This window comes from Ruditapes philippinarum, unplaced genomic scaffold (assembly GCF_026571515.1).
Source record: "Ruditapes philippinarum isolate M1 unplaced genomic scaffold, ASM2657151v2 ctg4105_1_1_1_1, whole genome shotgun sequence".
Lineage (NCBI taxonomy): Eukaryota > Metazoa > Mollusca > Bivalvia > Venerida > Veneridae > Ruditapes > Ruditapes philippinarum.
This window is the reverse complement of record NW_026862381.1, coordinates 225,390-297,478: the sequence shown is the minus strand read 5'-3', so window position 1 is coordinate 297,478 and position 72,089 is coordinate 225,390. Positions and strand designations below refer to the sequence as shown.

General features: G+C 31.8%; 3 protein-coding genes across 3 annotated transcripts in view; all 3 read right to left on the bottom strand.

Moving 5' to 3' along the window:
• Nucleotides 1-5,432, bottom strand: part of LOC132718935 (receptor-type tyrosine-protein phosphatase kappa-like) — a 35,396-nt gene extending 29,964 nt beyond the window's left edge. Inside the window, exons 1-2 of the mRNA XM_060702641.1 lie at nt 5,336-5,432; nt 4,992-5,071 (exon numbers count right to left, since the gene is read on the bottom strand). Of these exons, the coding sequence (XP_060558624.1) occupies nt 4,992-5,031 (40 nt within the window). The 5' untranslated portion in view covers nt 5,032-5,071; nt 5,336-5,432. The remainder of the gene's footprint in view (nt 1-4,991; nt 5,072-5,335) is intronic.
• An 8,730-nt stretch (nt 5,433-14,162) lies between these two features.
• On the bottom strand, nt 14,163-28,197 carry LOC132718931 (protein PIF-like). The gene is made up of 15 exons (XM_060702636.1): nt 27,973-28,197; nt 27,473-27,573; nt 25,784-25,920; nt 24,864-24,961; nt 23,958-24,099; nt 22,994-23,103; nt 22,354-22,416; nt 21,320-21,517; nt 20,508-20,708; nt 19,386-19,547; nt 18,525-18,728; nt 17,711-17,883; nt 17,096-17,198; nt 16,188-16,267; nt 14,163-14,448 (listed from the first exon to the last, which is right to left on the bottom strand). Exons 1-15 carry the CDS (start codon nt 28,043-28,045, stop codon nt 14,398-14,400), a joined length of 1,896 nt encoding a protein of 631 aa, XP_060558619.1. The 5' UTR covers nt 28,046-28,197; the 3' UTR covers nt 14,163-14,397.
• Nucleotides 28,198-32,993: 4,796 nt separating this feature from the next.
• Nucleotides 32,994-64,215, bottom strand: LOC132718932 (fasciclin-1-like). Its single transcript, XM_060702637.1, has 15 exons — nt 64,046-64,215; nt 59,568-59,739; nt 58,594-58,694; nt 56,615-56,793; nt 55,148-55,313; nt 52,662-52,699; nt 52,170-52,341; nt 47,982-48,105; nt 46,698-46,836; nt 45,944-46,103; nt 45,043-45,172; nt 44,310-44,457; nt 43,702-43,894; nt 42,798-42,924; nt 32,994-41,789 (listed from the first exon to the last, which is right to left on the bottom strand). Exons 1-15 carry the CDS (start codon nt 64,166-64,168, stop codon nt 41,578-41,580), a joined length of 2,184 nt encoding a protein of 727 aa, XP_060558620.1. The 5' UTR covers nt 64,169-64,215; the 3' UTR covers nt 32,994-41,577.
• Between the last annotated feature and the right edge of the window lie 7,874 nt (nt 64,216-72,089).

Sequence of the window (72,089 nt, the reverse complement as noted above, 5' to 3'; positions counted from 1 at the left end):
CCCACATCGTTTTATATAGTAAAAAAACAAGCCTCGCCCCACTTTATTGTTAAGTTCTCCTTCTACAAAGACAAGTAAACTGTGCTGAAGAAGTATCGCGAAATCACCAAGGGCAGCGCGAAATCAGCGTAACCATGACGACAACATTAGTGACCCAGGGTCAGACCGGCACAATGATGTTTCTTTCTTCCGGTTCAAATGTTAGGATAAGTGAGGACTTCCCGAAACGAGTTAGAAATATACGTGCCCTTTTAATACCTTTTCTAAAAGAGGCTATTAGCAAGGGTGAAAATGCGTTTTTACGATATGACAAACTCGTCATAAATCATCGTGTTTATTCATACGACAGTGAGAAAGAACGTCCATTTCCGGTTACAAGATAGGAGATCGGCAAGGTCCCAAGTACCAACAATGACAACTGTCTTCAGTCTTTACAAAACACTAATGTTATTCACCATGAAACAAAATTTGGGCATCACTTCCGCAATGAAAATGACTATTCTATAAATATTGATTTAAAGATGTGTTCCTGGAATATTGAAGGATTAAAAAAATATTATAATGATTTTAGCTTTCAGTCATACTGTTCACGCTTTGATATATTAAGTTTCTGTGAAACTTGAGGTGTTTCAAATGATGAATTCGAAAACTTTTTACCTTGATATACAAACTTTAACTTTTGTAGAAGAAAGAAGAATACAGCTGCACGTGGTTCCGGAGGCGTGACGGTTTTTGTTAAAGACTGGTTGATCAAACGTGGGTCTATAAAACGTGTATTTGAAAATATTACTGAATGTGTAGTGCTATTAATAAGTGCTGAATCTATGATTTATGTGAATGATATTATTCTTATATTTACATATGTATCTCCAGAATACTCGTCTATTTATTCGATTGAAGATAATAATGGTATTTGAAATTTTGAATACAAGTATTAGTCAGATTAAATGTTAAATATCCCGATGCAGAATTATTTTTGGCGGAGACTTAAATTCACGTATAAAAAACTTCAATGACTTTGTGTTAGATGATAATCTATTGTTTATATTTGGTGATGATTGTACCATACCCAGAAGATGATTTTTAATATGCCTAGATTATCTAAAGATACAGAGTTTAATCGTTTTGGATTATCACTTATTGAATTATGCTGTTGTACATATGGTATACATGTTTTTTAATGGAGATTTTTTTGATGATATTCCTGGTAACTATACTTGTTTTAGCAAATATGGAGCCAGTGTTGTAGATTTATATGGCAGCTACTACTAGTTTGTTTAAATATGTAACATTTTTTAAAGTTGATAATTAATGACGAGTCTGTACATTTTCCTATTATTTGCCATTTTTCATTCCCTTCTATAGGTAGTCAAAATCAGTATAATTTTGAAAATGGGGAGAATATGTCACCATGGCTGAAGTATAAGTGGAAATCAGAATTCAAAGAAAATTTTATAAATAAACTTACGCCCAAGTTTCAACAATTTGATGAAATACGTGTTAATTCACAGAATAGAACTTTGTCCTCGTTTCTTCTAGACTTTTTAGATATCTTAAAAGTTTCTGCAGATGATATGAAATGTAAACATCACAAAAACGTATCATCTCAACCATTATGGTGGGATAACCAATGTCAAATTCTAAAAAGAGATAAAACCGTTTTTCTTAGACAGTTCCGGGTTTCAAATGAAAGAGATGATTTAATAAAATATAAAACGTCCAAAACAAATTTAAAGCACTATGTAAAAATAAAACAGTATTTCCACTGCAAAGCTAAACGAAAGCTGTTGATTGATTCCAGGAAAAATGCAAACAATTCTGGAATATTCTTAAAAAAGGTAATAGTAAAGAAAATGTAGATTCTTTAATAACATGTAATGAATGGTATGATTATTTTAAATTACCCTTGAATCCTGTAACTGGGGGAAATAGTTCTATCGATGAGCAGCCCGTGGTCAATGTAAATCGTAATTACTTAAATTGTGACGAAATTAACGTTCCTATATCTGATCTAGAAATAGTGCAAAGTATAGACCATTTACGTGCTAACCGGTCGCCTGGACCTGATGGTGTCTGCTTAGAAATGTACAAACATTTTATTCATATAATTTTACCATTTTTGAATGCTCTTTTTAATGAAATTTTTGAAAACGGAAACTTCCCAGAAGAATGGAGTCAAAGTATTATCACTCCAATACATAAGAAAGGTTCTAAATCAGATCCAAATAATTATCGAGGTATTTCTTTAATAGATTCCCTATGTAAAATATTTGTTAATATATTAACTATTCGTCTTACTAAATGGTGTGATAACTATAATGTAATTGATGAGTCTCAGGCTGGATTTAGGAAAGGCTATTCAACAATTGATAATATTTTTACTCTAATGTCTTTGATCCAGAAGTACTTATCGAAGAAACGGGGTAGATTTTATTGTATATACATAGATTTTGCCAAAGCTTTTGACAGTATTCAGCATCAAAAATTATGGGACGCTTTTTCTAGAAATAAGATCAATGGAAAATTTTTAATGATAATAAAATCTATGTATGCAAAACTTAAATCATGTGTTAAAGTTGATGACAAACTTACAAGCTTCTTCTCATGTGATATTGGAACAAGGCAGGGCTGTGTTGGAAGTCCGATAATTTTTTCACTTTTCATAAATGATCTAGTTACTTTTCTGCATGAAAAATGTAATAGAGGTATTTTTGTATCCAATGACATTGAAGAGTTGATTGCTCTTATGTTTGCTGATGATGTGTCTAGCTTTTCTGACACCGTTATAAATCTACAGCAGCAAATAAATTACATTGAAGATTATTGTAAATCTGTTAAGATGAAGATAAACTTAAGTAAAACGAAAATCATTGTTTTTAGAAATGGCGGTGTTTTGAAACAAACTGAAAAATGGTTGTTTAATAATGAACCTATTGAAGTTGTTCCATTTTACAAATATTTAGGTGTATTTTTCACACCAAAGTTAGTATGGTCTAAAACACAAGAAATGCTTGCACTACAAGGACTAAAAGCTTCTGCTTGTATATTCAATTTTCAAAGACAATTTGGTCACATTGATCCTATTGATATGTTCAAAATTTTTGATTCAATGGTAAAACCTATATTGTGTTATGCGTCAGAAATCTGGGGTTATAATTATGTTGATAAGATTGAATCTGTACAAGTTAAATTCTGTAAACAATATTGTAACTTGTCACAAAATACAACAAGCTATTTTGCTCTTGGTGAATGTGGAAGATTACCTCTCTGTACTATCTATATGACAAATTGTGTTAAATACTGGTTAAAACTGACACGTATGGAGATCATAGGTACCCAAAACATTGTTATTTGATGTTAAAACGACTACACGAATCTGGACGGAAAACATGGGCTGGCAACATTAAAGATATGCTTTTTCAATTTGGTTTTGGATACGTATGGATCTCTCATGATGTCGGTGATGACTTAAATTTCATTAATATGTTTAAGCAACGCTTATTTGATTGTTATTCACAAAACTGGCATAATGCTGTTGATTCTTCTCCTAAAGCATTACATTACAAGTACTTTAAGACTTTACTTAATGTTGAAAGATATTTAAGTTTAGATTTAGCATATAAGTATAGAAGAGCTTTTTCTAATTTTCGCTGTTCATGTCATAATCTTATGATAGAGAAAGGTAGACATATTGGAATAGATAGAGATTTAAGATATTGCTTTCATTGCCTAAAGACAAATATTTATGTTATTGAGGATGAATATCATTTTTTCTTTGAATGTTCACTATATAACAATATTAGAGCTGTCTATTTTAAAGATACATGGTTACATCATCATTCCCACCATTTATTTTATTCTCTCATGTCATCAACAATAATAAATGAAGTAATATCTATTGCTAAATATATATATTATGCAATGAATGTAAGAAAGGAAGAGCTAAATACTGTATAATTATTTAAAAATTCAATTCATTACATCTAGTAACAAATGTATTTGCAATTTATCACTCTGCTGTTTGATGTATTGTTGTACTTTGTATTTTGGGCCTGAGGCCTATATTACTAGAAATAAACTGAAACTGAAACTGAAACTGAATTGTTCACAAACATTGTCTCTTGAACAATTGCGGCAGTTTGCCATGCATGTCTGTTCACAATTCCTTCCAGTCGGACATTCTTTTGACGCAAAAGCTGGGAAAATGATGACAAAGTAAAGTTCATGTTTACTATATTAAACGTAGCTGTTATACAATAAATTAGCAATGTGTTACAAAAGAGATGGTTATGGTATATTATCCAACCAGTAATAATCACAGTTTAATATAATATAAAATTTCTTTTTATTTAAGAAATATGATATGCAAAACAGTGTAATTTTACCGCTCAATAAAATCACTGTTTAGAGTTCGAATTCGAGATTTATATCACGAGGGCGGCGTAACGCGAGTGATATATAATGATGCGCATCCGATTTGGATATATTAATTCGACTCTAACACGACATCCCCGTACCTAATATTAATTTAAATTGCACCTGATTTGTTTCCGTTCTTATGTTCAGCGTAATGTATTTTAGTGGTTAAGTCTCATGTATAATCATTACGTCACATGTGTAAATATGGAACGTCAACAGTGGTTACATTGCATAATAGCACACACTCGGTTCTTCTATGCTCAATAGGAAAAACAACGGGTCCTGTTAGAATTATTTATTTTCGGGTGGGTTGTTAGTCACACCAATCATGTCATATTGTGATTTTCTAGCAGGAAAAAACCCTCCGTACATTTTTTTTCACACGAAAGAGGTCCCATGAGTAAAACCATCGACGTTCCGTAAGTAATTTTCCTGAAATTAGAGAGTCAAAAGTCTTCAGCGTGCTTAGACACTGTGCAGTGAGCCAACTACCTAAATCATACTACGTAGGTACATACATGTAACATTTTTATGTAATTGCATTGTTTGAATACTAGAAATAAAATACTTACAACTGCCGAGGAGAACTGACATAACAACAATTATCCTCATGTTTTGTTTTATGTATACCTTCGAAGAGCAACGATATTTGCTGTAATAGAAATTGTCTATAACATAATGACTTTCACGTGCAACATTAATTTTAGCTAAAAGAATGGCAATCAATTTATTCATGATAGAGATTTTGATATGCAGTCCATTAATATTATCCCTTGAGTGTTTTTTCTATTGTTTTCTGGTATCTTTTTGTTTACTTATTACAGGTATGTTGGCATGTTGTTTTGTTTCTTTTGTTCCTTTTTTACTTTTATTTTATTTCATTTGATCTAAATAATTGTAAAGAAGAAATTCTTACCTGGTTTAAAATGTCCAGCAGAGAACTAAGTGTAATTCTTAATAAGGTCTTGTTTTATTTTCCTCCTTTATCCACGAATGTGGCCTTTATGTAGCTACTACATGTAGTTAAAATATGGCCAATGTATATTTTATGACTAAGTACTTAAATTATTGCAAAATAACAGTTTATTTATAAAACTTTGCAAGAGGTTTTTAAGTTTAAACATGCAATGTGACAAATGTACCGAGATGATTAGCCATTCACTCTTAATTAAATCTTGAACTTCCTTGTTTCTCAAACCTTTTTTTCTAAATAATGCTTGTGTCATATATACATGAAATAAGGTTAAATGATTTAAGTACATGTAACTTCTTTTTTTTTCTTTTTTTTCAATTTTTTACACAATACAAAACATTTATGCATATACATACAATATATGAGATAAACGTATAAGGAGGAATAAGAGATTACTTTTTAGAATCTACAAAGTTTATAAATATAATAAAGGTAATAATTACAGAGTTGACAAATTTTTAATACCAGACTTATTTTAGTATAACATAAGCAAAAGATTCATTTTCGGAAACTTTACTTTACAATATTACAGAACTTATTTGACATAAAGGAGAAATTCCAATTTTCAATGAACTTATATTGAAAAAAAAATGTCATTGATTCAAGGGAAACAAATCCTACTATCTTAAAATTGATATCCATTTAAGAGTTGCACCTCTTGTCATGAATACTTTATGCATTTATATCATGAGAAAGATTAAAAAAGACCAAATGTCATTCAAGGTGTTTAAAAAAATAAGATACAAAAAGGGCAGTGGGTGCAATACAGAGTGGATCAAGCCTAAATAAATGATCTTAAAACATTAGTCTCAATTAGGCAGCAAAGAAATATATTTTCCCCATAAATTGTCAAACTTTGAAACTTTATTTTGTTTTTTTTGCACTATATAATTGTGTTCTCAAAAGAATAGCGACATAATTTTTAAAAAGTTGAACGCTTGGAACTGTGTTCTTTAATTTGCATCTATAAAGAGTATACTTTCCCAGCAGAATTAAATTCAATGTTGCATTATCTAAGTGTTCAATGCCTAGAATAATATCTGTTAAGGACCACTGTGTGTTAACATCTGTACATTTTGAATTTATCCATGATTTTATATCTTCCCAAAAAGAAGAACTTAACTGGCAATCCCAAAATAAATGTTTTATAGTTTCAATATGATTGTTGCAAAAAGAACATGTATTAACATCTTTTATTCTCATTTTATGTAAAAGATAATTTGTTGCCAGTATCCTGTGATTAACTTTATACTGAAACCATTGTAAATTTGAATCCTTTGTAATATTAAAAGGGAGCCTATAAATGCCATTCCAATTAAAATCATTATTCAAATTGAGTTCATCTTCCCATTTTCTCTTAGCAGTAGATGATATATTTGCTCTAAGAATATAATCATAGATTTGTCTACATCCCTTCTTTTGACTATTGATTATCTTGATCATTAAAGGCTGAATAGGCATTTCCTCTTTCTGATGTAGGTGTCTTAAAGACAGCTGATTTAAAAATCTCCTAATAGACTCTATAATGTTTTGATACTCTAAAAAATTGGTATTTATATCAAACTTAGTTAAAAATTCATCAAATGAAAGCAAATTTCCTCTATTGTCTAAGAAGTCATTAACCAATATAATACCACAATTTACATATCTTGAGAAACAAACAGAAGAACCACCTATTTTAAACATAGCATTATGCCAAACTGGAAGTGAGCAAAATTCACTCCAGTTCCTGGGGTACTGCTTATGTAACTGTATGAGCCCAGTAAAAACATCTTTCCAAAAATTATTTTGCACTGTCTGAAGTTTATTTATCAAAAATTGGTCTCCATATTTACTAATATTTGATATAAATGGGTACATATTATTAACAAAATTAAAGTATTTGGTATTATACATTAAAATTCTTCTTATCCATGTAACTTCTTTGTCAATGACAGAACAATGTTCCAGATTTTCTTTCTTATTTTTTCTAGAACAGCATTGGGGTATACTTTAAGTTTTGCCTGATACTTATGTACACGTACATTTTACGATACATTGAGGTTTAAAATTTATATTACAAACAGAACCATGAACATTGTCTTTGATAGAATACATATGAGCCGCGTCGCGACAAAACCAACATAATGGGTTTGCGACCAGCATGGATCCAGACCAGCCTGCATCCGCGCAGTCTGATCAGGATCCATGCTGTTCGCTTACAAACTCTATAACAAGTAGATAAATCAACAGCGAACAGCATGGATCCTGATCAGACTGCGCGGATGCACAGGCTGGTCTGGATCCATGCTGGTCGCAAACCCATTATGTTGGTTTTGTCGTGACGCGGCTCATATGTGCTCGTATATTATATAGAACAACGACACTATTGCGTGCGATTTCACCATATAATGGTACGAATACTATTGGCGTTAATCATTACATTTGAAAAATAGGCTATACTGAACACTTTTTGTGACTTATTGCCAGGAACTACCTTCTAAATGATTTTACAAATGTTTTCTGCATTTAGAATAATTAAAGAAGCTTGGTCTGAATGTAAATGTGTTAATGTTAGGTTTTAAACTGATTGTGTGAAATTATATCACATGAAGAACACAAATTACTTTCAATGACAAATAAAGGTCTCTCAACCTAGATGGGTAGTTCTGAATGGTAATTGACTAAAAATACTATCTAAGAAGTGTCCAGCCGGTTAAATTGTAACATATTTTTCATATTGTGACAAATATCTTCTTTCAGGTCATAAATGTTTAGATAATTATAAATGTAATGGCTAAAATATTAAATAAGTGTGGCTGTGTTCCATGTACGTATATCTTCTGAATCGCTCAAATCAAGAAAACGACAGATCTTTCGAGAGTCTGAATCTTTAGTATGCAAAATGTCAGAACGACCATTGTTTCTTTCTTTCTCTTTGTTTTTTCTTCATAATCATTGTATTTTAATTTTAATTTTTTTTGGAACAGTATTCTTGATTTTCAAAGAGGTCAGCTTCACATCTGTCATGATAAGAACTTTTTCCCTGTAAAATATGGATTTTTTTTAATTCTTTTCTACGTTCAGATATGACTGATGACACAAAAATACTATATACGTACTAGGGATATCATTTGGAGTCCGGATATCCGAACGTTTGGATCACGATTCGATGTCCGGAGCCAATTTTCGGATAGGGTCTATACATTATATATGTCAGTCGTTGTTAGAGGAAGGCGTGACATTGTAACATCATTTTTTATATAAATTGACTGAAGTGTGACAAGAGTTTAAGGAAAAGCTGATATCACAGAACACTGTTGTATAATACATTCGTGATGAAGCTAATCTCGGTGAAAACCAGTCCTACAAAAACAACTTGAAATACCTCTAAATGAGTCTATTTTTGGTAAACATGTTAATGTACATTAATTATCCATATTTAGTAAAACATGTTTTAATAAGGAAGTCAATACACATCGTTTTGCCATCTCTATATCTCTAAAATATAAATCTAACCTCAGCAACAAATGGTTCATTTGTGTTTCAAGATACATATTTGTTACAATGACAATAATTACCATCTTACCTCGGTTATTGATGGTTAAGTTTAAAGAGTATAAATCTATAACTTATGAAATATTTTCATAAAAATTATCATTTGTTACAGTAAAATAATATTGTTTCCATTATTATATGGTTGATTTCCGAAATATTTGTAACATAGAATATCTCTTCATTTAATACACATAGATAATGTACGTAAACATAATAAAATGTTCTGGACAAAATAATATTTTGCTATTTTGATTAAGGTTTTATCCGTTTAGCATTAATTTTGTGCATGCTACATTCGCTTTCAAGACAATGTAATACCATATTTATTTCATACAAGCATTTTGGAAGTATACTTTTGTAAATTTCAAACAATCATTTTTGCATCAGATATTATTTTGTAAACTTTGAAGTATTTTGATTATTTTTTTGTTAAATACCTTGTTGTAATGAGCTGTGTAATTAATTTGTTCTACTTTGAATAATTATCTAGTGACCATGTGTGTTTTCGAGCTTTTTAAGAATTGAGAATTGAACATGTAATTTAAATAATACAGTGAACACCGGACTCGAAATACGTCGGGACACATGTTCGACTGGTTGTTGTACATATATTATTAATTTTATCCTAAGTTTAATGGCTGAATGATAATAACCTTAAACATGCACATTTTACTCACTTACTCGTAAGTGTAGTGAGATCAATTAAATAAATTAAAGTCTAGAGAAACGCAAACAAAAAAGCAGTGACACAAAAGATAATTATTTATAACCAAAGTCCAACTGCTTTCCATGATAAACACCACTTATTAATGACTAATTGACTTCAGCATTTTATTGATTCATTAGGCTTTAAACACATGATTACTGACTTATCCGTGAAAGTTATATGAAATTATTTCACAGTGAAAATTATCAAAATGTAATTTCACACCTTATATTGAAGAGACTTCGTTTAAAAGATTTTCCCTATTTGGTACGTCATTTTTATTTTCGATTACAATTTTGAAAGAAACAGGCCTGTTTAGAGCAAAGCAAATTAACGGATTAAAATCTTAAAACGATAAAACTTACTTCAATTCATCACCACATATTGTTTCAAATTTATATGTCATTCACAACAGTCTGATAATTAGACTATCACATGCAAAACTGCACTTGATGGCATTTGGTGCATATCTAAGCATCCTACGAGCAATAATTGTAATGCAATGAAAGTGTAAAAGCAAAGACAGTCATCAGCCAAAACGATAAGTAAATAAATAAGCGTTCGTAAGATAGCCTTTCAAATAATAATTCAATGTTTTCCACTCGTGAGAATACTGAGCTCACTTGATGAAATAAGATTTCATCTTAAACAAAAACAAACAAATATCCTCTATAAATGTTATACAAAGAAAAAATAGTGTATTTGTACCTACGCTGAGCTATTGAAAATATCATTGTTTTACAAACGGCATCTGTAGGCATAAAACGAACACAATAATTGTTTCATTTGTAATATGTCCGTATTTAACCCTTTCCGTCATGAGCATATTGTGGAAAATGGCCGTTTTCATTGAAAAGCCTCCCGCTCAAGTTCAAACTGACATGAAACTATAAAAATACTAATGAAACTTGGCACAAATGTTAACTGGATCATAGCCTCTGTAACAGAATACTCAATTTTTAATTTCCTGTAACATTGGCTACGGGGGACATCTCAAAATTTACAAAAATCACTATTTTGCATTGTTTTTTTCCAGCAAAACTGATTTCAAAGTGATACAACTTCTCAATGGATTGAGATAGAGTAAAAGGCTTTTCAGGGTTGGTTACACGTTACCTTACAATCGACGTCAGGCCATTTTAAGCCTCTATCAAGTCCTAAGTTTTTTTCGCGATGGGGGGACTGCCACCCCCTTAACTCCCCCACCCCACAAAAAAACAGAAGGGGGCACATCACTACATCATAGGTTTGTTGATTCATTATCATGTTTAGCAATAATGTTTTATCCAAACACCGTTGTTTTGATGTTATTACAATATGGATGATGCTATGCAATCAATTTATGTTAATGCTTAACGATACTGTATGATTTGTTTTGTGTTTCTTGTTTTATTTTGTTTCTATACTTAATAACAGGCTATGCTTGAGTTCATTTTTCTCACACATTTACCAGTTAATCAAATAACAATATTTTTATTAAGATAAATTTATTCAAAATATGGAAGTGGCCCATCCAAACGTAAATTGTCGGTGAAAGGTAACAAAAATAATTTGACTTGTCGCCATAAAAATATAAACGGGAATTATATAAATACATTTTCAATATTTTACCAGGTTTAGCTGATTAACCTATAAATGCTTAATTTTGGCTTGGTAAAAGCGCGGGACTTGATGCGCATGTTTTAGAGGGAGTTTGCCGATATGATAATCCAACACACATGCCGGCATAGTCTGCGAATGACTTGCTAAGAAACTTAATATAAAATGTATAAGTTTTATCAATTACACACATACTTTCTCATGAATTTACGATTCATCGTTATTCTTTGGTTGTGCTGAAAGTAATGTATATAGCTTATCAATCGGATAGTTCTTACTTCGTTCATGTACATTTTGGATATATTTTGAATTCTTTCAAAGACAGTTTTTTTTTTAATTTGCACTAGGGTAATAAGAAGACGGGCAAATGATTATTATCACATTTTGTTTTGCATAATTTCAAATTTACACAATGCTAATTAAAATGCATGCAGATGATTATTTCAAATAAGTTTTTGCATATTTACAAATTTGATTAGAGATAATTTTGAAATATTCCTTGGTAGGTACAAATTCATAAAAGGACAGTTTTACATTTGTTTAAGGACAGTTCTAATTTTGTTTCATTCAGAATACACCCCCTAATAATGTTTAATGACTCTAGGTCAAATACTTTTTGAGTTACGTGCGACACAAAAGAGAACGGACGGACGGATGGACAGGGGTAAATCTAAATGCCGCCCCTCACCCCTAACAAAAAGCGTTTTAAGTTTTACTGTCTGGTTTTAGTCTTGACAAAGGATAAAATTTTGTTACGGAGTCCGAGTGGGATTATTTAGTAAATAAAGACCTTATCCCATTTTCAGGACTAAACTAGGCAGTAAAACTTTTAACGTCCTTTTAAAGTATTTAAAGTACTAATGGCAATCCTTGGTGCGCTTCATTCTTTATATTCTAACGATTTCATAAAGTAAAACATATTATACCTTCGAGTCGACGGGATGTTTACAAAAATACCGTGTGATTGGGAGCATTTTGCAGGTGTGTGATAATGTAGTATCCTACAATTGTAGTCTCCAAATACAAAATAGAGGAAACATGCTCAAATTTCCAATACAATCTTGTAATTTGAAAGGAGAATTAAATTGATTGAACCTTTGTAAACAGCTTTTTATTCCACTAAAAGAATATATTATTTTAGCACAAGTCATTATGAAAAGGTAACATTCTGCTTATTGACAAACAATTATTAATGTGTTTGAAATCAAGTAAATATCATTACAACAAACCAAACAAATCATGTTTAATTAATACAAAAAACTTTCTAAATTTAGATTTCTTTCTGTTGTTAAGCTCATTCAGAAAATCTATGACAAACACCACTGAAATTTAGAGAACAAATATTCATTTTCTAACTAAGCAAGCTTTAAAAAAACGTTTGCAGTCCGACACTTTGTATACTTTTTTTGAATGTATTGAAAGGGGATCTAAATGATATGTGTGATTGTTCGAGCAACATTTTTTTTCAGCATACAATTTTAAACTTAAGCACAATTTACATTCGTCTTCATCTGTACATTTTATTGTATCTATTAATTACCTGAATTTAAGTTTTGTTCACTTTTTGCGTAATGGGCAAGGAAAGTATTGTGTAAACTTTCTGTAACAAATTATAGTGACATCATTTCCATGCTAGGGTAAATGTGAAAGTTAAAGTAAGATTTCGTTATGCCATGTTTCCTTTCAATTGATAAATAATAAAAACCATCAGAATTTAACAGGAGTTATAAAAAAAAGTTTATAAAAAAGGGTTGGACAGTCATTTTTTATATATATTTTAGAAAGATTAATATTTTATCATAAACATTTTCGAAGATCAACTGCAGGTCAATCAACATTTTAACAGTCAGTCTTTTGAAATATAAAGTCAATTTAGCTTAACTTAACAATAAAAGAATTAGCATAATGTCACTTTAAGTCATTGACTATTGACTTTATGATATTTTTTTCCAATTTTCACAAACATATACCCTTAAAGAACAAGTGAAAAATGACAGGAAATACCATCTTTTTTACTAGAAATTTACGAAACTTTATTTTTTTGTCAGAATATAAACAAGACGAACAATAGATATTCATTTATTATATACTTATAAATGAAAATTTTGTGACATTTTAATAAAATAAAATTGTTATATTCATTTTCCATATTTTCATGTACTAAGAAATTCACTGCTGTGAAGCATATTTTCCGTATTTTCAGTGGTGTCATGCCCGACTACTTTCTTCTAAATTCATCCAATACACAAAATTTTAAGGGAAGTATTTGAAATTGTTATATCACAAAATATATCAAAATGTATAAATATTATGATAAACTCAAAATTTGAGTTTTTTTCTATAAATGCAGGATCATATTTCACTAATGGCTACCGCCACTCATGACATATTTATTTGCATACCACTAGATGAAAATAAATTATGTATTTATAGAAAAAAACTTGAATATTCTAATTTATTCAAACACAATCATTGCACAAATAAATGTATGCAGAGAGAGAAAATGCATGTTATTAAAAGAGAAACATATCTGGTATAAAGTAATAAATACAAAATGAAATTCTAAAAAAAAATGAAAAATCCCTATTCATTCAAAACGATTCATTGTACAAAATTGAAATGCATGGGAAAATATTATACATTATTAAAAAAGAAGCATGTCTGTTAAAATAGTAACTAATACAAAATGAAATTCTAAAAAAAAACTGAGAGAATTATCTATTTATTCAAAACACAATCAGTGTACAAATGCATGGGGTGATAATGTATAGTATTAAAAAAAAGAAACAAATCTGGTAAAATAGTCATTAATACAAAATGAAATTCTAAATGAAACATGTAACAATCAATAAAAATACCAAAAGGAAATTATTACTCCTAGTACTTTTAACACACACAAATCCGTTTTTTTTTAATTATATATGTTTAAAAATTAAGAAAATACGTGATAAGGAATAGTCACGTGATAAGGAACAGTCAGTAATATTTTATTGTCAGTGCCTTTGAGCAGCGTAGTAATTTAGGCTGTAAAACTCAAATTTTAAATGTTTGTCGAATATTCAGCTACATTGGTTAACACTCAAACGATGTAAAACTGTACAGTTTCTTGTTATTTGTGATTTAATGAAAGTTAAGAATGTAAGTTTCCTCTGAACTGACTCCATCAGGATCTGTAACCTTCTACATAGGCCGGAAAACATTTATACAACTGGAACTGAAATGTACAAATTTAAATGAATCTTAAAACAAGAACTAAGAGAAATCGCCACAGCCTCTAGGACAATTTAAATTTGATTGTTTTTGAGTGTGGTTTTCACGTGGATTTTAACATCGATTTCAAACTAGATTTCTTACACACTGTGGGCAGTTATTTCTGGACAACGAAGACAATAGATATTTTTAGAATGCAGACATATTTTTTAAAAAAAGCTGCCTTTATTTTGTAGAACTCTTAATATCTATGTACATGCATGTATTTTATTAAGTTAAAATTTAATTAAATTTGTTACATTTGTAAAGATTTCTTTTCATTATAATGGATACAATGTTTTTGTAAGAGAAATTTCATTTGAGAGTAAACTGGCCTTAGTGTCTTAAAAACAAATTCTATAAATTTATTCATTTAAAGATATACTATGCTTAAGTTTGAAAATATTGACAACTACTACACAGCCTCTTTGTAAATATGAAATAAACATGACTCCGCTTTGAACATTCAAAGTAGATATGATTTGTTTTAAACTCTATACACTATTAGTGGTCACAATATGAATATATAGTATCATTTAAAAAATGGCAGTTTTTTAAGACAAGACCAACTTCACTTGACCTTAAATAGGAAATACAGCTTTCAATACAAAATTTGAACATTTTTTAACTTAAATTAAAAACATTCAGTAAGGATTTCATGGATTTCAATAAATTTTCTTGAAAATAATATTTTACTCAAAGATTAACATAGTATGAAAGTCTTGTGTTATTATCACTCAGACACAAGGACAATATGAAACACTTGCACATTTATATAACAATGAATAGAATAGCAAATGAGAAATCAACTTGGTACGAAAATGGTAAATAATTAAAATATGTATAAATAGCTTAGCAGACACAAATGCAGCATGAAATCAATTGAACGCATCAGAAAACAACCCGTAATGCCACTTACTTATTTTGATTGACATTTTGAATTCTAAAAGAAATATAATTCTATAACAGCTCTTGAAATAAATAAAAAAAAGGTTCCAATATTCCTACTTGAATAATGTTTAATCACCCTTAGGATATGTTGCCTGCTTTTTAACTTTGTCTTTTGACGTCTTATCTGTGATATGCAGACTTCATAACCTCTGATGCCCTTTCAAAATTTCATTTTGTTTAGTTCCGCCCATTGTTTTCTCGCTTAGGGCCCACAAGCTTTTTATTACTGGGGACCATACGCCAGCTTTTCATGGGAATGGGCACTACTGGTGTCACATTAAAAGGGTTGCATGATAACCGCCGTATGAACACATCTGCGGATGTTTCTAAATTCAAAAATTTACCATTTCATGTTTAAATGTTGAATTCTGCTTAAGCCAGTGCTAGGGGGCGTGGACGGTAGTTTGCACTTTACAGTTCCGTCCATGAACAGACCCAATCAAACCGAGCCTGCAACATTTTCAATTTTGACGTGTTGGGCTTTCTTTAGGGCATCTTATTTTCTCTATTTAAAAGTTGTTTATTGTTACCTATTCATATTTATTTAAAACATGTCAAAGGTAGTTCACTTTTTAAAACCTCAATATCAACTTCAACGTTTTTTAACGCCATTTGTTTTTCCTGGCATTCAACTAATACAACACTTTCGACGACAGTGAACAAGAGTTTTAAATCGAGATAGAGAAAAAGTCAGCCAGGTTAAGCTAACAAAATAAAAACATTTTTAAAAATTGTTTTGACTAAAGTAGATACCTCATCAACATCTCCTGTATATGATTCTAACTGACTGCCGGCTCCAAGAATCACTCCACTCTTTCTGATCAGAATATCGCCTAAAACAAGGAAGCATTGTGATTAATTAATGTATGTTTGTTTGATCAGGTTTTATGTCACGTTGTTCTATAAACGTCAATTTTGAGACCCCATGTTTCATTACTGGTTTAATTGAGATTGAGTAGTGAATATAACAATATCATCAGCAAACAAACAAAATGAAATACATTGATAAATGTTCAAGATCCTTATATGTCATAGTATCAAAGTTTACATTCTCAGAACTATCATTGATAAATAATGTAAACAGCAGGGGAGATAATGGGTCGCCTTGTTTTAATCCAATTGTAAAATCGAAAAAAAAAATAGATTCATCCATAGTATTTGATATTTTTACACATGTTTTTATATTGTTATAGATATGTTTAATCATGTTTGTCATGTTACAGCTGACATCTGCTTTAATAAGTATAATCCATAGGGCATTTACAATATCACTACAAACAATACAAATGTGTTAACAATACAACCCAAACAATAACTGAACACTGATACTTATAAGAAACTCAATATTTGTGTAAACAAGATAAGTTACTAGTGCATTTGTCGGTCTGTAATTGATAACTTTTGGTAGTAAATAATTTGTTGCAATGTCAGGAATGCAACATGTACGTGCCTGTTTATAGAAATGATTCTTAATAAAGTAAAATGTACATTGCTTTAAAGATTTTCCCTCTTTGTTTCTTTTTTTATCTACCGGTAAACAAAGTAAAGACACGACGGAACAAGGCACATGGTTGGCCACTGACATAGATTTTACATTCATATTTAGCTGATGACTTCAAATAAATTTTTAAAAAAATCATTCACAATTCACAATAGCTTACCAATAAGTGGTGCTGACTGGACCATTGCTGGGCCTGTTCCATCATCAATTATACCATACAATTTGCTGCCATCATACATGAATGTCGCTTCATTCCATACATTCTACAATAACAATAACAACAAAATGTTTAAGTTTAAATCATAATTATGAAATAGAGCCGAAATAGAAAAGCATTTATCAATGACAAATGTTCTACATTTGGGCGAAAGTTTAAGCATTGATCTCTGTCAAGCCTCTTAAATAAACAACAAAACAAAAAGGTACTCAAAATTCTGCGTTAAAGCTTTCTGATTCAGAAATCATCGCCTATTTCAAACCTTTGACTAGATATGAAAGACGTATGAAACATAAATGCAAATATATGTATAGGGAAGTGTGCAGTAACCACGAAATGCCCATAAAAGCCAAATGATGTCCTTAGATATATACTTAATAGAACATACAATACAATTAAACAAACATAAATTCAATTAAAGCATTCTTTATGTCCCTAACATAATATACCATCAACTGCACTAGGTTTGAGGAAACCTTTTTATTGCTTATGTTTCAGTTTTATGCAGAGGCCATTTTGCAAAAGTTTCCATTATTTGTATAGGTAAACAAAACTTACAGCATTTCTCAGTGGGATGGCGACTTGCTGTGTTTCTAAAGCTAAAGTTGTGCCTGTGACGGCTGAGAAGACAATGGTAGTTGCAGAAGACGATCGCACGACCCTGATAGAAATACTCGGATTTTCTCCTTCGCTGTAAACACAGTTTGTTAGGAGGGCTTCGTTACTCCTGCCTGTTAAAGAAAATATTTTTAAAAAATCAGCACAATTAATGTTATTTATATTCCGGAGAAATGTGTCTACAATTAAGGATCAACACCTTGAAACTTCATGAAATTTATAAGAATGATATATTAATATGAGCAGAAAAGTCCAAACGGGCTGATTAACTATAAACTGGTCGCTAAATTCAAGATTGTCTTCATCATACGGATATTTTTAGTATGCATCATAAAGCAGCACGCTTACAGATTCATGTTATTTGTCATGAAAATTTAAAGAAAATGTATTTAAAAGTAGAATATTGTAAAGTGAACAAAAATGTTATTTATATATTACAAATGGCACTTACAATCCACGTAAATTATCAAAAGAGATCAAAATATGGAACAACCGCCCATACTGTGTCACGCAGTAGAAATATGGTGATAAATACTGCAAAATCAGCCATAAATAGCATATAGCATGTTAATTACCGGTTGAAGCTTAAATGTTTTTACTTATCAAATTTTTTGGGTACATTTTCCTCAATTTCAGTTTTTTTTTAATTTTGATTCATCTTAAGGCATGCAGCTTTAATATTTTTAATATCATAAATAAATTGCTCAATACAGTATTTTGTTGTTATTTGAATTAAAAACATTATTAAAGTTACCTGATGCTGATGGCCTAAATCGGATACGGAGGACCAGTTTCTGTGCGAAAGAATCCATAGAAAACCTATAAATATTCATCAAACCGTTTCCGGTGAACTGCGCATGCCCGTTGAGCAACTCGACAAATTGAGTTCCGACGTAGGCTCCTCCTGCCGTGTCACTGAAGTCATTCTCAAATGTAAAATTTGCTGTTGGATTGCAGTCTGTAAAATGTAAATATAAATGAGCCACGTCATATCATGTTGATGACGTCAAATTCATGAGCGTTGACAAACAATACAATATTAAAGTGACATTATGCCCATAGTCTATATGTGTAAATGACTAGTGAACAGGTATTAATCATGAAAATGATTTGGCATTTTGTCATAACTGTGTTCAGTTTTATATTAAGCAAAGAAAGAATAATCAATAATCCACGTGACCAAAGGAAATTTTAATAAATATCGTTAACGCTCAATCCTGAAAAGAGCGAGGCAGTGTTTTTAATTCAGGTAGTTTTTATATTGTTTCATATAAATGTTAACATTTCTTATCATCAATCATAGCTTGAGAATTGATAATTTTGTAAAATATATTTTTAATCTATCTTATTAATAATTAACAATGACATAGTACAATTATAATTGATTTTTGAATTAATTAATCAACATATTTAATAATACAGCTATAATTTCAATAGTATTCGTGTGTATTGCAAATTTTTCACGGATATATTTATTTTCGTATTTGTTGAGACTGAAAACAAGAGGCATATGTACTGTGTATAATTGACGAATATCAAATTTCTTATAATCAGAGTGATGTACATGTAACAAAAAACAGCAACAACAACAGGTAGATAAATAAAGAGGGGATACCATCGAGTTTCCCAGTCTTTGGCCTAGTATCATGAACGTCACAGTTGCAACTTTCATTGTTGAACACTGTTCCAGGCGGACATGACATTGAAATGTTGCCATGACCTTCTACGTACTGGATGTACTTCCGGTTGTCGGTTGTATCCGGGTACTTGTCACAAACTGTAATAATAGATATAAGATGTATGTTTGTATCAGGAAATACGGGGTCTGTGATAAAATGCATTTGCATGGTCCCATTTGTTTTTTTATAATACTGATTAAGATATACTATGCTCATCATTGAGTAAAATATTTTAAAGGGACTCCACTGAGGTTTAAATGCCTTAAAACATAACATTTGAATTTCTAGCATAAATGAGCTGTGACACTTTTAACAGAAATATAGGCAAAGATAGTCAAGAAATATACTTTAGAACAATTGAAAATCGTATTTTTAAGCTTTTCTTAGCACGATTTGACTGAAAAACGTTTAAACGCTTTTCATATTTGGTCGTTTTCTTACAATTTGAATAATTATATTTGCACTAATTATTGTACTATTGACGCAAATGCTTAATTAAATGTTTATACTTTAAATAATTGCTTGAGTGATAAATTATAGAGAAAACATGGGCATGAAATTTTTTAAAACAACGTTATGTACCGGCCGGCACATAATTACTTTGCTACTATATCGCATTCTGTAGTGATTTGAAAGATAACAGTTGTACAATTTATCTTTTTGCTAGTACCGGTCCAATACACAAAATGATTAAGCGTTGCATATTTTATAATACAAACACGTAAACATATAAAGTAAATCAGACAATAGACTAAATCATAGCCGACTTAAAGCATGCATATCTCCAGATCCATGCAAATTTTGAAGAGGTATAAATATTGTAAAAATACTGCAATTTCAGATGTCATTTATCGCACTTAACGTGTTAATTATTACTTGAAATTTGAATTTTTTTACTTTTCCGAAAATCTAAGTGCATATTTCTAGAAATATTTCGGATCGTCTAGAGGCATGTAGCTTTAAGTACTTTAATTTCTGATAACACGTAATCTTTAGTGATATTTGGACAGCATTTCTCACAATACTACATACAAGTAATTAGTTATTAATTTCCTCACCTTCAGGATGTATCAGATGATTCTCGTCATCTCCGTCGCACGTGTCCATGCACGTGGGGTTGAGAACACACCCCTTTCCAGCAACGTAGGCGTGGTTTATTGGACAACAAGCGCGTACGCTTTGCTTATTTACACACATGACATAGCCGCTACAAAGCTCCTCGATATCGTAAGATACAACCCCGGATATTAAACAAGGATCTGTAAAATCAAAGTAAATTCCAATTGGTGAAATTTAGAATGCTCTATGTAAATCAGCCGCCAATGTTGCTTGTTTCAGTCTTTCCGTAAGTAAAAATGCCACGCCGACTCAGTTGCAGATAAACTTGGTGACTTCTCAGCTTATCTGATGGTCGAACAACTCAGCATAATTACTACGACAAACGGGCACCTAAGTAAATTGACTCCTTGCCCCTAGCAATATTTAACAAGTTTAGTTAATGTGAGTAATTCAGTATCCACGAATTTATAACTAGTCAAACGGCCATACATTCTATGTAATTTAACATTCCTTGTCGGTTTCTTTCAGTCATTCCAGATACTTCACTATTTTGGTGATTGTAGTTCCTAAATGAAGCAAAAAAAGTGTTTTCTTACTTAATACTTCGATTGTTTTGATTGAACATTCGTAAAAATTCGTCACATTCCGGCTAATTTCGGCACATTCCGTATAAAGTAGCGTTTTACTGATGAGATGGCTCACGACTTGCTGCCCTTGCTCATATCGATCATTAAGAAAGAAAATAGTCAAACTATGTCAAACTTATACGAACGAATAAACGTCAACATATAAATCTATATATTACACTCACCATGTTCACATTTCACGTGCTCTGGTCGTCTGCAAGTGGACAGATACTGATCCCAAAATAGCCCGTCTCTACATTTCTTGGAAATGTAGGTCCGTTTACCATTCTCGTCTGCTATAATTTGTATGAACTTTTCACAGCTGTGAGGATGATTTGTATATCCATGTTTACCATCTATCATACAGTCTGGGCAGTCAAAATCTGGAAAAAAATATCACCCAAGATGCTTAATTAAAAGTAATAATGACGCAAGGTGTTTTCCTTAATCTTTATATCAGGTTGGATAGCTTAAAAAGGGTCATGTGATGTCAATAAAACCTGAGTCTTTTTCTATGAGGTTTTCTTGACATCAAAGGACCGGATTTTTCTCCTTTTTGAGATTCGTACTATTCGATGTAGGTCTTGACCAATAACTTTCAGATCATTTACTCAATTTAAATTTATATTTCCTTCTTTTTTCCAGAATTTAGAGTTTAGTTATGAAAAATAGCCCAAAATATGAAATACTTTAAGAAAGGCTTTGTAAAGAATCGTACGAAAATCTAATTTTCTTTGTTATTCAATGTATCACGTCTGTATTGTGTCAAATCAATGTGCCCTAGTTGGTCTTTGTTAGAATTTACGTAGTTATAACATTGCCAAGTCCACGGTTTAGACATGCTTTTAAAAACTTGCCTGCGATTTGTTTAGTAACAAATCCTTTTTTGAAAATTCGTACTTTTCGGGTAAAAATGTGTTTTTTTATTTATACAAAAATAAACTGTTTTAAGATGAAAATGGAATAATGAAAAATTTATAAAGCTTATTGAAAGAGATAGACTCCCGTACATTAAGTCATCACTTTTATTCAGTAAAATGTTTTTTCTACGTACGGAATTTTCAATAAATAAACATGAAAAAATAACCTATTGATTAATACATTAATACTTTAACCCTTGTTGACATTTTGTCTGCATATTCTACACGTAAAATGTTCCGATGAAATATAATATAAGTTCAACGGAACAGCACAAAGACATAAATGAACTTCATATTACCTTCTAATCTGTCACTTTCGGGCGTGGTTGTTGCCGCTGTTGTGGGAGTTGTTGTTGTAATCGCTGACAGATTAAAAAAAACATTGTATACTAATTATTGCAAGAATTTAGGATCAATATATTTAAATGATACATATTTCTTGCTTTTAAAATCTTGAAAAACGAAATTTTATCGTAAGTCTTTGCTCAATGGGAATGTCTAAATTTGAATATTTCTGACAGTCTATTCCGAATAAACCGTCCTCAAAAGCGTTCATTTTACCATTCAATCTAGACACATCAAATTAAACTAAAGTTGAAGTCCATATTTGGATGACTTTCATAATAGAAATCAAGAAACCCATAGATGCAAAGTACTATCCAACTAGCCAATGAAAAGCCCGTGGTTTTACTCAAGTTCCTGTTCGTGCCTGAAAAAAAATGCACGGATAGTTGATCTGAGCCTAACGTGTTCTTCTGCCAGTTTAGCTGGTTTGCCGCCATATAACCTTTCAGGTGTTAGTTCGTGCCTGAAATAATGTACGGAGGAGTACCTGGCTACTAGTTTAGCTGGAAGGTCTCCATGTGATCTTTACAGTGTTGGTGCGACGTGAAATCACACGGACAAAAATACCAAGAAAAGTCACAAAATTATACATACGGGTACAAATATAGTCTTTGATAGCGTCCTGAATTGTTGTCACCACATCAAGGATGTTGTCCGTCTCATAAATAGAAGTTGGTGCGCTGGCGATGTTAATCAGTTCCTGTCTTTAAAATAAATTTTATTTCATGATAATTATTGTTTAGTTAAAAAAAATAACAACAATAAAAAATATTTGTATCATGCTTGTATTTTATTTTAAGCACACACTTCATTTGTATTACAAGTAATTAAAATTACATAAAATTCACTTTTCATCAATATATTGCGATTTAAACTCTACATTGGACTATAAATTTATTTCGATTAAGAAATATCAAATTTACTTTTATTATAAATATGTTTTGAATAAAATGATAAACTTTACTCGGATTATAAACATATTTCGATTAAGAAACATAACATAAATATATTTTGATAAAAATAAGAAAAATAAAATCCATTTGTATTATAAATATGGTTCGATTAAATACATAAATTTTTTTGATTAAAACAATAGATTTTACTTGTATTATATACATAATTCGATTTAAAAAAATTCACTTGAATGTATCATAAATACATTTTTATTTTATATAAATTCAAACTTCTTATATAAATACATTTTAATTATAGGCCCAATAAACCCGAGAAATGAAGTAATCTTTTTGTTTTCGGTACAAAGGGTAAATATGAGTTTTAAAATTAATATCGATGTAAAAGTGCATTTAGAAAAAGGCTGTAAGATGCATTTCATTTTAAACAATAATACTTAATTTTAAATAATATGTGATAAAGGTAATATGTAAACAAGGAAGCATTTTCACTCCGATGCAAAATACTAGATCATTATAACACTGTCAAAATGCAAAAAAGCAAAAGATGACACCAATGTCTCTGTTTGTACCATACAATAAAGATAATGATAATTTCTATAAAGATAATTTCGATAAAGATAATTTCGATAAAGATAATTTCATACTTGAAAATGTTATCTCCGACTCCAATGGCAATTATGTTAATCCCCTCTTCACGTGCAGAACGTGCTTGCTGCGCTGTTGCATTCAGGTTGACAGATTTACCATCGGTTATGACGATTCCAACTTTAGTGACGTCTGCGCGACCTATATTTAGAAATTATCAGGATTATCATAGGGTCTAAATATAAACACTTGGGATGATAGAGATGCAAATGAATCAACTGTAATTGGTGATAGGCCTTTCTAGTGATTGTTAACGGAAAACCATGCCCGGTTTTGGCTCAGGGAATACAGTCAAGCTGACCAAACCTACGGTGATTAGCTTTTCTAGTAGTTCTTAACGGTAAACCAAGCCCGGCTCTAGAATTAGGGAATACAGTCAAGCTCTTCTTGAGATGGAGATGGCGATGATAATGGAAGAGCAATGTTAAAAGGATGATGATGATGACGATGACGATGATGATGATGATAATGAAAATAACTTCCTTTGCGGTCATGACCATGACGATTTCGTGATCATCAATTTACAATGTTTAAAGGGTCTCAACTGAAGTCCAAAAGCCTAAAAACATAAATTTAGTTTTCTTATATAGATCAACTGGAACGACTTAAACAAAAAAGATAGGCAAAAGGTGGTTTACGAAATAACCTCAAAAATAAAATGAAAATCCTATTTTAAGTGCAAGTCTTAGTCCGATTTGGGTGAAAAGCATTTCAACGCTTTTCAAAGAATAGTATTTCCAGGAAAAATTGTGTGAGCGAAAATCTAAAAGTTTACACTCAAGTTATTAGTCTACACCTATAGAAAGTGGTATATTAATATATTAAAATTACTTCCACTTCCGTTATGTCCAAAAACCTCAGTGGAGTCCCTGTAAAAAAAGATGTATCAGACAGTAATTAAATACCTCGTTCTTGGAATTCCTCACGCATCTCTTTGATAGCTTTATATGTTGCCGTTCCTGACCGAACTCTTCGGAGTATCTGCATACGTTTTTCTAAGAGCCTGAAGAAGAAAAAAAAAACAGCTTGCGAAATACAAACGCATGAAAACTGTTTGAATTATACTTATAAAAACAATAATTATATTATGTTGATTTCCTATGGACGTTTGGGAACTTTAACTCCCGAACGTTTGAAATCACTTTACACTGACAAATAATAATTATTTAGTACACAAACTTTTTTATCTCAAACGTTCCGAGGGGGTTAAACCCCTGTTTTTCAAGGAGTTTATGTTTATTTTTAAAACATGTATAAACCACATATTTATCTTCTTACATGTGTTATCTCACAGACACTTGGAGTGTGGAGCTCAAAAAGCCTTTAAAATCCAAATAAAATGCATATTTGTCAATCCCAGCACATGTACTGACCAAATATATCAAAAAAACTTAATGTGAGCCGTTTATTTGGATTTTAAAGGCGTTTTGAGCTCCACACCCCAAGTGTCTGTGTCTTATCTAACACTATGTTATATATATACAAATATATGTTGTACGTGACAAATACTTTTAGTATACGTGACAAATACTTTTAGTATGGAACAAACTCCGCGCACCGATAACGCTATCCTGTAAGTGGATATCACTGCGTGGGAGATTGATAACTGCGTTAAATACCACGTGCGCTATATAGTCATACTAACGTATTCTCCAAATTCTATTTTCAATTTTATGATACAAAATATCAATGAAAATAAATGATAGTGCTCGTAGAAACATACATTTTAGAAAACAAGTATGACCCTCATTTTGGGAAAATGTTCCTAAGATATATTTATGAAATTATGTTTAGTCATTTTAAAGTACAAGCACCAAACCCTTACTTGTATTTCATTTTTGCGAAGTTTTCATTTTTTCCAAAATTTGGACCGTGGAGAGGTATGCGGTCATAGACATCCGTTCCAAACACGTTTGCACCCATATGGATACGGTCTAACTGGACGTCGAATTCTCTCAATACCTGCAAAACAGTATTACAGTCAATATGTGAATAATACATACCAAAATAATTTGGGTAATGCATATACGTGTGTATTTTGAAATACATGTAGTGAAATATGGTGTTGTTTACGTATCATTTCCACTTGCCCCTCAACGTTGTGGGTTCGAATTTCCACAAGGACTTTGGATTCTTTGTTGTGAGGAAGCTATCCAGCTAGCTTACGGAACAGGTGCCCGTCGGTGCCTTAAATAATACACGGAATGGCACCTGATGTCTTCCTCCACCAGTAAAGTTGGAATGTTGCCATATGACCATTACTGTGTCAGTGTGGCGTAAAAATCAATCAAACAAACAAACGTATCATTTCAGTAAAACGTATCATTTCAGTAAATATACAAGTAAACTATACAATATGAAACAAAGTGATCCATCGGAAGCATTAATCACAACAAAATAACATGGAAATTGCAGACTCGGTTTGATTGAGTCTGTACATAGGGGATAATGTAAAAGTGCATCATCCCTCTAGCCCCCTACCACCGGCTTGAGCGGTACTCAATTCATGGTAATTTGTTTGGAGTGTGACAAAAAGGAATGGACAACCACACTAAATTCCGCATTCCGGTATGACAATGAATGAAACATGTAAAAATTGGCGAGAAAAACAACAACAACAAACAAAAAAAAAAACAATATTTGTTCATTTTGTGATCAAGCATTTTAGGGCTCTGCTCCAACACTGTATTGAGTTAAATCCCTAATTTTTAGCGGGATTTGTTGGTGAAATGACTCGTGTGCCACTCGAGAATGTCGGGTTTTTGTTGTTGTTGTTGTTTTTTGGAGTTGTTTTTGGGGTTGTTGTAAGTTGTTTTATTATTATTATTATTTTTCTTATTTATTCATTTTTGTTTCTTTGCACTTAATTATGGATTCCATTTTACATTTTTTTCTTATTCAGGCATTTTTTGCGGTTTTTGTTAGATTGTTGCCAATGTATAAAAACATCTCAATATATTAAAATATAAGTATTGTCGCTATAATATCAACAGTCAAGACGTGAATATTTTTTCTGTGCAAATTAAAATTTGTTTGCTATTTAATTAAAGAAAGAAATTATGCCTTATTACAAACGAAAAGGAAAGGCAGTTTGGCTGTTTGGTTGTGTAAAAGTATCAATACATCTGGGGATGTTTCAAAATACAAAAAAAATGCACCACTTCATGTTTCAAGGTTGGATTCAGCTTTAGCCGGTGCTCCGGGGCGGACGGAGGTTTGCACACTACTACCGGGTGTGAACAGGCTCATTCAAGCCGAGCCTGCAACATTTTTACTTTTGTTGCTTTGATCATTTAACTTAGGGATTCAGGGATTCTGTTGTTGTTGTTGTTGTTTTGTTTTTTATATTAACGTTTTGCAGAGATGTTTTTTGTTTTTTTTAAACGTTTTGCAGAGATGTTGAAATACAAATGTACAAAATGATATAGAATAAATATATTGTTGTGTTTTGAGTTCTTCTATGAAAACTATAGAAATCTTGTCAATTTAATGTTTATAAATGTTTTAGTTGTACCTCTATCATGAACTGTTTGCTCTTGGCGAAATCAGTGTCGGACAAGCTATCAGAACCATCTATGACGAAAAATAAGTCTGCTTTTACATTGCAATCAAGGTCTGAAATAAATAATAAAATAGTCGGTATGTTTTGTTTGCTTAATACCCAAATTGAAGTTTGAAAACAAAGGACTTTAACATGACGACATTGCGATGGAATCTTAAAAGATATGGCAAAATAATTTAGTCATAAGTCTGAACAAAAATCATTTATCAATAAATACAAATATTTTTTTTTAAAAATATACAGTACATGTAAATTACAAATTATAACAATCATGTATTATGACAAATTATTTTCATCAGAAGAGTTTTTTATTCTTGCAAAACGGGTTTTCTTTAGAAATAACATTAATTAAGAGAAAAAAATCTTGACAAAAATTAATTTAAAAAAGTAATATATTGATCCATAAACTTATTTAAAATTTAAATGAAAAAATATCCAGCTATGTAGTTTACCTAATGCGGCACCGGAAACCGCGAAACATAGAACTATTCCAAATATTCTTCCAAACATTTTCCGAAATTCCATAAGCAAGTCCGTGATTTCAAATTTGCACCCTTCACACACATGAATCGTAGGGTATATAACACCTTTTTGCTAATGAAACACTGTGACCACCGGTTAATGCAGCGGTATCAGAAAATCTACGACAAATTGCCTAAAGAGAATAGGCCGTATAATATTTCCTTGCCGCAGTCCTTCTGTTAAATCAAACGGAATGGCCATAGTTCAAATTCACAAATAATAATCTAATGAATGTGGTATTGTCTCATCGTGTATAGTCGATACGTTAAAGATCATTCGCATGTGCATTGTTTAATAAGGTATTTAAGTGCAAATCAGGAGTGCAAACACCCTGCGACTATATATTTATTAGAAATCTACTTTTATATAATATAAAGGAAAAACTTAACTGTCACGCTTAAGCGCGGCAAAAAGAAAGCAAAGTATAGGGTCTGTGTTATTAAAACTAGATAAAACATCTAGATATCATCATATAGTGGATGTATTCGAAATAAAATGGTTAATTGGTTAATTTGAACAATCTTTTACCACAATAAATTGTCATTCGATTGCATTACATAATAATATATCCGAGGCCGATGAAAGTCTAAAACAAAATTCTCTTATAGAAGTATTACAACACATAAGAATGGAGCAAGACATTTAAAATTCACTAATAAACTGCTGTTTTAATAAAGGAAGTCAGGCGATTAGAAATAACAACATCATAATATTCGAATCAGTTTCATAAAGTTACTTACATAATTTGCAATTGAATTATTATTTAACAAGCATGTCAAATTTTAAAATGAAATATGATTATTGATATTATTTATTAACATAGCGTATCGTGGAAGTGGAATATAATATATGTAATAATGATCTTAAACACGTTTATTTATTTACAGCACGTTCGTTTGTTTTGGTATCTTTCGTTATATCAAATATATAAAGTTCGCTTTTTGGGCCGGGTATCTTAGGTATATTATCAGTAACGTTACATCTAATACAGATTTATTAAGTTCGCTTATTTCGAAACCTCCGTGATATAAGACATTCAGTTCTCTTGTTTTTTTATCCTTCGTGGTATTGAATATAATAAATTCGTTATTTAATCTTCCCTTATATAAAATATATTAAGTTCGCTTGTTTTTGTATCTTTTAAGTTGGCTAACTTTGTATCTGCCATGATTTAAGATAAAGATGTATCAAGTCCGATTATTTCTTATCTTCCTGATATAAGATAATATTAAGTACGCTTGTTTTGTAACTTCCACCGTGCGTGATACTGGATATTTCGCTTATTTAGTGTCGTCCGTGATTTAAAATATATTAAGTTTGCTTATTTTGTATCTTGCGTGATATAAGATAAAATTAGGTTACGAATTATTACAACGAATTAGTATATTTTGTACCTTCAGTAATGAACATATCAAGTTTAGTTATCTTATGTTGTATCTTTAGTGCCTTATTTATTGAATAGGACGTTTCCGTTTGGCATTGTCTTCAATGCCAAATGTATAAATAGAACTTTGCCGTTGATTTTGTATCTGCAGTGAAAAATATATATCAATTTAATGTAGGAACTTGTAGGCCTATTGCTATGTAGCTTATTGCTATGTATGTCTTGGTTTTGAATCTTTAGTGATAAGCATAAACCCATTTTTCTGCATTTGTTGAAGTTAAGCCCCGTCTGTATCCATAGATTTACTGGTAAACATATTTGCTTAACTCGGACATGAATGGTTAAAGATATTGGACAAATGATTTATTTATAGATATGCACTGCTCAAATAACTTGAATGTTTTCACTGTATTTTTTTTTCATTTGTAAGATCATTCTTCGATTTAATCTATGTAACCGGATAGCCTTAGGTCCGACTTTACTTACAGTAATGCACGGATATTTGGCATGTTAAAAGATTTTATCACCGATACATTTTGGTCTGGTCACTTTGCTATCGGCATTACAGTTAGACCGATCAAATTTACATTAGTGTTTCGGCTAAGATTTCATATTCGGAAGTGTACAAATCTTTTCATTTGCCATAAAACTTTTAGGTATGCAATGTACAATGTGTTTCAGTCGAAAAAATGTCCAATCTTTGGAAATGGACAATTCTTTTCACTTTCCATAAAACAAGATTTGAGCCTTGTCACGACAAAACCAACATAATGGGTTTGCAACCAGCATGGATCCAGACCAGCCTGCGCGTCCGCGCAGTCTGATCAGGATCCATGCTGTTCGCTCACAAACCCTATAACAAGTAGAGACACTGATAGCGAACAGTATGGATCCTGATCAGACTGCGCGGATGCGCAGGCTGGTCTGGATCCATGCTGGTCGCAAACCCATTATGTTGGTTTTGTCATGACGCGGCTCATTTAACTTTTGTAATATAAGATTGTCACAAGTATGTAATTTAAAATGTGGTAAAGTGTCCAATATGTAAAATCCGTATAATACACAGCGACTAACAGGGTTTTTATAAAGATTTACTTGAAACGTAATATATGTCAAATACTCGTATGACTAAATTTTAGATCTATTTAAGTTATTTCTTGCCTGTAGATCTGATTGTCACAGTATATGTTTCGCCTTCATTGTGAGAAAGCTTGTTTAGCCATAAACTCAAACTGTCCTTTACAGATAGGCATTAGACGAAGTATCAAAATATCTACTATGTCGGTGAAAGTAAAAGCAAATTATTATTTTGTGTAAGAAAACAATTTATAAAATCATTTAAAACAAATAAACTGGAAAAATAGACTAAAATTTTAAAGGGCAAGAATCTTTTGTCAGTTTACCTGCCGGCTTCATGGACAACGCCAGGTTTGTTCTCGAAATCCTGAAAATTACATACTCGGTATTGGTTTTCAGCGGTTAAAATTATAATCCGCATCGCTTTCAAAATTGTGAAAGCTCGTCGATGATTGGCTGTTTTAAAGGTCACGAGATGACCTCATATTGGTGCTCGTCAGATCCTAATGCGTAGCGTTATAATTTATTTATGAGATGAGTGGTTACATATCTTCACAATAATTGTTAACGGACACTTTCCATTCCCATAGCTTTAACATTGGTTGTGGCCGAATTATGGCACTTTGTAAACTTAGTAAACTTCTGGTTAATGTTTTGTTTGTTATTAAATATTCCTGCTACCACGGACTGAAATAAATGCTTAATGACATTATATTATACAGTACTTTTTTGTCACAGCAACACTGTAAATGAGATATGGCGACGTTCGAGTTTCACTGGTGGAGGAATACCTTATGTGCTCTTTTGTGCATCATTTCAGGCAAGAACAGATAACCGAGTAGAAGCTTAGACCTCCAGTAAGCTACCTGGACTTTATAGCTTCATCGCATGAAAGAGTCCCAAATCCCAAATTGGCGGGTGGTGAGATTCAAGTTGTTTCAAGTCAATGATCTTAATCACTTGGTAACCGTTCTGTCCAATATTGATATGCATAATCAATATTGGATTTATCATTAAAAACTAAAACAACAAGGCTATTATAACGGATTAAAATACAGAGTCTGCATTACAAAGGCTAGTATGATGCCATCATACATATAAAGTTATTTTTAAATATATCATGTACAAAAAGAAGAAAACTCTTATCACTAATAAAAAATATTTTATTGTGTAAGGCATACATGTATAACTATACACAGTATATCAATGAGCATACATATATAAAATGTGTTTACACAATGAAAATATGAACATGTACATGTATGAATATATGTATTCTCTTTATGCCAAAACTCTCCTACAGACCTGTCCATTATAGAATGTAAGCATTTAACATAATGCTTTCATGAAAATTAACAAAAAAATATATAATATATTTTGCCACATAACTCAAAAGTAGCGTTTTTGGAATCTTTAAAGTGCACCAAACCTGGTAAACTACGTCACCAGTTATAATCCTAACACTTAAAGGGACTCCACTGAGATTTTTGACAAGACAGGACTGGAAATACTTTTTAGAGATTGATGTTCCATTTCATGTAGGTTTTAGACCAAACAAATATTTTCAAAATTTCAGATCATTGGCTCACTCCCTTTTTTCAAGAATAATTAATATTCTAATTTGTGAAAATGGCCCAAAATTGAAAAGCATTAAAGGCTTGGCCTAAGAATAACATAAAAATAAGATATTCAATTTATTTCCGAATATTTTTCTTCATAATATTTTGCATATCTTTCTGTATGAAACGCCCCAGTTGATCTATATAAGAAATGCGAGATTTATTTTCTTAGATTTTTGGACCTCAGTGGAGTTCCTGTAATATTAAATAAATTATTATTGGCCATATTTTTCTGGCAAGAAGTGTAAAAGTCAGCCCTTTTTATCCTTAAACAACAGTATTTACAGTTACAGTAATTAAATATTGATGTTTTGAAACATAAACAAAGCAACTTCAAGAGTTCAATATTTATATGTCCTTACCTAAATAAGAAAACTATGGAAACAAATGATTTTACAAAAATAAATAAACTTGTATAATCATTTGGGAAGGTTTTAAAATCTTAAAGGTCAATAGCCACCCTTTTAATGTGCAAAATTTGGTATCAGGCTGTGAATAAAATCTAAAACTAGTTTAATATTCCAAAGCAATTTTCCATAAAATAATTATTATTTGAACCATACTTTCTTGTCTAATTCCTTGACCTAAACAGTACTGGTGTAACATGTTAGGAACCATGTCCTCTTCTTGATTTGCGAGGTAGGCCCCTTTAAAGCCATCTCAGCCATCTACCTTACATAGTGATATATACAATGTATAATGTCATGGATAAATGGTAAAAAGTATGTATGTATAAAAATGATTTAGAAAAAAAATCATCACTAGATATTAAGTAAAAATCACTCATGAAATTAAAGGCAAGTACTAAATTTAACAAAAAAAATATGTATTTTTTTGCTAAGATTCTAATATATATACAAATTAATTAAGCCATAATTACAAATTTTAAAGGTAAAATCAGTTTTAATGAACTATGGAAAATAATTTCACATTCAGAGCTATTTTCCCAAGGGTAATAAGCATTTTATATGCTCTTAAAACATCATTACAACATCATAAAAGTACCTTTATTTCTTATCTCAAGAAGGATATAATTATATTCATTTCAAAGGTTTAATGTGCTGTTAAAAGGCAACCTAAAAAAACACACTCACAAAATGATAAACAGATGCTGATAGATATGAGCAAATCATGTAAGCCATTTGAAATCATAAATTTGAGGGGAGAAAAAAAATCAATGTACAATTATTCTATACAATATTTACAACATTTCATGCAGAAATATAACTTTCAGCATTCTGACTTATCTAAACAGTTACTATAGCATAAGTCTCCAATTGCTTGTTCAGTGTCCAAGATCATTTTATTTTATTTTTTGGCTCAATTTTATGGCGAGCCAACACAGTTCATATGGCAACTTTCAAGCTTTAACAGTGGAGGAAGACCTCAGTTGCCCTTCCATGCACTATTTCAGACATGAGAGGGCACCCAAGGTAGAACCACTATTCTGTAAGCTACCTGTACAGCTTTTTAACATAAAAGAATCCAAAGTTCCTGGCGGGATAGAAACCTACAGACGTCAGTAGCATGGTTTGAAGTCAAGGACCATACCCACGCTACCAAGGACAAACTTCCAAGATCAAAATATTCTAATAACTGTTTTGCAGCTTAAACTATAGTAACTATTATAATAAGGCTTTATACATGTATTACATGTACTATGTACATTTTTGGTTTCGGTTTTTAGTTACCAAGACATGGTGGTGACCGTGTATGAAAACATAAAAAAGTAATATAATAATTATATATTAACAAGTGAGCACACTTTACCAATTCAAAAACACAATGATATCAATTATGATTTCAATTTTGTTTCATCATTTATCATTCTTTTTCAACTGAGTAAAAATGCTATAGATTAATACATGGTTTTGTTAAGAAAAGATCATTATTTCTATATGTATGAATTGTGTTGAAAGGTATAAAGAAAGCTATGTATAAAGATCTAAATTTTTTATCAAATTTGTAAATGGTATAATTATGTTGGTCTCATTAAAATTTGGTTGATTCCTGAATGTCAGAATGAGCTGTAACATTTGTCTTCTGTTATTTAATATACGAGTTTTGTATGTAAACAGAATAAAATATTCCAGAATAAAATATCATGCTGCTACCTTTTAGAAAGATTTTGTGCACACCACATTTGCTGTTAAAGAATATAATATTATACAAACATAATTATATTACTTTCATATCGTTTTTTTGTAACTTTTTTATAACAATTTTAAAGTAGTTCTTCTTTTTAACCATAGGCAGAAAATAAAACTTTTTACACTTGAACAATTCAATTATGTTAACAATTATTAATTTCATAACCATTGTGTTTCATAATCGGTTACATGTACAAAAATAATATCGTAATTAAAAATACATTATCATACATATATTTTTATGAAAGATTACTATATTTCTACTCAATATGGCACCAATTACCTATTAGTAAATATAATATAATTTATTTGTTTGTTATGTTGGATTTTAAGTCACAAAAACACTTTAAAGGTGATATGGTGACTTTCCTGCTTTACTGGTGCAGGAAGACCTCAGGTGTGACCTTTCGTGCATTATTTCAGGTTTCGTGCATTATTTCAGGTACGAATGGGCACCAGAGATGAACAACCCTGCCATCTGAAAGCAAGCTGGATAGCTCCCTCACCCTCGTCACATGACAGAATCCAAAGTCCCAAACGGGATTCAAACCCACAGTGGTAATTGACAAGTGAATGAAACTCAATGACCAAAACCATGGAGCCCCCTCCCCTTGAAATTTGATCGTTTAAAATTATATATAGTATACATCAAGCTATTTTATAACAAATAAATTTTTAACCTAAATAACACAGCACTTATTTCATTAAAAAATACATTTTTTTTTAAATCTAAATATGTGTAATTAGCATGTCCAGCTTTGAATTGTGAACAGTATATTTCAGTACTTTTGTGAAAAAGAACTTAAAAACCTATTTACACTTATACATGATTATTATACAAATTTTTCTTGGAAAAGTTTGTGTGAAGTTATAAATAAACCTTTTTCAACAGATACAGAGTAAAAATTGTTGTTTCTTAATATAAGAATTCAACACACAGAAATTATGAAAATATATGAAGGTTTTTTTCAACACTCTATTTGAATAGAATCTTAGGGGGAAAAAACCATCCTTAATTGGTTTAATATACAGAATTTTAGTTTGATTGTGTAGGAAGCTATAAGCTTATAGACACAGTTTCGAACCTAAACCAGTAATAAGCAATGAGTGTGAAGTTTCTTCCTCAAGGAACCAACGACTTGCCTCTGTCTGGGTTTGAACCCGTGCGGCTAGCTATCATTAGATTTCTAGTCTGACGCGTTTACCACTCGGCCATGTCGCCACTAACATCCTAAATTATCATTATGCAAGGAAAATTTTGCCCGATGATATAAATTTAAGAATAATTGTAAATATATAAAAAAATCAGCACTCTTTAAATTGAAACTAGTTAAAAAAAACCAAAAAACATCTTAAGTTATTTTTATTGTCTGATAATGATACAAATTTAGGACAAATTGTTTTACATAATAAATAATAAAAATAAAAATTCGGTAAAAAAACAAAAAACATTGTAAACAATTGAGTACTATTTAAGATTTCAAAATCTTTAAAAAAAGGGCGGTTTGAATTCTGCAGTAAGTCAGACAAAAAGTATTCTATATCATCACGTGTAAGAATTACATTTTAAGTGTACAACTTCAATTAGAACACGTGCAAAATTTACATTTTAACTCTGTAAAACTCATGAATTAAATGTGTACAGTCATGTAATACATTCAATATGAATAAAGCAAATCCAGCTCACATTAAAGGAGGACTAGCGTATATATTGTAATGAAATGCTATTTATTTACAAAATGCTTGGAATTCCGGGTTTCCTGAACGATTGAGAGATGTACATTGAAGTTAACACAAACAACAAAACCAACCTAGCTTCATAATGGTCACAGAAATAATATGGTCACAAACAATGATTTAAAATATTGCTGTAACACAAAGATGGTAGGTGACCCCAACATTGAAATATTCTAATGACAGTAAATAAAACAAGAGCTGTCACAGGAGACAGCCAAGCTCGACTAATAAAATACTGGACGCAGTTAGGAGGACAAAACTATGAAAGAAAAATCAATTATGTATAATTATGTATTAAGTTATAGTAAAAAAATGATATTTGTTAACATAAATTCTAAGATCAAGGGGAATAATTCTAGAAATAGTCATGCTAGAATTATGGACCTTGTCACACAACATTTGTGTAATGATAAGAAATATATATTTGAAGTTTGAAGTAGATACCTTAAAAAGTAAAGAAGTTATTATATTTCTTAAAGAAAATCCTAAGTTCAAAGAGAGATAAATGTGTAAATATTGCTTCAAGAGTTATGAACATTGTCACATAAAATGTAATTGATGATAAGGAATAAGAATTTGAAGTTTGAGGTAGATACCTTTAAAAATAAAAAAGTTATAATAAAAAATAACATTTTTCTAGTAAAAAAATCTAAGTTTATGGGGAGATAATTCTTGCAATATTGGTGCTACAGTTATGAACCTTGTCACATAAGATGTGGATGATGATAATGTAAATTTATTTGAAGTATGAAGTTGATCCCTTTAGAAATAAATAAGTAACAGAAAAAAATAATATTTTTTATGGAAAATTCTAAGTTCAAAGGGAGATAAATCTGAAAATATTGGTGCTAGAGTTATGAACCTTGTCACATAAGATGGGGATGATGATAACGTAAATATATTTGAAGTATGAGGTTGATCCCTTAAGAAATAAAGAAGAAACAGTAAGAAATAGTACTTTTTGAGGAAAATTCTAAGTTCAAGGGGAGATAAATCTGAAAATATTGGTGCTAGAGTTATGAACCTTGTCACATAAGATGGGGATGATGATAAGGTACATATATTTGAAGTATGAGGTTGATCCCTTAAGAAATAAAGAAGAAACAGTAAAAAATAGTATTTTTTAAGGAAAATTCTAAGTTCAAGGGGAGATAAATCTGAAAATATTGGTGCTAGAGTTATGAACCTTGTCACATAAGATGTGGTTGATGATAAGGAACATATATTTGAAGTTTGAAGTTGATACCTTAAGAAATGACAAAGTTATAGTGAAAAATATTTTACTGCACCAAAACTTTAATCTAAAATCTGGACGCGGACGCAGACGCCGACGCCGGGGCGAGTAGGACAGCTCTCCATATACTTCGTATAGTCGAGCTAAAAATAAAAGACTTTGAAAAAGTATATATAGATAATGTCACAGTACAATCTTGTGTCACAATACAAGCCGATGTCACATAATGTGTCACAGTATAGTATCTTAATGTGACATTAAAAGTCACAATGGAAAACTAGACTAAGTATAATCACAACACGAATGGAATGTATGGGGACATTAAAAATAGTTCCTATATAATTCCTGAAAATATCTTAAGATAACTGATATTGATAAAGAACAATTGATATGCATAGCACAATGGTTAATAATAGCTTATAATATATTCATGCTAAAATGAATAATCTACTATACACTTTGAACCTATCAACTGCATCAAAAACAACTACAATTAATGTATATGGTTTAAAAAATGGGCTTAAAAAATATCAATGAAAATCAATTTCAAGTGTTAAAATATCCAGGATAACTCCATTCTTTTAATAAAATTTCTAAAATCACATAATCTTATAAAAAAAAAGAGGGCCATGATGGCCCTGGATCGCTCACCTGACACAACCGCATCCAAGCAATGTCTTAAACAAGCATCATGACCAAGTTTGATGCGACTGAGTCAAACATGTGACCTCTAGTGTGTTATAAAGATTTTTCCATATTTGGGCAATGTGACCTAATTTTTGACTGGACACGACCCATATTCAAACTTGACCTAGAAATCATCAAAACAACCTTCCTGACCAATTTCCAGGAAATTTGGATCAAAACTGCAGCCACTAGAGTGTTAAAAAGATTTTTCTATTTTTAGCTCCTGTGACCTAGTTTTTGACCAGACATGACCAATCTTAGCACTTGACCCAGAAAACATCAAAACAACATTCTTGACAAATTTCCTGAATATTTGAATAAAAACTGCAGCCACTAGAGTGTAAACAAGCTTTTTCTATTATTAACTCCTGTGACCTAGTTTTTGACCTGAGATGGCCCATCTTCGAACTTGACCTAGAAATCATCAAAACAACCTTCCTGACAAATTTCCAGAATATTTGAATCAATACTGCAGCCACTAGAGTGTTAACAAGCTTTTTCTATGTTTAGCTCCTGTGACCTAGTTTTTGAGCGGAGATAACCCATCTTCGAACTTGACCTAGACATCATCAAAACAACCTTCCTGACAAATTTCAAGAATATTTGGATGAAAACTGCAGCCCCTAATGTGTTAACAAGCTTTTCTATTTTTAGCTCCTGTGACCTAGTTTTTGACCGGAGATGACCCATCTTCGAACTTGACTTAGATATCATCAAAACAACCCTTCTTGACAAATTTCCAGAACATTTAGATGAAAACTGCAGCCATTAGAGTGTTAACAAGCTTTTTCTATTTTTAGCTCCTGTGACCTAGTTTTTGACCTGAGATGACCCATCTTCGAACTTGACCTAGAAATCATCAAAACAACCTTTCTGACAAATTTCCAGAATGTTTGGATGAAAACTGCAACCATTAGAGTGTTAACAAGCTTTTTCTATTTTTAGCTCCTGTGACCTAGTTTTTGACCAGACATGACCCATCTTCGAACTTGACCTAGAAATCATTAAAACAACCTTCCTGACAAATTTCCAGAATATTTAATCAAAACTGCAGCCACTAGAGTGTTAACAAGCTTTTTCTATTTTTAGCTCCTGTGACCTAGTTTTTGACCGGTGATAACCCATCTTCGAACTTGACCTGAAAATCATCAAAACAACCTTCCTGACAAATTTCCAAAATATTTGGATGAAAACTGCAGCCACTAGAGTGTTAACAAGCTTTTTCTATTTTTAGCACCTGTGACCTAGTTTTTGACCGGACATGACCCATCTTCCAACTTGACCTAGATATCATCAAAACAACCTTCCTGACAAATTTCCAGAATATTTGGATGAGAACTGCAGCCACTAGAGTGTTAACAAGCTTTTTCTATTTTTAGCTCCTGTGACCTAGTTTTTGACCGGACATTACCCATCTTCGAACTTGACCTAGATATCATCAAAACAACCTTCCTGACAAATTTTCAGAATATTTGGATGAAAACTGCAGCCACTAGAGTGTAAACAAACTTTTTCTATTTTTAGCTCCTGTGACCTAGTTTTTGACCGGAGATGACCCATCTTCGAACTTGACCTAGATATCATCAAAACAACCTTCCTGACAAATTTCCAGAATATTTGGATGAAAACTGCAGCCACTAATGTGTTAACAAGCTTTTTCTATTTTTAGCTCCTGTGACCTAGTTTTTGACCAGACATGATCCATCTTTAAACTTGACCTAGATATTATCTAAACAACCTTCCTGACAAATTTCCAGAATATTTGGATGAAAACTGCAGCCTATAGAGTGTTAACAAGCTTTTTCTATTTTTAGCTCCTGTGACCTAGTTTTTGACCAGACATGACCCATCTTCAAACTTGACCTAGATAAAATCAAAACAACCTTCCTGACAAATTTCCAAAATATTTGGATGAAAATTGCAGCCACTAGAGTGTTAACAAGCTTTTTCTATTTTTAGCTCCTGTGACCTAGTTTTTGACCAGACATGATCCATCTTCAAACTTGACCTAGATATCATCTAAACAACCTTCCTGACAAATTTCCAGAATATTTGGATGAAAACTGCAGCCTATAGAGTGTTAACAAGCTTTTTCTATTTTTAGCTCCTGTGACCTAGTTTTTGACCGGAGATGACCCATCTTTGAACTTGACCTAGAAACCATCAAAACAACTTTCCTGACAAATTTCCAGAATATTTGGATGAAAACTGCGGCCACTAGAGTGTTAACAAGCTTTTTCTATTTTTAGCTCCTGTGACCTAGTTTTTGACCGGAGATGACCCATCTTCGAACTTGACCTAGATATCATCAAAACAACCTTCCTGACAAATTTCCAAAATATTTGGATGAAAACTGCAGCCACTAGAGTGTTAACAAGCTTTTTCTATTTTTAGCTCCTGTGACCTAGTTTTTGACCGGAGATGACCCATCTTCGAACTTGACCTAGATATCATTAAAACAACCTTCCTGACAAATTTCCAGAATATTTGTATGAAAACTGCAGCCTCTAGAGTGTTAACAAGCTTTTTCTATTTTTAGCTCCTGTGACCTAGTTTTTGACCCGAGATAACCCATCTTCGAACTCGATCTGTATTTCATTGAGACAAACATTCTGACAAAGTTTGATGATGATCCAATCAAAACTGTGACTGCTAGACTGTTAACAACCCAATTATTAGAGTGTTAACAAGCTTTTTCTATTTTTAGCTCGTGACCTAGTTTTTGACCAGAGATGACCCATCTTCGAACTTGACCTAGATATCATCAAAACAACCTTCCTGACAAATTTCAAGAATATTTGGATGAAAACTGCAGCCTCTAGAGTGTTAACAAGCTTTTTCTATTTTTAGCTCCTGTGACCTAGTTTTTGACCCGAGATAACCCATCTTCGAACTCGATCTGTATTTCATTGAGACAAACATTCTGACAAAGTTTGATGATGATCCAATCAACACTGTGACTGCTAGACTGTTAACAACCCAATTGTTAGAGTGTTAACAAGCTTTTTCTATTTTTAGCTCCTGTGACCTAGTTTTTGACCGGAGATGACCCATCTTCGAACTTGACCTAGATATCATCAAAACAACCTTCCTGACAAATTTCCAGAATATTTGGATGAAAACTGCAGCCTCTAGAGTGTTAACAAGCTTTTTCTATTTTTAGCTCCTGTGACCTAGTTTTTGACCCGAGATAACCCATCTTCGAACTCGATCTGTATTTCATTGAGACAAACATTCTGACAAAGTTTGATGATGATCCAATCAACACTGTGACTGCTAGACTGTTAACAACCCAATTGTTGACGACGAACGACGCACAACGCACGACGCACAACGCACGACGCACAACGCACGACGACGGACGCCGGACATAGCCCCATCACTATACCTCACCATGACCACTTCGTGGTCAGGTGAGCTAAAAATAAATAATGTTGCAATATTCATTTCTGGTTAAGTAAAAAATCATTTCTGCACATTTTCTTATAAAAAGTCTGCATGTCATTAAAAAAATCCCTACAAAAACACAGTCAACAAGTATCTAAAAAATGCAAATGAAATTTGATACATGTAAAATGATTAAAGAAAGAAAATGGAATAAAAATATCAACAAATGTCAATTTTAAATATTCAAAAAATGACCTAAATTACCTCCACACTCTCTGAAAGTAACACAAAGTGGAGACAATTACCACAAAGACGTAGAAATTTCCTGAAAGATTGTTACTAGCACTGATATCTGCCGTTCTGTCACTTAATGATGATAACACAGTGTCTATGATATGTACGACACCATTCGTCGCACCTAAATCGGACATTATCACCCGTGCCGACATCCCTCCCCAAGACAGACGGACGGCTGAAATATACAACAATCAGGCATTTTAATACAATCTTTGACATGATGACGCTCCTAATAAAATTAATACCATCCCCAACATTGCTCCCAATAAAAGACAGATAAATAAAATATGGAAAAAACCCTTGCCGAAATAAAAATATAGTAAACTGCTGGCAACAGAGATATCACTACTGTATAAATTATACATTCAGTGTTTTTTTTCAGTTTTGGGGGAAGGGGGTCAGTGCCCATTGGGTGGGGAAAAGTAGCGCGTAACTGCCCAAAAAGGGGAATTTTCAGTATTATTAATATTCAATAAAAAGACTAAAAATACATGATTTTTTAACAATCCTATAAAATAAATAAAACAACTAATTGAAATTAGTTAACAACTTTATTAACTGAGTGACTTCAGTTCAGTTTGATTCTTTTTTGGTTTTATTTTTTTGACGGTGGGGAATTTTCGCAATTTCATGGGGAAAAATATATATTCCGAGAGGTGGGGAAAGGGGCCGAATATCGCCGAATATTTCGACCAAAAAAACACTGACATTGTACACTAAAATACACTTTTTATCATTTGAAACAAACTATTAAATGTCTGAAGGTTCATCAACTTAAGCCATACAATTAAGATTTAGAAGAACACACGATGTCATGTAATGTATAGAATTATGTATCCCAGAGGATGAACGCATGCGGTTAAATATTTTCATCACTATTTTTAGTTAATATACTGATTTAATTAAGTTTCATTGTGGTGGAAGCTATAAGCATATTGAAACACTATATAATCCGTTCCTGGAACCAACCAGTACTAAGCAACGAGTGAAAAGTTTTCTTGCTCTTGGAAATATAACGACTTGCCCCTTACGGGTTTAAATCAGCGTGGCCATAGCAATCTTTAGATTACTAGGGCTACACTTTAACCACATTCCATTAAGCTATGTAACTGACTTATTAATGACACAAAATAAAAAGATCTGATGGCACAAAATTAACAAAACATAGAAAGTTGGCACATACTATTTTCTGTTTCCTTTCGAAGGATGACCTCATCACCATTGTGAGCCCTATACCTCTGTGACTGTGAACTAACTTGCATCTGCTCGATGAAGATCAACTGGTTCGGAATGATCAACCGCCTCAATACCTAGATATATAAATAAACATTTTACTCTTTGCTTTTTTTATCTGACCAATCACCACACTTGGTTACGTCATGTGACTGTATAAATATTTCAAGAGATCAGAAAAAATTGGTCTGTTAAAATTTTCTTACAGTGTGCCTCGTTTCGGCCATATATCAACTCAGCACAATTTCTGTTTTATTTTTTGCATTCCTGCCTTACAAATATACAGGGTGTATACATGGGTGCAAGTTGAAAATTTGGAAAAACTTAAAAATGGAATAATCATTTGGTTTAGTTAATATAAGACTGAGCTTAAACTTAATCAAATAAAGATCTCTGTCTACCCACCTCTCCTCTAACACACTCAGACACACAATGTTTAAATATTTTTTTCCTAGCCAATCAGATAAATAGTATTTGAATCAAATAATTTTCAAGCCAATCAGACTGAAAGAGATTCTAAATCCAATTCTTTCTAGCCAATAAGATACAAGTTTGTATTTGTATCAAAATATGTTTTAGCCAATCAGACAAAGCAATACTAAACAAATTATTCCTAACCAATCAGACACAACAGATTTGAAATCACATTGTTCCTAACCAATCAAATTAAAGTGATTCTTCCAATTCTAACCAATCAGACACATCATGAGATCATTGTTATCAAATATGCTCTAGCCAATGAGAAACTCAATCAAGATATTTAAGACTTTTTTTTTGGCCTATCAGACAAGAGATTCATTTTTTCTAGCCAATCATATACAAGAGATTCATCATGTACAAAAGATCGCACTCACCTGTCCTGGATAACTTGTTGGATACTGATTCGGATATTCCGTTCTAAACACGTCGTTATTAGTTTGTTGACCATAATTGTTCATACCATTGCCATACTGGTCAAAATTTCTTGGTGGTAGATAAGTGCTATCATAGCTTTGGTCCTTTAAATAATCAATAAGCCCTACTGACTTTAAGTCCATATAAGTGTTTCTGAAATAAACAACAACTAACTTAACTACAGTTTGATGACTTATAAATATTTTCATTTTTATAATGAATATTGAGAAAAATGCACTAAACTTTTAAGAAAGGTAAAAACATTCAAGATCCAAGTTATATTTTACATGTTATGTGCGGTTAACACTGATTTTGCAGTATTTCATCACCATATTTCTACTGCTTTACTAAACGCAGTAAGGACCGTTTTTGCATAGTTATGAAGACCTCTTTTTGGTTATTTTCGAGGATTGTAAGTGCCGAATGCAATATGTAAATGACTTTATTAGTTCACCTCACATTATTTCACTTTCAAATACATTTCAAAATTTAACATTAATCTGGAGGCTTGCTGCTTTAATACTAGTCATAGCAATATTTAGTTGAAATGTCATAGCTAGATACTTACATTAAATAGTCATCATAGTATATAAGTGTTGGGATATCTTTGCTAGGAACACCAAGAATTGCGTCAATATATTGTAGAACTCCTGTGGTAACTTTAATATCAGGTCTCACAATCCTGGCCCTTACATTTCCACCATTTACCCAGGATTCTAGAAATGAAAAGGTTAAAATGTTAGTAATATGTCTAACTTTCTTATAATCTTCCATGAATGTCAAACCCCTCACGGGGTTGAAGACATGACTCTAGCCTTCAGAGACAGCTATGAGATACAAGGGAATCCAGGAACCAGTCCCTAGCTCTTATTGAATAGACCCCTTGGTTCTTTTACATGCCCAGTATATCGCACTGATTACATGCCAGGATTACCTGGATTTCTTACCAGTAAACCTCAATGAAATTCACAGAAATTCTGATATTTGTAAGAAAATTCAAATTTATATTTTTTGGTTTTTGGACCTCAGTTGGGTTCCTTTAATGTTGAGGACTGGTACAAACAAAAAAAATATGGCGACTGGTACAGATATTTATGTTGAAAGACTGGTACAAACATCAGTATTAGAGACTGGTACACACTGCATGAAACAGGTACACACATAAAATGTTATAGACTGGTACAAACAACAAATCTTGTGACTGGTACAGAATGATGTATATACGAGCCAGACTGGTACAAACAACAAATCTTGTGACTGGTACAGATGTATATACGAGTCAGACTGGTACAAAAACTCACCATTTCTATCATTGTAGACAACAACTTTCCAGTTATTATATCTAGAAAAGCGTCTCTGTCTCACATCAAAGTTTCCATTAATCTGTGACACCTCAATACTGCCATCTTTAATCATAGAGAGTCTCACAATCTGTAATATGATCACACATTGTATTTACTCATACATAAGACATGTTTTTTCTCCGGTAATTTATGGCTTATACTGTACACCCCGACTTATAACAGTGATCATTTGACTTTCTTAAGCAATCTAGTCTTTTTCTTTTAAAATTGGCAAAATTTAATACTTTTAAGGAAAGTGTGGGCAAGCAGAACCAATGATATCTTTGAAAGTTTAGCTTGTTCACAGGATTTGAACACACAATAATGAAAGATGCAAAACTATGGCATGAAAAGAAGTATCTAAATCCCCTTAAAATGTGTAAAAAACATTGTAAAAGTATTATAGCTGCCCTTTTAATTTTTCTTCTTAAATATAGGTATTTTAAAAACCCGCTTTGCAAAAATTTAATATCCTTTAATTTAGTGGATTTGAAAATGATTAACCCAATTTCATCAAATTTAAAAAAAACTGTGTTATTTCAAAAATAGAAAAAACCCTGGAAAAGTTTACCAGACAATAAAAGGGTGAAATCTGTGATGGATTTTTAAGCATGGCACTTCAGGGTTTAAAGTAAAAAAACTTACATAAAAAATTTTATGAATACGCCGCAACAAAAATAACCCCCTTTTAATGTTGCCTTTTTTAAGGTGCACAAAAAATCTAAAAAGGTGGCCCCTTTTAAAATTGCTTAAAATATCATAAAAATTCCCCTTATGGAAATTAAGCCAAAAAAATTGCTTTCATAAAAACAAACTGAAGAATAATTATGGAGGAGAAAATTAATTCAAGATTACTTACAAAGTCTATGAGAGAAGTATTTGTGTCCAAGTTGACTCCCCTTAAATTGTTTATATATGAAAAAGCGTCTTCTGTCGGTACAAACATGTTGACACCGGATGGCTGGGTAATCAAGGCCTGGAGGTCTGGTGACACTCTGTCGATAAGACGGTTGAATGTTCTGAAATAAGAAAAAAATGTTTTCTAGATGTCATTTATATTAAAAGAGACTCCTACTAATGTCTCAACGTATAAATTCTTATAAAGATTGATTTGGGCACTCAAAATGGGGACACTCAAACTGACAAAAAAAATGCCTAAGTGTGTAAAGAAAAATTTTCAGTACTGAATCAAACATCAACTTTTTGTGCAGTTTAAAACCAAATTTGAGTTAAAAAGTATTTAATATACACTTTAAATTTTTGGTCTTATTATACAAAAAAATTAATATTCTGGAAAAATGGAGTGATCGAATAATATGAAATTTGGCACACAAGCCATTACCTATGACTTTCATTACATTTTACATAGGTCTCGAAAAAAAAAAAAAAAATTCAGTCCACTATATGTTAAAAACCCTTGTTTGAGGACTTTTAAAATAATCTATCATGTCTAAACAAATGATTTGTTACGGTACATTTTATATTTTCTTATTCAAATGATAAAAGCAGTGTTTGGGTTTATCATAAGACTGGAAAAAACTTTCCGAAATTATTTGACATTAGTAGTATTATTAAATTAGTACAGTTATATAGAAATTATATAAACAACTTACGGGGCATCCTGGGAAATTTGTTCTCTAGCTGAGTTGTAAACGAACCCGAACATTCTGTCAATGATATGTATAACACCATTACGTACTGTAATATTTCCTCGCTCAATCATAGCTGTGACACCTCCACTCTTAACCAGAACTGAAATATCAAAATACATCTAACATATATCGGAATACCATTTTATATTTTCAGAAATAATGATTCTTACAAGCATTTCAAAATTCATAATATAAAGATGTATATGCATGTTTTTTGGTTTTGTTTTGGGTTTTACGTCACATCGACACAGTATAGGTCATATCGTGACGTTCCAGCTTTACTGGTGGAGAAAGACCGCAGGTGCCCTTTCGTGCATTATTTCAGGCATGAACAGGCACCCGAGTAGAACCACCGACGTTCCGTAAGCTAGCTGGATAGCTTCCTCACATGAAATAATTCAAAGTCCCTGTCGGGATTCGAACCCACAGTGGTGAGGGGCAAGTGGTTTAAAGTCAACGACCTTAACCACTCGGCCACGGTATATGCATGTAAAAAAAGTGCCACCCTCTTTAAGTCTTGAGCAGGTGCTAAGGGGCATGAGGGATTTTGCACTTATTCATAATCCCTTATAATATTCATGTAATGTGTAATGTTGTGATTAGTGCTTCCCAGGGATCACTTGTTTCCAGATTTTTGGTTTCGATCTCCCCATCACAAGCTTACAAACAAAGAAATACAAATGCTCTACAATCATGTAGAGCCAAACAGTTTCTTCAGCAACACTTTATAGTTGTCGGACATTATAACCTGTCATTTTGTCACATTAGCACAATCAGGAGTTAACTCCTATTAAATTGTTTAACGTTTATGCACTAAGGTTTGTTTGTTTAATTGGGTTTTACCTGCCATGAACACAATATAGGTCACATGGCCACGTTCCAGCATTACTCAGGTGGAGGAAGACCTCAGAACGCGAGACGCCTTAAATTACCTTCTGTCAAAGAGCAAGAATGGGCACCTAAGTAGAACAAGACTCAGGTGGCAGACCTCAGGAGCCCTATAGCTTCTGTGCATCTGAGGCCCGTATATGCACCTGAGTACGTTTCATAAGGTATCTCGATAAATGCACTGTGATGATTTATTTGTATAATATATCTAATAATCATAGCCTAGGACTATATTTTTTAACTTTAACGGTAGTTATAATTTTTTTACTGACAGGTTTAAAATGGCCTAGCATAAAATGCCGCTTCTATACCAGTGGAGCACCTAGACAAGGTTCATATTGGGATAAAGTCACTTACCACGCCCAGCATCTTGCCTCATAAACATTACACGAGATCCCGTGTAAGCCGTTTCATAACTCTCCTGATGTTCCACATACGACGTATAAACCACACGGTTCTTTATGTAATGCATTTTGAAATACTGAAAACGGAAATTAAACATTTGACTCACTGTGTACATTCAATCAATTGGCAACTTTTATAACTACACAAAATTCATTAAATATTATGAAGAAATCATATCTTTTATAAAACAAATCTTTTTAATGCTCATAGAATAATTAAATTGAGACTGAATAATTGCCAAATGAAAAGTTTACTTTAACTCATGAAATGGTCATATTTACCTAAATACTAGCATTTAGCTCATAATTAATATAAACAATAAAAACGAATATATTTTAAAAGAAAAGCAAAATTAATGAACTTTGCATATTTGATTACTGAGTATGATAAATTATGCAAGATATTTTTACAGGAGAAATATTATTTATATAAACACTTAGCCAGCTATTGAATATTCTTAAATGGACTTGTCCATCTTTCAATCTGGATAAAACCATTTATCTTTTTTAGGAAAATTTTGAAGATACATATTTTCCATCAATGACAATGAAAATATAAGAAAATGTGTTTGTTTTCTACGAAAATGGATTGTATACATCATACTTATAAAGTAACTTTCTTTTTACTTTTTAAATTCTTTAACAATATTCAAATTTAGACAAATTCATAAAATGATGGAAAATGTCTGAAATGGCTAAATTGGCAGAGTGCAATATAAAACCCTGTTTGTTGGCCTTTTTTGTTGAAACATAAAAGTAATAATCCATTGTCATTGAAATCAAACAGAATTTATATCTTATACATTTCAGAATGTTTCTGTATAAACAGGTGTCTGTGTTATTTCTCATGCTTTTGTTACTATTACATATAATTATATAACTATAAACAATATATTATAGCATTCAATCTTTGGTAAAGTATTAGAACATTCCAACTTTCAACCTGCCGGAAGCCTGGAACATGATCAACTTTTGTCATCAGTAAAGATCAGCCAGGCCTAAGGCCTGCACTTCCAACCAGTCTAATTAGGATCTTTTAACTGTTGCTAAATCTTGACCAATATTTGTATTTTGATATTGAAATCCCCTTAAACTTTGAATGGACTGTTCCAAATTCAAAGAAGGGCAAATCCATTACACAAATTCAGCAGGTATAGGCCAGTTTAAGCTGCTCCTCTATCAAATAAACTTTTACTTATATCATGATGCTTCACTCTTGTAAAACATTACTTACAATAATATAATATGCATGCAATATGACGAAATTTGAGTCTTTCTAATAGCATATAAATTCATTTGATATTTTTGGTAACATTTCATGGAAAGAATAATGCTATCCTTATTCTCCCAGTCATCATTTCTGACTTTTTCTGACTTTGTCAATGAAATTTACCGGGTTTTTTTTTGCCCATAATGTTTTTTTTTTTTTTAAAACTTTGAGGATGCAGTCACAAAATATCTGCTAAACAACTTATCAATTACGTTAAAAGAATCATCTTCATTATAAAATGCTTGACTGTATTATAATATATGTCTAAGATTAAAATGCAAAATTTAACATATTGAAAATAATTATGAAGAGGGGAGTCACAGGCAATAGGGAAGTCCAAATTTCAAAGCAGGGCAAGTTCATTTTACAGAACTTAGGGGGGTAAAGGTTAATTTGTCACATCACAGAAAGGGAGATAACTCATGCATCACAAACTATAGACATATTTACAAACATAGCTCACTGATCTACGATACATATCTACTTATATTATCTACACAAAAAACTAAAAGTATTTGGTATATATTATATAAATATTTGAACCCGGACACCATTAGATACATGTAATTTCGTAACTACATAATATAAATATAATTGTCAATAAATTTGATACAAGACTGTGAAACTATGTGTGTGTGTCAGTTAAATTAGCAAATTAATTTATAACCAGTTAACATTAAACATACACAATAGTAAATTATTTTGATTACTCGGAGCGCATTAAGTGTTTGTAAAAAGCAAATGCATGTATGGTGGCCTGAGTGAACTTTCATGTCAGCAAGATAACTTTTGTGTGTAAAACTTGTCGTACGCTCATGGCTGATTTATGAACGTACATAATTCATATTTAGTGTTATATCTCTTGATTATAAAGGAGAGACCGGCCTTAGGAGAATATAAAATCACACGGGCAGAAGACTATACAATTAATCATCACCCCATTTTTTTTATTAATACACTATCAAAACAAGACAAAGCGAACGCACAATTATTAATAGCTTAATATGTGATTTACTAAAAGTTCTGTGTGCAGAAGGTTTATGGGTTAGAAAGTACTATATTATGTACAATGAAAGAGAGAAAAGAGATTTTAGCGGTTGTTAAATTTAGTACTTAACAGGTTTTTGATAATGTTTGTGTTAAGGACCAATATGGATATAAAATGCTTGAAAATGCTTTAAAAGTATATTGTATAATATTGGATTACTTGATAAAAATGGTGTTTAGAATTATATTTTTATCATTATTATTAAATCCCCCCCCCCCCCCCTCCATAAATTACTTGATGAAACAGAATTTTTTATATTATACACACCGCCCAAACCCTCCCCATCCACCCCCCCCCCACCAAAAAAACAAAACAACAACAACACCTTTCTTTGGAACAATTAAGTACTCCGGACCACTATAATCAAGTTTGAAGGAAGACATTTAATATAGTTAGAATAACAAATTATAAAGAATTACATTTTTTTTAAAGTCTAAATTCTATATTTTGATGAAGTTATAATAATATATTTCAGAAAATTAAATGGGTACAACCCGACTTACACTGAATAAAGAATGGAATGGGCCAACAGCAATAATTATGTAAATAGACCTTGACAAGCTATTTTAACCCGTTATCATTAAAAATATTGATATCTATTAACTCAAATGGTAAAATATCTTAGTTGCGTGGGTTTCGAAGCATTTGAGATGGGTGAAAAATTGAAAATTACGTAAAGTTTGATAAGTAAAATATTTTCAATTTACATACAGTATGTAACATAATGTAAGAAAGCTAGCTTAGTAACAAGTTTGAGTAAAAGTGAAACAAAGATTGGTAAAGTTGGTTTATATACAATTGTGAGTGTCACACATATATCTGACATGTCTGATGTAAAGGTCATGGGGGTAAACATTATACAATTGCTTAATGCGAATGGGGTAAAACAGGGACAATGTATTGGTTGATACAATTCGCCACCTTAGTGCAGTAATGCTTTAACTCCTATCAAATTAAGATAACAACATTTTTGTTTTAAATGACCAAGGTGTTAAATTATGTGATGCCTAATAAACTGGAACATATGGATTGTTTAAGCTTCACTGTGAGAAAAACGCAAACTGGTTGTAAACCAAAGGTCCAAGGTTAAAACGTTGTAAACATTTTGATAATACATTGCATACCCTACAAATATTAACCGCCACATCTTATTAATATATAATATACATTTTATATTTTATTTTATATTTCCATGCAATTCTATAAACCCTAAACCCTATTGAAGACATTATAAGTACCCACATTCTAGCCCATATATTAAATCTCAAGCTTAGTCTTTATATATACATTACTATATAATAAATTATACAAACATGATTGACCCAGGATGCAATCTTATAACTTAATACTTGTATACAAATAATGCAATATGCAAAAAACTTATAAATCAAATTTCTTAATCTGTCAAAACACCGCCTTTTTTAGAGTGTTTATAGTCCAAAACATGACCTTGGTATTCAGTTATCAGAAAAAATATTGATTTGGTTCATAAGAAAAAAGAACAGCCTTAAACTTCCCATCGGGTCAATGACGGGGTTTTTATCTAATATTTTGTAAACAGAGTTTTGGTTTAGATAATTTTGTTTTAAGAGATTCTTTAAGAAAAGAATAAAAAGATAATGAAAAATACTTTTTTTACGAAGTTAGTGTAAATTAGGGTAAAAAATAAATGCAAAAATAAGTTTTGTGAATATAAAAACAAAGCAAAGCTTGTTACAATTGGTGTGCATTTTAAACCTGGTTGAGTATTTTTCACAAAAGGTCAGTGGGTCACATGAAAACGAAAGTTATTTTTAAATCTAGCCTAACGGTCAGACACTCACATTGGCCAACTCCTGCCCTTGTAGGCCTTGAATCTTCGAGGCTGGAATTTTTCTCAAAGCGTTCTCGCTTGGGAGGAAGAATGTAATTTTATCGGTCCTTGCTATGGGCGTAACAACGTCGAGGTAAAACCGACTATCTTGATATAGTTTGGCAGCAAGATCTCTCCAGGTTCTATAAATAGAAATGACAATGCCACATAAAGTTATCTCCCTTTAATTTAATTAAATACAGAGGAATGGCACAGAGTTTCTCCCTTTTCTCTGCATAACCCTGCCTGTGACTTGCAGACAAATCTACAAATTTCCATCTCAGTTAAGTGTTGCTAATCTCTCGGTCGTGCTGTGCTATCATATTTTATCTGAAAGCTAAATAAATTTGTAGCAACCTAAACCTTATTAAAAATTACTTACAATTATTTTCTAAGTCTCCGTAAAAAAATAATGTTGAAGCCTTATGTTTTGTAGTAATATTTTGTGACTGCATCCTCAAACTTAAGAGTATTAAAAAGGGCCACAACTCTTAACATGAACTGTAAGCAAGTGTAATGATCATAATTGATAAAAAAATCAAAGGAGTAATAATACCATAATAAAGATCTTAAGACAATGGGCTATAACTCTAAAAGCCTGAGGTAGCAAAAGCATAAAAGAAAGAAGAAAGGGCAACAACTCTTAACTTGTACATTCAATAAGTCCAGGGAATAGATAAACAATAACATCAAAGCCAAAGTAATATTATTATGAAAATTTTCAAACAAGGGACAACAACTCTAAAAACCTTAGGTAGAAATACAATAATTGAAAACAGAAGAAAGGGCAACAGCTCTTAACTTATACACTCAACTATTCTAGGGAATTAAATAGAAGCAAAGCAGTAATAATACCATAATAAAATCTCAAGACAAGGGACAATAACTCTAAACACCTTAGGTATCAATAACATTATAGAAAACAGAAGAAAGGGCAACAACTCTTAACTTAAACTGCCAAAGTATCCAAATAAGCTGTAGTAATATCATAAAAAGTGAAAATCTTAAGATAAGGGGCAATAACACTTAAAGCCTCGGGTAGCAATTACATAATAGAAAATGAAAGAAAAGGGCAATAACTCTTACAGATTTCTTGGACCAGATTTTATATTGCCCACTGCTTAGTTTCAAACTACTTACCAAACAAACTGTTCCAAATACAAAGCAAAAAAAGTCTTTTAGGTAATATTATACTTATTTGGCATTAGGCAAACTGGCTTATTTTGATGCTGAGCAATTCTGAATGGTAAGTTCCTTATATTTTATGATTAAAGTAATGTTTACATACTGTGCATGAATTATATGAAGGAATAGTTATTATTAAGGTTACTACTATTACATGCATGCAGTCACACTTAATATATACATAATACTGTATACAGTTTTGTTATTTTTTTGGAATAAGCTTTCCAATAATAATTCTTTGTGTTCTTTTCTGTTATGTTTATATATTAAGCATTCTATTTCTTATTCTTTGGGTTCATAAATATTTCAGCATCTATTCTTTTCTTGCTCTTTGAGTTCATTTTGTAGCTTTCTAGCTAAGTCTATTAAAATTCTAGCATTTACAATTAAAATTAGTCTTGGAAAACAATTTAGTTATAAACTTTTAAAAATAGTTTAATTTTTGGCCTTCAATTAAGTTTTGGAAATGTTAAAACAAGACATATCCCTATTTTTGTTTTATAAATATATAAAATAACACTATGTACTCTGAGCTAAAGGACTTGGAAGTTAATTGTTTAAATCTAACCATCTGTGCAAAATATCTTTACTTTGATGTGAACCACATTAAGATAATAAAATTTATTACCGATTGAAATATTTTGTGGGAAATTTTTGTGATTATCAAAACTGAAACTCACAGATATAAGAAGGAAAAAGAGAAGACATCAACTGGCTACAAGATAAATGAGTTAAATTCCATAATTAAATTTCATGTTTTCAGATATCCAAATTTTAAAAAGATAAAGTTACTGCTGGATTAAGATTGTATAAATCATATATATTATGGTACACAAAGTAAATGGTCTGTCAGAATGGTTAAATTGGACAGTTAAAAATAGATAAATGGCTTTAAGATGGCTTAATACATTGTATATATTCCAAATATTTGATTGTCGGACACTGATTATCAATTTGATCCACAAACTTTGGAATATACATTATACATAAATTTACAAACAACATCAAATAATGCTTCAACCTTTCTTAATGCTTACCTAAATATCTATTTTAAAATGGACTTGTCAAACTTTCTATCTGGACTTCATCATTTAACATCATTTTAAGAGAAATTTTCAAACTATGTACTAACTGAATAGCAAACTGAAATTTTACCTAAAAATGGTACAAGTTTTGTGTGGTCTGGTAGTGTTGGGGGCTGTGTTTTATGAACATCGCCTAACAATGCCATGTTTAGCTTAAATTCTCATTTCCAAAGCTTATGAGATAAAGAAAAACATTTTTGTTCTCATTTTTATAGATGGGACAAGTCCATTAAAGATATTCATCATTGTAAGGGCTAAGAAAGGTAAGCAGAGGTGTCATAGGGTTGTTTCCATTTCATGTTAATAATTATATCAATAATTAAATGTAAAATGTGTTTTCAATAAATATATCAAGTCAAACTTGAGGCTCATAGGGAAGACTGGGCTTGCCTAACTATGTTGCCTCTTTAAATAAAGTCTTTATTATTATTATTATTATTATTATTATTCTCAACATCATCGTTTCATTTAAAGTCCTTTAACTAAAGTTGTCCTTAATCCGGTTTTAATAAGTTCATTTAATATATAATATGTAAAACACATGAAAAATCGGCATGCCGCAGCCGAAACTTGTATTAACATGATATGGAAACATCACTATAACATGAGCATAAAACATAAAATTAGGTCAATCTATAAATGGCCGTAACATAATCCCTGGTTCATTTCACAAACTTACGTTCGCCAGCTCTCTACCATTTAAACTCGACAGTTTCGAGTTCGGAATTTTACGTAAAGCATTCTCTGACGGTAAAAAGAACGTCACCCTGTCGTTGGTGCTGATCGGAGAGATTACCGACGTGAAATATTCTCCATATATCCTCTCGGCTAATTGCATTATTGTACTGTAAATGACATTATTGTTTTAATACTGTAAACAAAATATACATTTTAATCTATATATAGAAATAAAACACTGCAATGTAATTCGCAGCAAAGTGCCAATTAAAGCATCAAATTCTTAAAGGGACATCACTCCAGTTAGATATTTTGAGATGACAGCACCAGAAGTATCTATTTGATATTTATGTACTATCCAAATGTAAGTGTAGATTTTAAGTAACAAATGAGTGAAAATATATTCCTGGCTCCCTTTTCCCTATTTAATTATTTAATTTGTGAAGAGTGCTTAACAGCTTTTAACTAAAATTAGACAGCCTAATATAATACAGAATACGTTTTTCAACTTAATTCTGAGTATAGGATTTATTGTCATGCTTTGGATAAAATTGTCTTTCCAATTTTAAGTTTATAAAGCTAAGTCTTAATAATATCTAATAAAATATTTTCATGAAATTTATTAATGGTACAATTTACCATAGATTTATTGTTGATTCTCAAAAGAACTGAAACACAGAATGTCTCTGTTATTCAACACACATTAATAATTTGTACATAAACAGAATAAAATGTTCAGGTACAAATTATAATAACTATGCTGCTATAATTGTGAGTAGGTTTTTAACTGTTTAACTATAAGAACCCATTTCTTCCAAACAAAAATTGTGAAAAATAACATTTCATTGAATTTTGTAAACTGCAGTCAGCAGATATATTCTTTATTAAGCTTTATACAATTCAAGTGCTCCATGTATGTAACAAACTTAAATTTTATGTTAAAAGGCCTTTAGACTGCAGTGGAGTTCCTGCCTTTCTTCATCATTTTGGGACATAGACAATGTAAAATAAAGATATAAAAGAATCACACAGTGCTATAAGAATCTTACACTGGCTGCTGGTACAGACCGCAATATCAAGCTTGATGGTAACTGTTCAAAGCGGTCAATGCAGCTCTGTCGAGTTTCCACTAAACAGTTACTTAAGAGCTGGATATTCCCTTCTGAACCGACAACCGGTGTTTGATTCTTTTTCTTGCATATTACATGTCAATTATTTTCGGAACAGAATTTATGAAAATTGGTGTAAAGGGTAGATTATCCCATCTGATATGCAAGAAATAGTGACATTGCATTGACAATTTTACACTCACTGTGCAGCATTGAGAAAATAAAAATTTTAACTTTAAATGCACCGGCAGAATTTTGGAATGTACCTTCTTAAAGGCCTTAGTAAGTTATTTTGCAATGTACTTTCTTTAAGGGCCATTAATGAGTGTAAAATTACAAATTCTACATAAAAAACTTACGTGGTTTGAATTGTCGGGTCGTCCGGTTCCATCAACCATTGGTATACATTAGAATCGCTGATTGGACTCAACGGCCGATCTAACACGTGGATTATTCCGTTACTAGCTTGCAACTGTTCCCGGATAATCATTGCTCCGTTAACATAGGTGGCGCTACTTCCCGTGGTACTACCAGGATTCTGTGGACAGAAATACAAACTTCTTAAATGTCTGCTATACTAAGAGAGGATATTGTATGAGTATAAGTTTAATACTGAATTTATAGATCGAGTTGAATAGATATATAATTTGCGAGCCTTTGGCAAGCATAATATTATTTCATTCAAAGAGTTCAATAAATTCAGACAAGAGTTTCTAAAAAAGCTTTTCAAGCTTCCTACTCAATCCGTTGTATTTATCATTTGTCAATTATCATGTAAATGTAATGTTTATAAATAAAATATTGTTTAAACTAAATTCAGTAATGAACTTACACAAATTTAATATTCTATTTATCACAATACCCAAAATAAAGATCGTTTGAAATGAAAAAGAAACATTTTTATTGAAGCGCCTATAGCATAACACATTTAGGACGATCGTCTTAACGCTATGTTTGTGTAAAGAAAATGACATCATGTCAAAATATATATGCACGGACGTGCAATACCATTTTTATGGAGTCACAAAAGCGGCACGGGTATGGGATAAATTATACTTGTTCGCCAGCATGGGTAGAGAGATTAAACAACGGTGATGGCTGATGAATTTAGGCGGGGCTTAACAGCTAGCTATTATAATGATCTCTCCAAAAAATATTCATGAGGATCTTTAATCCTTCATTAGTTGATACTTTTGTACATTAATTTTGCTGAGAGTTAAACATAAAATCAGTTAAAATATGTGTCTGTTGCCAATAATAAATGCAATATTCTATGTTGACAAAAATGTTATAATATAAATTACACACCCTTAAGATCAATACAGTAATACTTTTATATTACTTTATTATATTATGATAAATCAATATAATGAAGGGCCATCATAAAAGTGACAATAATTTGGAGATACACGTTTCATGTACATAAAAAGTACACCTTATCAGTGTTGCATCTAGGCCGCGCGATTGCGCGATTTGCGCATATTTTATGCAGATCGCGCATTTTAATGAAGTCAACGCGCGCCAAGTCGCGCATCTGACAATTTTTTAACTTTATTCAGTTTATCTTCATCGTGTCTTGAAAGCTTCAGCCATGTTTGTTTTCACTTGTGGTAATGACTAAAGTACGTACTAAAAAGCGTGTAGCAGCCGACTGGGTCATCTCGCGTGTGTTTTGTAGTATTCGTCAATATTTTATTTTTTCTACTTCCGTTTTTGAGCGGACGATAGCTGTCAAAAATGCCTGAACGTAAAATAAATGAATTCTTTTCGATAAGTCATAGTGTAAGGTAAATGTATGTCCCCCACATTTTTTTCAAGTCCCCCACATTTTTCAGTTGAGTGGGGGACAATCCCCCATAATTTGGAAATTCTAGATGCAACACTGCCTTATACTTGATAAAGCTGATCAAGTATTTAATATAGATAGGTTATTTTTTAGTTCATAGGGTATTTATATTTTATCATTGCAATATATCGTCACTTTACTGCAGTAACAGATTTAAACACCTATTAAAATTAATTGGGGATTCAGACTGGCATTGACATTTTTTGCTTTTTCATGATATTATACATATGTGTTTTATTGTACCACAGGTGCTCAGTGTGTTGACTGGTCTGACTCTGCCAAAGAAACAAAAGACAAATAAAAGATACATATATATTTATAATATGTATATTTTTTTATAAATTTTTGTTTGCCATAGTGGCCAATCAACAGGCTGAATACCAGTTTGCATACAAGCACATTACTAAAACTGGTTGTTAAGTGTCTGGTATTTCATATTGCCAATATGCCAAACATTATAGAAGTACACAAAAATTTCACAGAAAATCTTACCCAATATACTCTGTTTCTTTTATTTATAAACAATTCCTTGCCGTTGATGGACTGCTGTGTGGAGGAATCCCGTAACTGATCTACACTTATACGACTTTCCACTGAAAATGGAAAAATAACTTATGATAATTTACAAAAATCAAATGATCAATAAATGGATGCTTCATTCTACCGTAATTGTAACAGTAAACATTTTTTTATGAACGGTTTGTTTGGTTTCCTATATTGTCATCTAAGAGCTGTCTCTTTGATCCAGGGCCATCCTTAAAAAATGTTTGTTTGCAGTAACCCGACCCAGAATTTTCAAGGTAGGTTTTTTTTGTTTTTTTTTATTGAACTGTACTCCCAAATAAACATGGAATTTCAAAATGCTGGACAAAATATGCTTTGATAATCTGGTAACAATTAATAAATTGATAACTGAATTCTAATTTATTAAGACCTAAACATTTTATTTCTTCTATTAACCTTTAAAAGAACGAAAACAAAGCACAAGTCATAATTTTCTCATTCAAAAAAAAATTTTTTATTCAGACCATGAAAAAAAATTTTGAGTAGGGGCAAATTTTGTGAGTCGGTCACGTTACTGCAAACAAACATTTTTTAGGGATGGCCCAGTGCAAAGTATATTGATGATGCATTGATATTGGATGAAAAATATCACTGATCTTTTGATAAATTAACTCTTAATTTCTTGTATACAATTCACTTTCATACCTCTTTAAATGACTTTAAGAAAATACATGTTCTGTTCATACAAACGTTACAATTGCCATCTGTTTGCAATTGATTTTCTTCTGCCCAGTTTTTGTCATCATTGCTAAGAAATGTCTCCATTAAATGTAACAACAGCTTAGTGTCAGACATGGAAACCTGCTTTTGTGTTTGTTTTGAGTGAATTTTCATAATTTATAGACATTTTAAATGTGTATCAATTAATAGGAATTTTACGGTAGTTATATGATCATACTTACATGTGTACGTCTGTACGTATTCTCTTTTTTCATCCAGAGTGAGGCTCATGAGTCTCGAGCGCTCGGATGACGGCATCGTATAGGTATATGCCGTGTCATTGAAGGCGAATACCGTCAACACACCAGAACCACTGTACAACCCCGGGAACGTCTCTCTACACCAGGATGCGAACTGAAATATACATATTTCTATTATAAGTTGTTATACATATTATATAAACTCTAATGGGCAATACTAATATATCTGGATATAAATACATGTAACATGATGTTCTTGACTCAACCTTATATCTCAGGTATTAAATTGGCCAGAAACTGACACAGAATATGCACTGACAAATGAAAATTATGAAATTTGAGATAGCGTCCTAGAGAAATGTTCTCTGTTCCATACAATTTTTTTAGCTTAAAGCCCCATCAAAGAAAAACTTTATGTTAATTCTAAGAACTTCTTAAAGAAGGTTACATTTTTTTTATTTGATCTTCATCAAACTTTGTCAGAATGATAATCTCAATGAAATCTTGGATGAGTTCATGCATGCAGCTTTAAGTTTGACAAATGATAGATGGATGTCTTCCACTCAGTGTTCAAATTCATATAATGAAGACATTGAATTATGCTTTAACCAGTACACTGCTGGAACTAGTTGTGTTAAACCTGATTGCCACTAGAATAGAGCCAGGCCAGCCTGCACATTCTACGCTCTTTACATGTACTGTTAATTAGAATATGAATTTTGAATTTAGATACTGAAATCCCCTAAAAAAATGGAATGAACTGATTCACTAACACAACAGGGCTAATCAATTATATTTAGAATTCAGGGGGTAAAGAATTAAACCATCCCGTGTCTTATTTCTGTATGGGTTTAATATTGCCAATCTTAAAATTACAATTTTCTTACAACGCAGTATGCAAAAAGTGTTATAAATGACCTTCAATACATTGATCCAATGAAAGAGATCACAGTCAAAATGAATCAAGATTAGATGTATTAGTATTCACATACATTTAAATCATCTTCATATACAAGGTTTTATCAAGTGTGTAAAGATCATGCATACTAATGTGATATGACTGTGAATATTGAATAACTTAAAATTTTAAACTATGTAAAAAAAAGCATTTGGATTCTACGGCCTCTTTACTAACCCCCCCCCCTTTGAAGATGAAAGGCAGTCAAATTTCTATTTTTTAATGGATTTTAATTTCAGGCACCAATACAGGGGGGTTTTTTGTTGTTGTTTTTGTGGGAGGACGGTCACAAAATTTGACAATCCAAAAGGGGGTATAACAGTTTTTGTGTTTGTGGGGGGGGGGGGGGGGGGGGGGGTTCGCAAAATTTTGACAATCCAGAGGGTATGACAGTGAACTAATTTTCCAGAAGTAGTTGTGAGTGTAATTATTTTTTTTTTCAATAATTTCTGTGTGATTTTCACACAAAAAACTCAAGTTATATAAGATTTTATGCTTATAAACAGCAATCAAAATGAAAAGTCTCAGCATGCAGCCAATCAAAAAGGGGACATGACTATAAGACCCCAGTCAATCAACTATTTATTTTTTTCTTAAGTTAAGTTGCCTCATAAACTTAAGGAAGGTTAAGATTTATAATCTACATTTTTAGCTTTTAATTTAAATCAGCTTTATCATATAGTTCAGGGTTTTCATTATTATTACTGATTGGCGATCCATATCATCGGCTGAAATGCAATTAAAATCAGTTGTATTTTCAGCCTAGTATACTGATTTAATTATCCCCCTTGACCCTTGACCAAATCAGTTGTTTTTGTTGGCACATCTGTTACACCTCAGATAAAAATAAAAACATGTAGTTAATTGTTTCTAATCAGTTAATTACACTGAAATGTTGAAATAGGTCAATTTCTAATATTGATAAATTAAAACTTTTGTATTACTTAGCTAATTACTTGTTTAATTTATAATATGATTATTTATTATTATAAAGTAATTGTTTCAATGTATGAAGGACATAGACTTTAAAATTTCTGTTATATTTAATATTTTAATATGTCAGAGTATGAATTTAACCTAAGTATGTAAAATTATAAATTAACTTTATTATCTTTTAAATCTATCTATGTTTTACCCTGAAATGAATGAGTTAAAGTAAAAAAAAACATCATAAAATGTATAAATTAAATTATATTATTATGTATATCATGCATGAGTATATTACTTATTCAACCATTTCGCCTAACTATAAAAATTTTAACATGAATTAAAATTTAATACACTATAGACCAGTGATTTTCCCCCTTATATAACATAGGCCTTTAAAAGGCCTCTTCCCAACAGAAATTTCTCTAAAGATAATTCAGTTTTCCCTTACACCAGATGTTTTTACTTCTCAAATTTAAGTTTCCTTACTTTTAGCCCTAATTATTCCAATTATCAACAGGCTAATTAATGTAATAAATTGTTTCCAATTAAGTGAGAACACCCATTACAGACATTATTTTCAAACTGCACAGAATTAAATGTATCAATATAGAAATTATATTTAATTATTTTTATTTATTTGTTAATGTATTATCACCTGAAAAAGGAAATGTTTTAACAAACTTTACCCAATTTCCCCAATTATAACATAGGCAAAAGCTTTTAAAAAGATTAAATCTTTAGCTTACAGTTTATTAATTTATTAAGTTTATTTATTTAATAAAGTCTAATCTTTACATGTAGACATGTAAATATAATATGAGCCGTGTCACGACAAAACCAACATAATGGGTTTGCGACTAGCATGGACCAGACCAGCCTGCGCATCAACGCAGTCTGATCAGGATCCACGCTGTTCGCTATCGGTTTCTCTACTTGTTATATAGTTTGTAAGCGAACAGCATGGATCCTGATCAGACTATGCGGATGCACAGGCAGGTGACCTGGATCCATGCTGGTCGCAAACCCATTATGTTGGTTTTGTCGTGACGCGGCTCATATACTACATAAAATACAAAAATAAAATACATGAAACGCCATTCTAAACAGAATTACAAGATACTGTTTACAACTGGGTTATTTATAATCTATTGTCATAGATTGTTTACTACAATATACTATTTACTTAAGATAACATTAATAATAAATTTATACTAGTAATGACAGACAAGATTGATTTCAATATCCCCCTAGATCAGTGACCTCATCGAAATCCCATATATATTGGCATTTTGAAAAGAGTTTAACTTAATCAAGAGTTTTAAAAACCTAAATATAGACCCTGCATATGTTACATTATATATGACACAATATAATAAAACAATTTTGATATATTTGTTAAAGATATATTATGCTTAAATTTGATATTAGAAAATATTGTTAATTGCTACAGTCAGTCTGTTTGTAAATACAGAATAAAGTCAAAACATGTTTAGATTATATTATATAAACATGTTTTGGCTTCACACAATGTAGATATAAACAGTGTTTATAATTCTACATGCTATAGGTGGTCACAATATGAATATATAGTGACATTTAAAGAACTTGCAATTTTAAAAGAAAAGACCAATTTTACTTGTTGTCAATACATAATTATATTTTGCATTTGATTTCTTTAGGAATGACGCATCTTGTTCTTGAATTTGACCCTATATAAAGATTACCAACCTGTCATAAGAAAAATTTTCTTACAAATTAAATGAAGAGTTCAATTAACCAAACATTTAACTTTTGTCCTATTTGACAAATATGATGTGTTGTCAGTGTTTCCCACCAAAAAAACCCTCAATTTTGGGGTTGGGTCATGTTCCCAACATGCTGAGAATCCACTTTACATTCTATATACTCATTCTGTTTCAATAGTAAATAGGAAAAAAATATTAAATGTATAAATAACATAACAATAAATTTATTGCCATTTTAAAACAAGGGCAATAACTCTTGTAATTTAATTTAATATACATTTATTGATACCATAGCCCATAGATGATTATAAAAGGTCAGCAAAAATATTATATAAGATAAACAAAATTATTCTTATTTGGTATTGTAGAAAGAACTACAACTATTACGGGTAAATTGATGACTAAAATACAATGAATGACTCAAATAGGTATTTTGTTGTCAGGTATTAGTCAAAATTGATAACTTATATGACAGATTGTCAAACGTTATACAATATTACCGCATCTAGTCAACGTCAAAGCATAGCTTGACAACTGAATTAGCGCGCGTGAAAAATCCAGGTGTATTTGTGACATCCGATTTCGCGACATAAATATATAAATTACTCTTCTGCAATTGGGCATGATTTGTATACTAGAACAAAGTAAAAGCAATATGGAAACAATTCTTTCAGTTCTTTTTGTCTATCATAATTAAGTAATGATAAATAAAAATTAGCAACGCTTCCGTAAATAACTTCGGTCACTGTCCGGAGATTTCAAAAGTTTTTGAAAACTGCGTCAGGTAATTATTTGCAATTCATTGGATAAATCTTTTTAATTCTTACCGTTTTAAGTCCATTTGTATTTGTCATAACATCAAGAATTGTTCCGCGACTAACTTGAGCAGAACACACACCAAAAACAGTTAATAAAACTAGAATCCTGCGTAAATAGTTAATATCCGCCATGATTGTTTACTCCTATGGCCGTTACCTGTATTAAACTTGACCTACATTCGACGCTGGTTACCTGATTTATCGACGCGACAGGTAGTCCATATATGGGCTAGGTAACAGCGAAAGATAGTTGATTGGTGAATCATTGAGCCAAAGAATATACTAGCATTTTCCCTTAAATTATATTTAAAATTGCAATAATATAATTATAATTAGCTACAGCACGGATTTATATTATATGTAATATAAATCCGTGGCTACAGTACAGTAAAGTACTGTATGTTTAAAAAAAAACACATCACTTTTATACAATTGCAATTAATTATTAAAGCTGTCCAATATGGTCCAAAGGCCTTATTATATATGTGTATATTATTCAAATTTTTACCAAATGTATAAATAAATCAAAAAAATATTTATACATGACAGATACATTGTTCTTACATAGATGGAAAAAATACGTATATATATAATTATACAATAGTAAATAGTAAATAAATATACTCAGAATTAAATTAAACAACCAGTTTTTGTGCGATTATTGCGATCATGGATAATAAAAGTTACGAGCTGAATTTTTTTTTAATTTTGGGGTATTTTGCACATTTGAAATGACTAACGTTCTGTAAAAAAGAAGAAAAAAAATGAATCAGCGGATGAAATTTAGGACACATATTACTTATTTGTCCAGCCAGGTATATACATAGTATATGCACGAAAAAAATTCCAAAAGTTTATTAGCCCCTTTATTAACATTTTTCTTTTGTCTCGTGCGGCAATATATAATGTCACAGTGGTCGATCTCTGTAGGCACTTAACTTTATAAAACTGTGTCCGAATGCTTCAGTTGAGTCACTTTAAAGCTACATGCCTTCAGATGAGTCAAAATAATTCAATAAAATCAAACTTGAGGAAAATGTAATAAGATAAGATGTAAGGAAAAGTAAAAAAAATCAAGATTCAAGTAATATTTTACAAATTATGTGCGATTAATGACTGATTTTCTTTAGTATTTATAACTATATGTCTACAGCGTTACTAACGCAGTAAAGGCTATATATGCATATTTTGACCACGTTTTGGTAATTAACTTGGTTTGTGAGTGCCATTGATAATGCGTAAATTGCTTTCTTTTGGTAACTGCACAATATTACACATTCAAATACATTTTCAAAATTTTCATGAAAATAAGTATGAATCTGGAGGCGTGCTGCTTTAATGAACATATTATATTTTTTATTCTTGCATCTCAGACAGGATTATCTACCGTTTACACCGGTGCTAGAATAATAATATCTGTCATATTTTGCGGTTCGGATCGGAATATCCGTCCCGAGGTGACCCGCCCATTGGGCGGTAACGAGGCTTGCCGAGTTACCGCCCATGGGCGGGTGACCGAGGGACGGATATTCCGATCCGAACCGCAAACATATGTCAGATATTTTTTCTTGCATATTCTACCATATTCCATTATATTTTAAATTCTTTATCTTTATTTTCAATGAAAATTTATATCATTACAACCGTAACTACTTTCATTCAACAGCGTATGAATTACAAAATCATTCATAACGGTAAAATGACATCATCTTTATCGTGCCATTGCACAGCACGCGACTCATCTGGAACCCCCATGCCAGATGAAATTTCCGGCATGGGCAAAACTAACGGAAACGCCAGTCTGATATGCAAGAAAACTCTGTCTTACACCCCCATGTAAGACAAGTCGCGTGCTTTAAATGACGTCATTGACGCGCGCCTTTTATGAATGAATCGCGTTCTTAGGATGACGTCATTTTCCCGTTATGAATGAAGTTGTAAGTTCATACGCTACTATAAGATAAAAGTGCGTAAAGAGAATATCAGTTTTCATAATTTCTGTTCCGAAAATAATTGACATGTAATATGCAAGAAAAAGAATCAAACACCGGCTGTTGGTACAGACAAGAATATCTAGCTCTCAGGTTACTGTTTAGCGGAAACTCGGCAGAGCCTCGTTACCGCTGTAAACAGTTACCCTCGAGCTAGATATTCCGGTCTGTACCGGCAGCCGGTGTAAGATTCTTATATCACTACAACAGTATTATTAAAAATATTGATTGGGCTAAATCTTATAATTATTTCAATAAATCTTCTTTTTTTTTATTCTTGCAACAACTTTGAATATATTCGTGCATATTTTTCTTTTTTAAATTATGACGAATGCAAAACCACAAACAAAATACATAAATTATAGCAAAATTTTCGGGGGAAAGTTTGGTGAATTCTCTTATCAATGGGCGAAGAGGATATATCATCTTAAAATGTAATAACTGCTGTCGCCAACCAAATTAAGAACAAAGATCATTTTGTTGATACCAAATACATATACTTCAACTGTAAGTCGATTGCACACTAAAATCACTGAGTTACCACTTTTCATGTGTCCAAGAGTGTACGTGCCGTTATCAATTTTATATAAGTAAATATTTTACTTTGGAAACGAACCGCCTCCGTGGTCGAGGGGTTAGAGTCGATGACTTCTAATCCAGTTACCTGTCTGGCATGGGTTCGCTCTCCGGGAGATGCTTTGGTAGATAGCACGGAGGAAGGTAGTCTAGTACTGGTGTAACTCTTCAGGAACGATGGTTAGGAAACTACCCGCCTATATGACTGGAATACTGTTGGGAAAACAAACAAACAAAATTTTGGAAACGAACAAAATTAGAACCGGATAAATTCAAGGGCCTCTTATTTTAAAAGAAAGTCATGATAAAAACCTTATCTACAACCCTCATCCCCCTCCTCAACCCCAACAACAACAACAACAACAACAACAACAAAGAAACAAGTCATCGTTTGGGCGTGTGATTTTTAAGCAAACACTTGTACATGCATTTCGTCCAACAAACCAAGAATGTACTGTATATTCCTTGAATATAAATATAAAGCGTTCTTGATCACGGACGGTTGTCAACTTTTACAAATGTTGTTTCTCTTTTGAAGAACCGTCGTAGATTAAAGGTACAAGAAAATATACACAGAACATGATTACAAAATCCTGGACCTATATATACATTGTATATAATTAATGGTTAATTTAATATACATATGTCACAGGGTGAGAAACATGTGCAGCCTGACCGGGACTCGAACCCGGGACCCTCGGAATACCGTTCCGCGGCTCTTCCGACTGAGCTATCCGGCCGCTTACACATCTTCTCCCCTAAATAGTGAACAGTTCTGAACCGTGACATACTTCACCACAATATTGAAATTCGTCTTCGAATTTCACAAAGCTACAGAGCAATGCTAATTGAACTCTGAGCTATAAGCAGTCACGGGCCCCACGTTGGGCGCCAAATGTCACAGGGTGAGAAACATGTGCAGCCTGACCGGGACTCGAACCCGGGACCCTCGGAATACCGTTCCGCGGCTCTACCGACTGAGCTATCCGGCCGCTTACACATCTTCTCCCCTAAATAGTGAACAGTTCTGAACCGTGACACATACCCGGTTTGGGACTTTGTAGGTACTAAAATCCTGTTGATGTGTCCAAAAGCTACAGCTATAGCGGATCGAGTTTCTTTAATGAACATATTATACAGTAAAAACCCTCAATTAAGACCACCATCGGGGCTGGACCAAAGTGGTCTTAATTGCGGGGTGGTCTTAATTGTGGATATTCTTATCATTGCTTACACACAATATGACCAGGGCCTATTTTAGTCATTTTGTATGAACAAACAATATGTATCTTAACCTGCAAATACAATATAAAAGTTTATATTTTATAATGTTACATCTGATGGGAAGAAAACATATTTCTGAAGAAATTTAATATCAAATTTTCTTTGTTCTGATTTCAATAATAATTATTGTATGAGGTACATAATTCACATTTCATATCAGACTTTATTTCTTCACAAAACAAATGTGCATAAAGCAACATTAAACTACTATGAAATTAACATTCTCACCTTTTTTTCGTTAAATATCCCATAAATAACAGTGTTTGACACCTTGTGTAATCAAGTTTCATGCCTAAGAGCAATCAAGCAGATAATTACAACACATTTAAGATCTAGGAAGGTGTTGATTTTAATATCAGTGGTCTCAATAGTGAGGTCAAATAAAGAACAAAATAATGAATTGGGACTGAATTTGGTGGTCTTAAATGTGGATAAGTGAGGTGGTCTTAATTCTGGATCATGTAACCATTGACATAAAGAATAGAAAATTCCGTTCTTTTAAAACTCTTAAAAGCGAGGTGGTCTTAAATCCGAGGTGGTCTTTACTAGGGATTCTACTGTATTAAAGGGACACCATTGAGGTTTATAAGACTAAAAACATAACATTTGAATTTCTTACATAATTGAGCTGGGGCACTTTAAACAAAGCTAGTTCATGTAGTTAAGAAACTATTCTTTGAAATAAATTGAAAATCGTATTTTTATGATTTTCTTAGCCCGATTTGAGTGAAAAGTGTTCATCCGCTTTTATCTCTGGGTCATTTTTTAACAATTTTAATAATTATTCTAGTAAAAGGAAGTGCGCAAATGATCTGAAATCTTGCACAAAGATTAGTGGTCTAAACCTACACCAAATGGTACGTTTATCTGGAAAAATATTTTCAGTCCCATCATGTCAATAAACCTTAGTGGAGTCCCTTTAATTGAACCATAGTATAGCAGCATGCCTCCAGAATGCTATTTTTCATGGAAATTTCGAAAATGCATTTAAAAGTAGTAAAATATTGTGAAGTGGACAAAGGAATACATTGAAAATCACGTAAGGTATAAAAAAGAGGTCAACATATGCAAAAATAGCCCTTAGCGTTAGTCACGCAGTGAAGATATATTATGATATTAAATACCGCAAAATTACTAATTAATCGCATAAAACATGGAGATTTTACTTGAATATTGAATCTTATCTCTTCTTAATATTCTAGAACATTTTCACAATAGTTTGAATTTCTTGACCAATCTTTCTTTGCAATTATTGCAACAATTTCGGACATTTTCGTTTAGATTTTTTTATCATTATGACGAATGCAAATTAAAAGTTTATAACCGCAAACTAAATAAATGAATAAATGAATCAAAGCAATCTTTCGGGGAAATTTTGGTGAATTCTTGTGTCAAGGTGAAACAGGATATATCTTATTTATAACTGCTGTCGCCTGCAAAATTAAGACAAAAAATATCATATGCAGGTGACTAATTACAAAAAGCGTGTGGTCGAAACCAAATGCATGTTCTTCAATTAATGATTTAGAACTTTAAGTCGGCGACTCAGTAAAATCTGGACTTTGAGAGAGAGTTACACTCAATGAGTTACCACTATTCATAGGTCCAAGAGTCCAAGATGCAAAATGGCATTCTCTACGCAGTGATCTCCCCTTCATTTTTCGGCACTGACCGCTGCGAGAAGTTTGCCAAAATGACAATGAGGACACAACCATATCCAATCCAAACATAATAAACATGCCAGTTAGGCATGTAATAGGACCCTCCCCCGCCCCCATGCTCGAAATTATTTGAAATAAATAAAATAAATAAAATTTAGATTTTAAATAATTTCTGAGTTATCTTTATGCCATAGTACAACGACTAGTAGAGCTACTTTCGAGCATCTCATGTAAATATTATAGCAGATTAACAGTATATTGTATTTTTGTATCTATTTAAAACTGTTAAAACAATCGTACAGAAAGCTTTGTAGTCCAAAAATACGCCTTAATATGATTTATATTTTATATTATCCTCTGTATATAGCAATGTCGGAGGACTTTTGTCAATCACGTCATAATTTGGTGGGAGAGTTTTTGTCAACCATGTCAAAATTTGATAAGGGGTGTAGGGCTTTCGTTCGCCATGTCATACTTGATGGGACGACTTTTATTTACAATGTCAAATATGGGAGAGTTTTTGTCAACTATGTCACATTTCTGTAGGAGGACTGTTATTAACCATGCCACGCTTTTATAGCAGAACTTTTGCCAATCATGTCACAATTCGGTGAGATGGCTTTAAATTTGTCATCAATGTCACAATTATTTAGCAGGCCTTTTGTAATCTTTGTCACAATTTTATAGGAGGACTACAATTTGGTGTCAACCATGTCACAATTTGGTGTGGGTCATTAACTATATATATATATATATATATACCGGTATGTCACAATTTTATAGGAGAGCTTTTCTCAATCATGTCACAATTTTATAGTAGGGCGTTGTCAACCATGTGACAATTTATGGGAGGGCTTTTGTCGACCGTGTCACACATAAGACACTCGTAACTTTTCGGCTCTTTCCGGCGATATATCAATCATCGAGTTGTCCGATGGTTATGACACAAGTGTCCCAAATAATCTTAAGATATTGAAACAAAATCGCGTTTAAATACAATCAATGATAATAACATTTAATTATACTGAAGCAGCAAGTCCTTTAAAAACTTTTTGAAAAGGGGGTTTGCACATCGTTTGCGCGAACACTTTTACAGGTATGTCGTCCAGTGAATCGGGACCGTATAGTACAATACTTTAAAATAAATATAAAGCGTTCTGGATCACTGACGGTTGGGCAAATTTTACAAACGTTTCTTCCTCTTTTAAAGGAACCATCTTAGATTAAAGATACATGAAAATGAACAGAACATACTTACAAATACATGTACATGCTTTGCTGAAGAATTTTTACCCGATTTTATACGATCTACTCTCTAAGCCCTTTTGTTTGTCTTTCTAGATAGTTATATAACTAGCTATCTTGAATGTGACATTTTAGAGTTTATTTTGAAATTGTTAATTGAGGAATGAAAGGGAGAAAACTATCAGGTTAAATCAAGTTAATATATTGTAAGAGTTGTTATCCTTTAATGAACTTTTTTTATATACTGACGTTGACAACTAAATAATACCGTCAACTAAACAATACGTCACTGCTACCAATGTTGATGTGTTGATGATATCTCGAGGTTATAGGTTATAGGTTTGTGCCTTATGAATGTTGCTGTGAAGAAGAACACCTCCAAACTAATGCAAAAGTTAATCTGCAACTAAAGGAATCAGACTTTAATGATGTTTTAACGGTTGTCAAAATACTACTTTGATTACATTTGGCTACTTTCATGACAAATAGTTCAGAGCTATTTCTTTCAGTTGATAACCATCTAACATACTCATACTTATTTTAGACGTTATTAAACCAATGTTTGCCATTTCTAAAGATGGAAAAATATTCTTGTTTTTCAAGGCATAATGTGCCTTTAATGGTATTTAAGTATGATATTTGTTACTGATATAATATTTTCGCAAACAATGTAATCGAACCATTAATTTTGTTATAGGTTTATAACATACTAGTATCAACAGACATTATACCATGTCTCAAGAGGGGGATCATTTAGGCATTTTAGACATACATTGTACTTTCTTTCTCTTTTTTATGTTTTCCAGGATTATTTTACATTGGACTTAATGTGTACTGTTAATGGACATAATTCCTTTAATGTAAATGTCACTGACTTGTGTAGCGACATAAACGTTAATGGTTTGCTAGTATATTGTATCAGAAATAGGTGAGATTATAAAAGTCAGTCGTAGTAGTAAAAGGGAGGTCAGCTTTTAGAACGCCAGAATGATCACATTATTGTTCAATACCCAGACACCGTGTTCACTAAAGAAAAGATCAGCATAATGATCAAATGATCCCGATTTTATATTCATTGTTTTATAAAGCTTGAATTGATTGTATTTTGCTAGAACTAATTGTGCATTAACGCATCGTAAAATTTGCAAAGAAACAAACCTATTTTTTTGGATAAATCATGTATGCTATTTTTATATTACTGTCTGTAAATCCAAAAAAATCACCTGTAAATCGTGACGTAAATACTATCTTTATAATATTGCATGTTTGTAACTGTAATAATCATTGGGCAAATAT

What these genes read in the sequence shown, in the direction of transcription:
- LOC132718931 (XM_060702636.1), bottom strand. Translation starts at nt 28,045, where the DNA reads ATGGAATTTCGGAAAATGTTTGGAAGAATATTTGGAATAGTTCTATGT. An exon ending in GGTTTCCGGTGCCGCATTAG is followed by an intron (nt 27,574 to 27,972) that starts GTAAACTACATA and finishes TATTTATTTCAG; the next exon opens with ACCTTGATTGCAATGTAAAA. An exon ending in GCACGTGAAATGTGAACATG is followed by an intron (nt 20,709 to 21,319) that starts GTGAGTGTAATA and finishes TTGATTTTACAG; the next exon opens with ATCCTTGTTTAATATCCGGG.
- LOC132718932 (XM_060702637.1), bottom strand. Translation starts at nt 64,168, where the DNA reads ATGGCGGATATTAACTATTTACGCAGGATTCTAGTTTTATTAACTGTT. An exon ending in ATACAAATGGACTTAAAACG is followed by an intron (nt 59,740 to 64,045) that starts GTAAGAATTAAA and finishes TGTATATTTCAG; the next exon opens with TTCGCATCCTGGTGTAGAGA. An exon ending in AAAGAAACAGAGTATATTGG is followed by an intron (nt 56,794 to 58,593) that starts GTAAGATTTTCT and finishes TTCTGTCCACAG; the next exon opens with AATCCTGGTAGTACCACGGG.